The sequence below is a fragment of the Mercenaria mercenaria genome, chromosome 3 (genome assembly GCF_021730395.1).
Source record: "Mercenaria mercenaria strain notata chromosome 3, MADL_Memer_1, whole genome shotgun sequence".
In the NCBI taxonomy this organism is placed as follows: domain Eukaryota; kingdom Metazoa; phylum Mollusca; class Bivalvia; order Venerida; family Veneridae; genus Mercenaria; species Mercenaria mercenaria.
In genome coordinates, this window is record NC_069363.1 from 96,648,352 (window position 1) to 96,720,440 (window position 72,089).

Below are 72,089 nucleotides of genomic sequence, written 5' to 3' on the forward strand. Positions count from 1 at the left end.
TACCTGTTAAATTCACCTCCAAACAAAAGTCGATCTGGTCATAAACAGCCTCAACAGAAACAACAATAAGGGAAAATGAATGGAATTAACATGTAGGAACGGTACATAGACAGCATTTTAAGAAGTATGAATGATACAGATATCTTATATACTAAAGAAAAATATTATATTATTTTAATATCACCTGACAAAAGAAACATTTTCAAGAATTGACATCCATTTAGAAGTGGAAAATAACTCTTGCCAACACAGTATTTTTTATGTTGTCTAAAAGTGTCTTCTAAGAAATGATACTTGTACTTTGATTTTACATTATGTTATTTTATTGAAATCCAAACTTCTTAATATTGCGAAAATCAGTTTTGTTGAATGTAGCACCAATGTCAATGAAATTTACTACAAACTGCATTTCAATTTTAGATTGACCTAAAATTTTCTAAGATACTCCACACATTATTTCTGGAGAAAGAAAGCCATTAGCCAATTTCCTGGCAATGTTGTGGTATAAATTTTAAAAGATAATATTTTAAGTGGTGGAAATGAGAAACGATTTCAGTTTGCAGTAATCAGAATATTGTTTATTTTATTGTTTTACATTTTAAACGGATCTTCTTATAGATCAAAATGTTCAAATAAAATTTAATATTATCTAAAATATTAAATAATAAAAAAATACACGCGGGCTAATTGAAAAGTCTTGTGACTAAAATGCTAAAATAATGAAAAAAAGGTAGTGGAGCAACAACATGTTTATTTTTTGTTAATTGATGTACTTCGCCAACAACATTCTTCTAAGTACATGTAATAAAATTGAAAAATAAATTTAGAAATTTTAGTATTTTATTAACTATGCCTGAAGAGCATAGCATAGCATAGCATAGCATAGCATAGCATAGCACAGCACAGCACAGCACAGCACAGCACAGCACAGCACAACATAACATAACATAACATAACATAACATAACATAACATAACATTTATTTTTATATTATTGCATTAATCGGCGTTGCCGTACAGAATTACAAACAATGTAATGGAAAAATGAAGCAACCTTAAAGTATATTCTAAGAAGATAGATGTGATACTATGTAGATTCTCTAAGCCTGTATTTCCTAAATATGTTTATTCTGTTAAATCCGTTAAGTAGCTTGTACTTTTATATGGTAAACAGCTGAGACTTTTGATATAAAACATTGATTCAAGAGAAGCTCCTTTATGTAATATTGAATCTCGCACTCTTCGAGATACCGCTACACTCTACAGGGAATTACGGGATGATACATTTGATGATTTCTGCCAATGTGCATAAGCACTTGCTTTTAAATGCTTAACCACTGACAGCTGAAATCGAGTAAAAGCTGCATAACCAAGTTCTTTACAGAATGTGCTTAGAACTGTGTCAAGATATGAAATTCTCCCTTGAAAAAACTTCATTCTGACAATATATTCCGTACCGTGTACTTCCTGTAGCTTCATTTGAAACATTGAAACATTTGAATGCATTCTGTGCACAAGAAAAAATGTTATTATACACTTGTCATGGGCAGTCGCTTTCCGCGAGCAGCATTTAAAGTCGTTAATGTTTCTCAGTAAAACGGTAGCTAGATCCCAATGCAAACTTTTGAATATATTAGATCCGTACAATGCAATTTGTTTTTATATTTTACCTAAGAAAACACTTTACATCCTTTTAAAGAATACTGCGCGGTTGCAAATTATAACTTACAGTAATACCTATACGGTAGCATGTTTTACCTACAATGCAAACTTATGTTTCTCTTCTAACCTAAACTGGTAACAATTCAAGTTACGCTATTTTCGTCAAACAAGTCGAAATCTATATAAATGCGAGACTGGCTAGATCCATTTTCATTGATACCTGCCGTGTTAAGGCTGTGTATCAACATTCAATATATTTTGTCTGAACCATTTAATCGTTTAATACGCTGCGATTTTTTTTTTATATTTCGTTTGTTATGTGACTCATTAATAAATCGTCGGGCACTGACCAATCAATAGTCAAAGGGCTAACGTGAAATATGGTTGGAGAATATGAAAATTCATTTCAAATGTCAGGTAATAAAACACTTTTTGAATGACTTGCCTTCGGACTTTGGGCACACGTTTTGACTATTGATCAAGCAAATGTATAATGTGACACCACACCTCCGTCACGCCAGACAAAATTCTTTAGTCCCAATGTATGAAATAAAACACCTCTCCTTTTCAAAGCATACTTTATGCTTTGAATATGAAGTTCATTGTCTGTGATATCTTTCTGCTGCAGTGTCTATTTGTGAACGACGATGTGTGTGCGACTCTCGTTGCAGTTGACGTAGAAAATGCATAATATTGTACATGTATTTGATAAAGGAAAGCGTTATACACAGTTCGGTCCTAGTTTAAAAGACGTATTTGATCATCACCGTTAATAATTTTTCGCAAATTACATTTCGCTTTTTACATCATAAACAATTTCTTGTTCATTTAAGTGCGTACTTTATGGGATCAAGAAAGCTACTGGAAGAAATATGTCATGCTTCCAAGATTCCCTGTACCGACAGCTTTAGCAATATATAATTCCTAATCTGTTGTGTTCTTTTTGCAGCTTCAGAACAGTAAAATGCGGGTCAACATTCGTTGACCTACATTACTGTGACTGTACGGGAAGTACCTAATAACATAATTACAGCTATTTTGTGCGGTTTCATGGTATTAACAGTTCATTCTCCCTAATATAAATAGTATATATAAAAAAGATCTTTTTCAGACATATCATAATACCTATTAGAAGATGGAAGCATTGAACGAATCCAAACAAAATAGTACCAGAATCTGTTTAACTGTGTCTGAAACCTCTAATGGCCCCTAACATTTCATTATGTTAGACACATGCATTTAATGGCCTAAATGTGCAGACCGAAATCCAGTTATGAATTTAGTTTGTTTCCGTTTTCACTGACATTTTCTTTCTCTCTTTAAATTATACGAAAAAGGTAAAAAAATACTTATTTCCGCTTTGTATTCTAAATTTCCGGTAAACGATTTGTGTACCCTTACCCTTATTATAAAACTACAGAACAGATTTCAGTAAATTTCTAAAAGATGTTCTCTAACATGACACAAATAACACACGACACTGTCAATCACTCGGACACTCAAAATGTAAGTTATGCCCGGGTACCTGAAACTCCGGTTTATATGCTTCGAACATAAAACATTAGTCTCCATTAGCACCTGTTTTATATTTGACAAGATATACAACTGTAGCATTCATAGTTCAGTCAATATACTCCTTTCAATAAAAAGTAATTTACACTATTTAAAAGTCTTGATTTTAGAAATTAAATTTAACGGGGATTTAGCTTCTTGTAAAACCACTTTGTACTTTTACGTTTGATTCTATGAGATAATGAAATTACAAGTAGTATAAATGACTGCTATGTTTAATTCGTCCAAAATAAACTCTAAAAGCATTATTCAATAACACATCAATAGATAAATTTCCTTTTCAAGTCCTTTATATGATTTCTGTTTTATTTAAAAATTAATTGATGAGTTTCAGTAAATATATTTTATATTTTAATTTAGACTGTATTATTTTAAAACTCTCATTTACATTATCTTGGTGCGGGTGCACTCTTATTTGTAAATTACATCACATGAACGGAACGCGACAGTAAAAAGTAAACTACTAATATACATCGGTATTAATGTTTTACGATCTGTACTCGTCAGTAAAATACATCACATGAACGGAACGGGACAGTAAAAAGTAAAACTCTATACATCGGTATCAACGTTTCACGATCTGTACTCGTCAGTAAAATACATCACATGAACGGAACGGGACAGTAAAAATTAAAACAGTAATATACATCAGTATTAACGTTTCACGATCTGTACTCATCAGTAAAATACATCACACGAACGGAACGGGACAGTAAAAAGTAAAACACTAATACACATCGGTATTAATGTTTCACGATCTGTACTCATCAGTAAAATACATCACACGAACGGAACGGGTCAGTAAAAAGTAAAACACTAATACACATCGGTATTAATGTTTCACGATCTGTACTCATCAGTCATCAGTAAAATGCATCACACGAACGGAACGGAACGGAACGGGCCAGTAAAAAGGAGAACACTTAATATAAACCGGTAGAAAAGTTCCATGGTCTGTTTTTGTGTCGCAGGAGTCAATTATCAATATCTATTGAAGTTCAATACAATTCTCTACTGTTCGATCGTGGCCCAATACATATTAGAAACTTATCACAAAGATCCTCCCTTTCTAAAACGTTTTTCTGTCTAGGCCGCTTATGGACAGAAGGACTTTTGTTTGACCGTGCATTTAACAGATATTTGTTTATTGTTCGTTTAAAATCCGTAGAGAGAAAGATAAATATTTTCATAACGTAGTGCGTGGAAGTAATCAACATTCCGATAATTACTGATCTTTATGTAAATATTGATTGATATTTATTTAATGGATGCATATTTCTTCCGATATGAAATTATAAAATATGACTTTACCGTTAAAGCTGATCAATTTAGGTCAGAAATAATTTGTGTATGAAGTTCGGTAATAAAAACACAGCTTCTGCAAAGGAATATTTTCTTATTACTGTAGGTAGTATTTCTTTTCTTTTCTTTTTCATTTAAATGTCCATTCTTATGTTATTGTTCAGCTGGGAATAGTCTTGCGTTGAATGTAATGTCATTTGCACTATAGCTAGACATTTATATCAATTGTCAAGGAAATGGAAAGAAAATACATTACCTCGTATAATTGTACTCAAAAACTACTGTTAAAAACTGTAAAAAATATCAGCTCAGATTTTAGAAACTGTCATCAAAATTTGATAATATAAGTGCTTACTGTAATGTCACAAGCCTATCTGCAAAATAAGTGCAATTCTAACTAAAAAATATCGGTATAAAAGTTAACTACACATCTTTCGTAGATTATCTTTTTAATATCAAATGTGATTACATTATATATTCTTTTGAACATATAGAGTTATACACATAAATTATAACATTACGTATATTTTCGAGCAAATCTAAAACGATACTTAATCATAAAATTACGTATGTTTTTAGAGCAAATCTAGAATGATACTTAATCATAACATGACGTATGTTTTAGACCAAATCTGGAATGATACTTGATCATAAAATTACGTATGTTTTTAGAGCAAATCTAGAATGATTCTTAATCATAACATTACGTTTGTTTTTAGAGCAAATCTAAAATGATACTAAATACTTCAAATTTCTAGTGTCTTACATTCTACGTCTACTAATAAACATTAAACCGATTCATAAAATGACTATAGAGAATTAAATTATGTCAAGGAACTAACTTTGCTTTTAATTTTAAAAAATATACCATCGCATGTATATAAGTTATCACACTGACTTAACTCCCTTTTTTTTCCAAATAACGGATCGTATTAGTAGCAGACGTTCTGATTATTTGATACCATATTCGTTTTGTTGGTCAAAGGTCATTTAGCGTTACCCCTAGATTAGACTAGCTACTAGTCTAATAATAAGATTTTTTTATATACTAATGTATTTCCTTGTCAGATATCTTTCATTTATAGATAACTCCCTGTTTATAGACTGCTCCCTTTTAAATATCTGGCTGTATTATCTTACATTCGGCAGCAAGAAAAGGTAACCATGTTATAACTATGAAGGGAAGTAATTTAACATAAAATATGAGAAGAGACTATGACTGGCAAATGTAAGGACTGGGACCAGTCTACCCCTAGATCTACATTCATTTTACAGCCTTCTATGAATCATAACATGTATATGTACTGACATGTTTTGCAACAACTATCTTAGTACCATTACCATAACGTTCAATTTATTTTGAATGACATGATGGTTAGAAAGTTAATGAAACATTTATTTTTCATACCTGTCAAGTTTAGAAAATAATACTGTTAAAATGTATGATCAAATGCTGTAATTCACCTTGAGCAGCTATTCCCTAACTATACACCCTTAGTGTTTTGTTTGATCTTGGTCGTATTTTCCGTTAAATTCATTTCCGTAAAAACGTTTTGTCATAAATTAATATTTAAACAAACAAGTAGCTAAATCCATAAAGCAAAAATGATATATATATATTAAGTTTGTCATGTTCTATTTCAGATCAGATAAGTTTTGTTTATCATTGCGAGAAATAAAGAAATAAACAATTGTTATCCTATTTTTTTTTATTCTAAAGTTTATGCAGTACAATCCTGATTTACTAAACAATTTTTTAGTTAAGATATATCTTGCAGTTCCTAGACTGACGAAGCCTATAATTTTTCATTTTATAAAAAATGATCGCTTGATTTAGATGCTGGGAGACATTTTTAAAAATTATGAAAAAAGTTACTGAAACACAAGGGCGTAATATCTTGATATTATTACAGAAGGCTGACTGCCTTTGTATTATGTCTGAAAGTATACAACGAAAAGTAACCATAAACAAATGTATTTGAACGACCTAGTAATGTGTTTTATTTAGATTCAGTTTACCTTCAATATCAATAGTTTCAATAATACTCTCTAATACTTGGCATTTTACACCAAGTGGTTTATGTCGGCAATAATAATGAATTAAGGTTTTTTTTATTATTCTTTATGTTGACGGAACACCATAAAACCGTTAAATTATAATGTCATTTTAATATCGGAATGCCTTTTTGCTATCATTATCAATACATTCAATCATATTTTGTGATATCTATCTTATTAAAAGTGTCTCGACCTATTGTTCAAAAGAGGTATATAATTTATTCAAGCCTATTAGTTTGTAAATATTAAATGATTAGCTGTATTGTATACGTATTCGGTTATTTTCGTTTTCAAAACTGCAAATCAGTTATTCATATCTGTTTTGTTAAGTCTTTTGTAATGCTTACAAAAGTTTAAACATATGAAATCGAACCAAAAAAGTATTATAAATAAATTAGCAAAATATATATATTCAGCAAACTGTAAAAGAGAAAATGTTCCATAATTGTATAAAGTTTTTTCTTTTTAGGACTATCTTCATAGTAGTTTGTCATACATTAATTGTATGTAACTTATACCCTGTTAATCATTATTGTCATACTTTTCTCATATATTAACTTTTTGAAACCTTGTTTTGTACCGTCATATTACAATGTTATATTCTATGTTCGGCAATGAACATATTGTATGTTTTGCCTAAATAAACTATCTTGAATCTCTTGAATCTTTGTAAAAAACATGATAGTTTAGATATTCAGCAGACTATTTTATATTATAAACGGCGGTTTTGATACTCTGGTGGGTTTTAACAAAACTACTTTTACTTAACAAATAAAACGAGTTATTCTAAGAGGTTCTTGTGTCGATTTTATTTATAGATATTGTGTAGTACTGATAGTTCACGAAAATGCGTTGTGCCGGAATCAGAGTATGGTGAATAAGGTTATAGCCCCCTTGGTCCGAAAGCTAGATAATTCGTTTTAAACATACATTTGTCTAAATGTATTCATATTCCAAGGAATGTTATACTTTAAGTTTGAAAATTAAAGGTGTCTTATGACGCGTGAAAGACCATAAAACGGATCGAAGAAATATAAAAGATATTAAATGTATGTTTATCCTTAACACCTTATTGTTTTCTTCAGTCATCTTTATACCATGTTTTTTTATATTACAGTGAAAGTTTTGAAGAAATTCAGGAATGGATAGCAGATCATTATTTATACAAGAAAACTTAAATGGATATAATCTACCACCGGACAGCTTGTCAGACATCAGAGGGGTTCTGATGAAAAGATTTGAAGTAAAATTTTCTGAAGGTCTTTCACCAGAAGGACGTTTGGCGATGGAACAAGCTGCTAGAAAGGAGGCAGAAAGTGCGAAGTCCTTAAACAGAATGAAACAATCCCCTGAAAGCCCTAAAAGGGACAAAAATAAGATAAAAGATCGGAGTGAAAAGAAAGCTAAAAACATTAATTTTACCGAAACGTATGCTAAAACATCAACCGGGAGACTGGATGGTGACATAACCGATGAAGGTATTAATGAAACTGAGTTTACTGGTTTAGATATCGGTGGTAAAAGTAATAATGAAGCAACTGGAAATAGAGCGCAGGGCGAAGAGAAAACTAATACGACGTTGACAGATAATACCAAATTACAGTCTGTAGAAAAATGTTTAGTTTGGATGGAGGTAAACACAGAAACACCCGTTGTGAATGTCAATGATTCAGCGGAAACGAAAAACAGTTTAGTTTTAGAGAATGATACTGAACAATTGTAGAACTATGATTACTTCCTGTTAATCTATTGCTTACTTACACGTTTTGTAATTCAATTTATCTCAAACCCTGTGAGCGATGGTTGATATTCTATCCAGATTAAATGCATATTTATATTGTTTAAAAATGTATCAAATCTGATCTTTCCTCAAGAGAAGTTTTTTGAATAGTGATATATTTGTTAGCTGATCTGAGATAAAAGAGCTGCCATTTAAGCACTTGTAAATGTGTCATTGCGGGAAGATATATCATATGTGTGCATATTTGTTCTGAGTTTTTGTGTAAGAAGATATACTGCATGTCTTTGTGTGCTATACTCATAGTATACATTACGTAGACGACGTTGTAATTCTGTTTCTTGTTATCAGACATGTGTGTGCGTATGTAGTCTACATTGGTAAATTTTGACGTTTAAACAAATTTAAGAAACAATTATCAAACTATAGAGGTGATGTATATAGAAATAACAGTTCATAGAAATTGAGCATCAAACGTAATGTCTGTAATGATAACTTATGATAACATTATTACAATGGAAAATATATAGGAATATATACAGCCGAATCGAAATACGCGCTGGAACAGTTTGCAGTAACTCACCTGAAACTGTTCTTTAATTTTTTTTTTGGAATATGTTGTTTTCTGTTACACGTCTTTGACGTCTAGAGTAAAAAACAACCGAAAGTGGAATAACGGTTGTTTAATTGACTCTACTATCTGAGTCTGTTTTTATTGCAAATGTGTAAACGTCTTGCGCCCGTCTGCTGAACTCAATATGCAGAGCACATATACTGATCCTGGGATCGGGAGTTCTGTTCCTGGGCGAAGCGCTTGCTGTCCTCGGTGGCTTGATAAGAGACATTGTATCGTAAATCTTTTTGACCTCCACACCCGATTCATGTCGGGAAATTGGCAGTTATTTGCAGAGAACAAGTAAGTACTAGTTACGAATGTAGGAAAACTGGTTAGTTTAAATACTCATCGTTACCTAACTGAAATACTCTTGAAAAGTGGCGCGTATCCCAAAACAAGCAACAAACAAATACATGAAGCAAATGTGTAACCTTATTCCCGCATAATCTGGCACGACGTCATCCTCTCGAACATGATAATAAAAAAGAAATGTTATTGTCAGTTAACGGTCGTGAATGTGTGTATGTTCGGGTTTAACGTCTTTTTTCAACAATTTTTCAGTCATATAAACGACGGTGTCTACTTGTACCAGTGAGCAAAATGCCCAACTTTATAGTGCTGCCTCACTGGAATATCACGCCGTAGACACGTGACATGATATCCCACCCAGTCACTTTATACTGAAACCGGGCTGACCAGTCTTAGCACTACCCTCTTAATGCTGAGCGCCAAGCGAGCAAGCGAGCAAGCTACTAGTACCATTTTTTACGTCTTTGGTATGATGCGGCCGGGGATAGAACCCAACCACCTCCCGCACTGGGATATTTACATTCGCCCTATTCATTTCCATTGAAGATTATGACGTTCATTTCGTATTAACAGCAAAAGGAAAGGCGCGAAAGTTAGATCAACGCTGCATGGAGATAACAGGCCGCTGGTTTGACAACGTCCGCGTAAAGTCAGGGAGAACGTTCCTTAGATGACGTTGCAGTTGTTCCGTCTGGTGAACAGAATGGCCGGGAAGCCGATTTTAATGTTAAATCCAACAAAATGTGTGCAATTTATAATATTATCTTGTTTAAAAATGGAAAGGAAATATAATGTAAATATTAGAAATAAAACTTTTTATCAGTGTTCTTGCGAAATGAACGACAGAACAGAATCGGCGAATTAAACAGGAATCACTAGCGCGATTCATAGCTTTGCCGATTCTATTCTGTCGTTCATTTCGCATGAACACCGAAAAACGAACTTTCATTTCTTAATTGACACTTATAATAGCAGGCTAAATGATAATAGGATCACAAATTACATCTGATTGAGTAGAACACACTTGCAGGAAGAAAACCAAAATGGTTTGTAGTCTGTTCTACATAAAATATACAACAACAACAATAACAACAAAAAACCCACAATGAACAGTTATGGGCTCGCAAGAAAATAGCAAAGATGTTAACAATTTTATATTCTCATTTTCATGGCCCAAGCATGTTATAATTACTTTAGCCTAATGTGTCTACACATTAGCTTTAAATTTAATAAATAAATGTGAGAAAACATGACTGACTTGAAATGGAATCGATCCTAAACAAAACAAAACACATTACGAGAGTTCTTTCTAGCAATAACAGAAAGTGCATCCATCTTTATTTTGGCATTCTTATTGCATGCAGATCCGACGGAACTGTTTAAGTATAACATGCATAGATAAATTACATCGAGAAATACATACAAGCTCAGACGAAGCATATTTCTATCTTTTTGTTTATATAACTAAATAACTAGCACCTTCAATAATGACATTAAACATTACGTTGGCGTGATAACATACCAGGAAAGAGACATACATAGGTAAATATACACCAGTATTTTAAATTTTCAAATGGTTATCATGTTAAAAGTGTAGAAGTATTCCTCAATAAAATCAAAATTTTACATTTAGACAAAAATGTTAGTTTCAAAAACGAAATATTTTTATGTGCAAACATCAAACCATGTATATAGTTTGAAACAAGCCGTATCTTCAAACTGTGAAATGATGATGAAAGTTCTTGCTTTTCAACTTCAACGGCAGCCAGTTTATGTTTAAGAAAGAGGTGACTGTATGTAGAACATGTGTATCCGAAAACCTGTAATTTCATTATGATTCTAAAGATTTTCTGTATTTCAAAGGCATTTCACGGAGTAATATGTTGTTCCGTAACTAATGTAAAGAACTTTAAATGTCTATTATAATTTAAAGTCTTCATTTAATTTTATAGCCTGATCGTTGAATGATTTATTCATTCTTTCAGCTAACACCCTGACAGACGTCTTCTGAATTCTCATGAAAAGACTTCCAAACTGGAAAAAGGTAATTTGAATCATTCATTTCACCGTGCGAAAATCGTAGGACAAAAGCTTGATTATGCGGCTGGATGTATGACACATAATTAAGCATATTTGAAATGCAGCGGATACAAAAACTGTTCGTTGTGTCATACTGAAAAAATGCACATGATACGATATCATTTAAGGTTTAAAGAGAAGTTAAAACAATTTATAGTTTATCTGTGCAGGGGAGTATGCCATTGGTAACACAGTTTTGATTGAAAATAGTGTTCTGAAGAATGATTAAATACTAAGAGAATATTACTGAACAAACGCAAAATATTGTTAAGTCTTATCGTCTCTTCCCGTACTTTATCGGAAATATCAATAACAAATAGCAAGCTGTACTGTTTTCAGTCGTACTTCAAAGTCCCGATTCTTACAAATATGTCAATCCGATCTTCTCGCTTACGAAGTTATTAAGTTACTTAGCGTTGACATTTTATAAACCTCTTTACAGTTATATTGAACATCACAAAGAACACCTTTTGAATTGCGAATAGAATGACATTAAAATGTCATACAATGTATGTGTTGGTCCCTATGAAACATTTGCGCGAAATATCGACATGTGCAGATTCTTGAAACTTTCATTTACAAAGCGTAAGAATCAATTTATTTTCATCTGTATGACCTTTAATAGAAATAGTCGTACCTTTGTCTCATACTCTCCTAATCATGTAATTGAAGCCATATTTTTTTTTCAGAAAAAAAAACTAGGATCCATTGGTAACAACCAGGAACTGTGAGTCGAATTCTCTTAATAAAATCTTTTGTTACTATTAATACGTTTTCTGCTTTACGTGTTAACTAACAAAGGGGCGTCTTCTAAAAATTTACAGACTAATAATAGGTCCTGCTTCATGGATTTTGTGGTCATTTTGTTTTGGCTGTGTCCATATTTAAAATTTCAGAATTGTTAAAAATTAGTTAACATTGAACGTTTCACATCTCATAATGCTAAGTGTTTATATGTTTCTCATATCTTGCCTTCAAATGATGGCTGTGACTAAAAACAGATCTGGCGCGCCTGTGATATATTACAGACTCTGGTATTTTCCGGATTCAAGCAATTTGAACAATAATGATCAACAAATATCTTAAATGTATATATTTTGTAACCATGGTTATACTAACCCTAATCTTTAGTCAGTATATTGTGCATATTATGCTCTAAATGCATGCGGACATGCAAAAATAATTGCGCAGTTTTGCCGTGCGCTCCAATTGATAATCATTCCGGGCATGCGCAGAACGGCTGCACCAGATCTGTAAAGAAACATCGTCAAATGTTACACAATTTGCAAAATATTGCGAAATAATAGTTCTTGGTGAACTGAAACTAAGAATTAATTCCATAGATCATTTCATTCTAGGCCATTTTTAAGCACACGTGAACCTTCCTTTTTGAAATACACAATTTCTAGCTTCTAAAGTTTTTTTAATTTATAACAGTACACTCAAAGTCAACTCTTCTAAAATCTACTACAATTGAGAGCGTTAATAGAACATCATGCTCAATGTAACATATAAAGATCAGGAAAAGCATCAATTTGAGATGGTAGAATTGGACTGTTGCTGGTATAAATGCCACATATATATGCAAGAATAAACGATGCCTATGACTCTCTATGATATTTTTATTACACATTCATAAACGACCCGTTTCATTTCTTTATTAAACAAAAACTGCTGAAAAATGAATGTAATTAAACAACAATTTATATTTCTAACGTCACAATTATTACGTCATAGCGTCAAACGGCATAGCGACGCGCTGAATAAGAAACCAATAGAAAGCAGGCAAATATCTAATGGATATCCTCAATGATGTACATTAAAATCATTAGTAAATATCAGTCAATATTTACATGAAGGTCAGCAATAAACCAATACCTGTTAAATTCACCTCAAAGCAAATGATTTCTGATCATAAGCTTTCTATGTTGTAAAAAGAAGCAGTTATCACTACATTGCATTCAGAAACTGCAGCAAAATTGAAACTATTACAAATATCTAAATAATGAATGCTACAAATTTGATTCTAGTTCGGTCATTAAAATATTCTAGAATTTGAACTGACATGAAATTGCACTACAGAAATATAAAAAAAAGCTATTCACAGGAAAAAGTATCAATGACATTGGCAATAAATTGTTTACAGGGATATACATTTGTAATAACCAGTTGTTAGCGCAATATACGATGCGAGAGTAGACCATGACTGCGATCGTGCTAAAATATCAGTGTCCGATATTGAGGTAATAACTTTTCAGTTTCTTACTTGTTGCTTTTCAGTGAATATGGCTAATTTGTTATTGCACAAAGTAATAAGATTAAATTCTTATACAAGTTACCCTCCTGGGTCAGAATTGTCAAAATCTCTAGCGAGAGAAAGTAGATACTTCTGTTTAAAAGTGTAAATTCCGCATAAAATCATTTATTCAATATCTTAATAATAGTTAGTTTAATTCTTCATGGTCTGCACAGTTCGCCATTCAGTCAGTACGTTTTTGGTAAGCACCCCTTTTAAAGGTGGTCAATCACATTTAATCAACATTTAATGACATTTTTTACTTTTTGTATATTCTGTTAGAGAATTATTTAAGGAACAAAAAGACCGATTATATAGAGTTAGATTCCTATTTGAAATGTATATTTTATTATTTTTATAAAATTTTGTAATTACTCCCCTTTAATATGAAAGTATATAAAAAGCTGGGTATTTCTTTTTATTTCGATATAATGTCTAGTTTTACATTTGCATTTGATAGACATATCAACTATTGAACAATCTGAACCAAAATGCAAGTTTTAAAGCTGTGTGTAGCTTCTGAATTCATTTATTTCCAATCTATCTTGGTTGCGCAACCAAGATAGGCAAAGGGAGGTAATAATAATTTTTCAAACTTGCGTTTCTAATGAATTCCATCTAAATACATAATTTTTAATGCAAATATTTTACAAATATATTACAATATGTCTAAAATTTATACATTTCCTTAGGCAAAGTATGTTTATCAAATTTATACTTATGATAAAATAACTCTATCTTGGTTTGGCAACCAGGATAGGAAAATGAAATTTTAAAAATACCTCCAGTGAAAATCTAATTTGTATTAAGTGTTAAGTGAACATAAATGAATGTAAATGATCAGATGCTAAAGTTTCGAACAAATCCGTTACATGGCCAAAATCTGATTATCCACCTTTAACAGTTAATGGTAGTATCCTAACTGAAAGATGGACAAGTTCATTATAGAAATTTAGCAGGGTAAGTGTTAAACACAAATCCAGTGATGATGCGTAGTTCAATTATGCCTTCAAGTGAAAACAAAACAGAGATTATGAAAATACAAATCCAATATTTTTGGGAATTAGCCTTTGCTTGAAGTGATCTTATATTCTTCTTATCGGCTGGCGTTGAGCGCTAGGTAAGATAGACGATACTGAACATATATATATATATTAAGTTAACATTCAGTATGCATAGTATCTTTATAAATGGGAACGATTCAAAATTGTATCATTTATATCTAATTTCAGATTTTGCATTTCCGATCCAAGGTATTATTAACTAGGTCAAAGCTCAAGGTCGTTTTTGGAGTCATACTTAATGTTTTATTGTCACTACTTTGAAAACTGAAACGAATTCGTTGTAAACAGCTATGTTTAATGATCAGATCAGGACATCTGTTTACTAGCAAGGAATAACTGAATTTGAGAAACATAGATCTATATCATCCCAAAAGTGTCCGAATATCTCAGATATCGTTTACGTCTAATGTAGTATCAATTTCAATAGAAAGTAAAGCTTTCCTAGATTGACCTATAATTTTCTTAAATTTCTATGGGTAAAATGCCGTTAATGCCTTTTAATATGCTATTTTTTTTTGCTATGTTGTATAACAAATTTTAATTGATGATATGAATATCAAATTGGCGACTTTGTAATTTGAATGAACCAGAATGGCTGAAAATAGAAATAAAACTTTATAATTCTACAAAATGGAAATAGTTTTGATTGCTCTCAAACGTGGTTAAAATGTGCATTTTTTGTTGTTTTATATCTTAAAAAGGATCTTCATACAGATTGTATTAGAATATCAAAATACAATTTGACAATATCAAAATTATAAATTCAGTACAATCAAGCAGAATATCCTTAATGATTTCCAATGAATTCCGTGAAATGAAAAATATAACAAATTGAATAAACAGCATGGAATTTTATGTTAAATTAAGAAGGACAAAATTGCAACTGGAAATTCATCATTCAAAGAAAGCAGCCGCCTATGCAGCATATAAGCATGCATTCTTAACATCAGATAGAGTAATAGAGTAACAGCATGCTTCATTTATTAGGTGATGCACTCCGTCATCCATATTCTTGGGAATAAAATTGAAAAAATACTTTTGATAATATAGTTTAGTGCATACTTCCTTGAAGCCCGAATTTGATAATTATTTTAATTTTTATTTATTTTGTTGGGTTAAACGTCGCACCGTCACAATTTTAGGTCATATAGCGACTTTCCAGCTAGACCCCCAGGTGCCCTTCCGTGCATTATTTCATCACGAGCGGGCAACCTGATAGAACTACCGACCTTCTTTAAACAGCTACATGGCTTCCTCACATGAAGAATCCAACGCTCCGAATGAGGCTCGAACCCACATCAATGACGAGCAAGTCGGCGGCCACGGAGCACCCCCCCCCCCCCCCCCCAGCCCCACTTGTTAATTATGTTGATTCTGTTAAACCTGTAAAGTAGTTATAAGTTTACATGAAAAAAAAGACGCACTTTTGACATAAAATACGCGATTCAGAATAACTTACTATGGGCCAACTCGACTCACCAAACTCTGGGTACGCCATTCAAATGGTGAAAGACGATCGTCTGTTTTTTTTGAATAAACGAACGCTTGAGCGTACGCTAGCTGCATGAGCTGCAAATGAATTAGTAATAAAATACTCCGTATTTTAATGCATAAGTACTGGTCTTCAAAAAAGATATAATTCAGTCCATTCCCTGGATTCAAAATTTGTCTTACCATTTCTCGCAATCATAAGCATTACACTTAGAACATTTTAGAATTATAAAATACCGCGTGTTGATATGTAAGTTCATTGTACACACATCAATGTAATATCGTTAGCTTGCTAAGTACCTGTTTCTATTTTTAATGTATTTTTGTTTTTGATACACGAGTACCTTGCAATGATTGGTCACTAATATTTTAAATTCTCTGAACAGAAAGTAGTTTTTATATACTGTCTCATCGGACAAGTTGCAATTTTGTGTGATGTTGCTAACCACAAAAGTACGAAACGTTCAGATCAATTTTCTCAGGTTACTACACGTTTCAAGGCGATGTCCCTACTTTCAACTTTCTTTTTGTATGAACCGTTAAATGTATCATGCCTGTTGTTTTAAATGTTCTTATGTTACACACAATCCCTCCATCCGTCACGTCATATGATATTAATTAGAATAACACATTTCATTTTTGATGTATCTAAAGTATGCAATGTAAGCAGTTCGTTCTGCATGCGAGCGGCTCCGTTAACAATGTACTTGTTGTAGTTGATGTATTTATTGTTTCCAAATATTTCACAGTGCCGCGGGGACAAAGTTCCGTAGAGTACACCCTGTGAGGAAAGAAGATGTCATATGTTTTGACCTATAACTTCCATGCAATTTCATACCAACGTTTTGATGCATTGTCCTTCAGAAAACGAAAATATCAGAACTTTTTTTTCTAAACATTCAAACAAAAGCATTATGATAAAGCTAGACTGTAACATTTAAGTTTTGTAAGCCATCCCTTGATTCTTATGATCCAATTTCTGTATTTTCACTCATGTTAACTCTTCATAAATGTAACTAGTCAGTTACAAATAAAGTTATACGTTTAGTTAGAGAAATGATCCAAGGTTCGTTTTTGTGTCAAATTAATTAAGAGTCAATATCTATTTAAGTTCACTGCAATTCACTGCACCAATACACACCAATAGATAACAACAAACGATCCTCCCTTTCAAATATGTTTTGCTGTTTAGACAGCTTATAGGTTAAAAAAAAATGTTTGACCGTGAAGTTTAACAGGTATTTGTTTTTTTTTTCGTTAGGACCAATACTGCAGCAGACTAATATTTTCATGCAGTAGTTTGTTGAAGTAATTAACCTTTCGATAATTGCAGATCTTTATATAAATATTGATTGAAATTTATCTAACGGATGCAGTTTTGTACCGATATGAAATTATTTAAAATATGACTTAACCTTTAAAGGTTTATCGATTTCAGTTCTATATGGAAATAATGGTTCATTAAAATTTGTTGCAATGTAGAAAGGTAAGTACCCGTTTATTTTGTCTTTAACACGTTTATTCTTATTCGCTATATTCTATTATCTTTAATATTATTTTCACTTATTATGTTGTGAAATGGTCATGCTCATTGCACTTTGGTGCTAGGTCTGCTTTTTATTAGTAAGGAAATGCCAGCAACATTCATTGCGTCATATAATTCTCAAAAGCTGTTTCTAATTATATTTTTTAAACTTTTAAGAGCCATGGTCATATCTTGCCTGCTATCATAATTGACTTCCATAATATCTAAAGTGTTTTTATATACATGTTTCTGGGGCATCTGTTTGAAACTCGATGTATTATTCTAAATAATTAACCTTTTGTGTTATTTCAATTTATTTGAAATAAATTTTGTTTGAAATACACATCTTTCGTAGATTTCCTGTTTGTTATTAAAAGAGAGATTATTACTAAGAAATCAGTATTTTTAAACCAGTTTAAAAGGTAGAATATATACTGATACTACTACCGATTGAATCAAAATATATATTATATCAGCAAATAGCGAACATCTTAAATAACTGATTCAGAATTGCCTCTAAATACATTTCATTTAGATACCTTAAATTATGTTATGGATCTTTATATAGATTTTATTAAAATTGATCAGCATAATCAATAGTTTCAGTAAGGTAGTGTAATGCTTGACATTTTACAACATGTTGAAGTGCACATTTATTGTCTAGTTTTAAGGGTGAAAACGCCACTTATGGAATACAAATAAGGCTTTTTATTATGATTTTACTTTATAGGTACATCATAAAACACTTAAATTATAATGTCATTTTAATATCAGAGCGCTTTTCATCAAATATTTGTAATCATGTTTCGTGATACCTATCTTGTTAAAAGTGTCCCGACGCATTGTTAAGTCAAAGGATATAATTTATTCAATCTTCTAAGTTTGTAAATATTAAATGATTAACTGCATTGTTGACATATTCCGTTATTTTCGTTTTCAATACTCAAAATGAATTATTCATATCTGTAGCGTACTTAAGGTCTTTGTTGCAACATAATCATTTTGATATTATTCAGAAGATTCATTATAAATGTGTGAAACGGCTAGACATGCATCAGTTTTGGTACATAGTCCAATGTTATTAAAAAAGCTAGTTACCTGAAAATGTTTTAATATTAGGAGTAATCTTAAAGAACAATACATCAAAAGGTACACGTTTCGATTTCATTCTTTTTAAGGTTTTATGTAGAACCGATAGTTAATCGAAATGTTATTGCCGGAAATAGAATATGTTATAATAATAATAATAATGATAATAATAAATTCTTTATTTTCAAAAGGTAACATGTCAAAATGCAAATAAAACAATTACAGCATCTTCGTTCAAAAATGGCATTCTGTAACATAAAAAATGTACAAACGTTAAATGTTGACCGAGTTATTTTTTGTCTATTCAGGGGGAAAATTAAAAATATCATTTTATGTTGTACGTTTGTCTATATCTATTCACACTTTACAGATAATTATACTTCTAACTTGAAAATAAATGATGGCTAATGCCACAATGTACACAAAAACGGCTTTAAGAAATATTAAATTACAAGTTTACTCGAACACCTCACTATTTTCTTCAATAGTCTGTTTCTTCATTGCAGTGAAAGTTGAAAAAAAAAAGAATTCAAAAATGGACAGCAGATCTATATTTATTGAAGAAAACTTAAATGGATATGATCTACCAGCAGAAAATTTGTTAGACATCCGTGAGGTACTGATGAAAAGATTCGGAGCAAAATTTTCTGACGGCCTGTCACCGGAAGGACGTTTGGCTATGGAACAAGCATCATGTAGCGAGGTAGATACTGCGAGTGCAAAACGTTTAAACGGAATAAAGGAATCACCGGGAAGTGCCAAAGGGGACAGTAACAGAAAAATAAATAAAAAAGAAAAGAAAACTAAAAACATTACCTTCACAGAAACGTATGATAAAAGGTCAAGCGAGAGACTGGCTGAAGAAATTACTGATGAAAATTGTAAGGAAATAGGGTTGGAAACGCAAGATGATGCTGGTAAAGATTATAATGCACTTGATGCTATTGAAAATGTGACCGATGGAGAAGTGGAAACAAATACTGTGGGGATTGATAATACAAACTTACAGTCGGTAGAAAAATGTTTACTTTGGATGAAAGTGAACAATAAAACAGCAGATACAAGTGTCTATGATTCTGAACAATCAAGACATAGATTAATTGCAGAGAATGACACTGTCAAAATGTAGGAATATTGCTTCATGTAAATTTCTTTTTTCCACATCATTCCTAAACTAGTCTGTATCAGTCAGTATGACCGATAGATGATTTTTGATCCAAAATAAAATCTTCTTTGAAATCGTGTCAATGCGATCATTACTCCAAAGAAGCTTTTAAATATTGATATTTTCTTAACATGATATGAGATAAAGAGCATAACAGATATCCTTAACAGAAAATCAATTAAAACAACTTATTTACTTTCATAGAGGAAAACTCTTTCTAGTATCATGTGTATGCATGTTCATAATTTAATTGTCTTTATGCACTTTAATATTTAACATGTTTTCGTATAACAATATAACGTACCAAATACTGTTGACTTCTGGTTCGTTATTTTGTTGTGTGGCTTTTTTTGTTTTGTTTTTTTGTTTGAGTCTCACAAATGTTTGATCGTTTATATCCTGAAGTAGGTATCGTTAAATTTTGAAGAATCTTTAATTTGCTATATCAACAAAGGAAATCAATCCGCTGCAGACTTGTTAACGGAAAAGTTGATGTATACAGAAACGAAAGTACATACATAGATATGGGATATAAAACTTGTATTTTATACTTAACACAGCAGATAAATATAAGATATAACATAGGTTTTGACATTATGACAGTAACGGATACGTTCAATTACTATATTTTTGGTCTCTCAAGAACAAATATTGAGACCATGGAAAGTATATAGGTAATTAAATTGCATTTTGGACCATACATGAGCATAAAATGGGTCTTCGCTATTTCATCTACTTGTATGCATAAATGGAAATAATATATAGCATAAATTTAATATACCCACCGCGGTTATTCCACAATATATTTTTTTTTCGAAAATATATTATTTCTTCCTATAACTGTATAAACTATAACAGTTACAATTACTTTACAGCTTGATCTTTGCAAGATTCTGATTAACAACGAGTGTTTGGAGTACTCATCGAACATTGAATCCATTCGAAACTGCCTTTCTTTGATTCTCCTTGTGTTTTTTTTTCTAATTTCTTGTGCATGTCAGATTTTAATTTCTTAATGACAGGAAACATGAATGGCAAAACATAATTATTGTTTCAACAGTTGCATTTCACGGATCTTTGAAAATGTGTCGTCTTGACTTTCTTGAAAAGAACTGTTCAGAAATGAAAAGCATTATTCTGAGTCGGACCTGGTATACGGAAAGAAAACTATGCATCAAATCTAGTAAATTTAGGTATAACTGCAATGGCTTACAGGCCTAGTGGGACAGTTTTCAGGTACAATCCTAACCTTGAAATACGTATTGTTAATATTTCACTACGTACTAGTATCTTCAATAATATAATTCAACAGCAAGGTACGCATATACATTGTATTTTCTAGTTTTGTTGATTAACGCCACTTGTAGCATATCAAAAGGGCATAAGCAACCTTTAAATGCATTTCTATTTTGATATCGTAGCTCAGATCGTTGTTATTTTATACCACAGTCACACAAACGGCGCGGATAGCTACGTCTAGCTACGGAAAGAAACGTAGTAATCCGTATCGATCCGTACCTGAGCCGTACCTTAAAGTAGTAATCCGTACCAATCCGTATCAGTCCGTACCAATCCGTACGGCTCAGGTACGGATCGATACGGATTACTACGTTTCTATCCGTGGCTAGACGTAGCTATCCGCGCCTTATGTGTGACTGGGGTAGTAGAGTTTTGTAAAAATTGCTTTTGTTAAATTTATTTATTTATTTTGTTTGTTGGGTTTAATGTCGCACCGACACAATTATAGGACATATGGCGACTTTCCAGCTTTGATGGTGGAGGAAGAACCCAGGTGCCCCTCCGTGCATTATTTCATCAGGAGCGGGCACCTGGGTAGAACCACCGACCGTTCGTAAGCTAGCTGGATGGCTTCCTCAAACTTTGGTTAAAAGTGTCACGAAGCGTTTTATTCATTAATCAATCCTATAACTTTCCCATAGTTAAATAATTAGCGTACATATTTATTCGATTTTCCTTTTCATATTAAGTACGTTTATAATTTTAAATTGTAAAGTCTTTTGTTACAACATTAAAAGGGCAAGCATTCAGTTAAGCCTGTTATCGAAAATCAAGCAGAAATTCATTTGCTATGATATTAAGAACTGAACGTTTTACACAAAGTTGTAAATTTTTATGAATCAACTTATGATATCACAAAATTAAATCCATAAAGGAACTATAGATGTCATTTCAAATAATGTTTTATACCCATACGAGCGCATGTAATAGTTATTGCTCGAGGAATAGGTCTGCATTGTGTTTATAGACCTTGAGGGATGTGTCTATAATTACCATGCAGATGTATTCCAAGAATGATTACTGACTTACCTACATGCTCTTTTGTTTCACATTGTCCAGACTGGTTTCGGATTTGTGAAGCGTTTGTAACAAGTATGTATAATTAAAAGAAACCATTAAAATTGTTCTTGAACTTCCAAATCCGGGCAAAATAATCCGTCCGATGTAATTTACCCCGATCAGGCGCGCGTCAAGACGATACAAAGGGGTAGCGGTTGTCTAGTGGATAAGGTGTCGGCCGCTCAATCCAAGGGTCGTGGGTTCGAGCCCCACTGGGTTCATGACTTCTCATTAGACACGTGAACTGGTTTTTCCAGGAAGGCGGATTCGAGAGTGGTCACAATAAGCTTGAAGCTTTCATCACAATCTAGCTAAAACAAATTAGTATAAACTGAGACGACACAACGAAATGCGCTAAACCTGCGCGCAAATCGTCACATTGTCGTTAGGGTAAAGTAGTCAAACGGCCTTTGACCTATAAGTGTTTCACACATCAACTGGATTTGGTGAACACTCGTATCAAGTAACTATCGTTATAAAGTTGCAGACCGAACACAAATCCTAGAATCTTTCCTTTCATCTCCAACTGACACTGACCTTGCGCTCACGCACATGGAAATGTGTTCTCTTGTTTAGGTGAACTCTTGAACCAAGTTTCTTGAAAATTCGACCAGTGTTTTAATAGAATCAGAGACAAATTGTTTGGCTAAAATCTTTACATTGAGCTTACCAACCCTTAACATGGATGCTGGGGGGTTCGTTTTGAGGAGGCTGCGCTTTTGGTGCGTGGCACTCCCTGTTTGATATTTTTCTTTGTTTTTTTTTTCTGCACGTCGTTTTCTCGAATGGAAGATTCAAACCAACTTTATTGAAAATTCTTCATCACGAACTACGTTGACAAAACGAAATATTGGACTATGATATTTGATCTTTAGCTGTGACCATGACGTTGACACGACACATTTGAACATGGACTCTGCAAGTTTTCTCAGTAATGATAAGTCTTTATATTTGTAGTCGAAAACATGTTTTGCCTAAGGCCATTCTTATGGTCCTCATGGGACTCGTATACATTGGTTATGGCTTTAGGCGTTAGGCAACCACTATCCTTTTACTCATACCCTTTTTAAAGACATACACGTGAACAGCATATTGCTTAATCATTTTAGAAACAAGGTTTTAATAAGTATCATGGGAGGAAATTGATGTGCAGAAATAAAAAAAATCGGAATTATTATTAGGAAAAGGCAGACTCTTATCAAATTTTCCTACGCATTTAAATTGATAAAAGCCTATACATTATTTCAAACTCAGTCAAAAACTAGACCTTATAAAATGGCATTGGCGTCAATGAATCATGATTAACGAGTCTAATCAAACGCATCCAGAATATTAAATAATTTACTGCAATAATAGGTATTGTCTTGACTTGCCTGTGTGCGTAAATTCAAATACAATGTATATTTATACAACGTCATATAGAAGGCACTGTCCATATCTGTAATTTTGTTGCCAAGCCTAAGTGTAGGCTTCATAATTCTAGTATTTAGGTAATTCATCACGTTAAGTGAATTGTACCATATCTAACACTAATTTCTTCGTATTCTTTTACCTAGTTGAACCAAAACAGTCTTAAGAAAATCAGCTGTTGACAAAGTAATTTATCATCATATTTTTATTGATAACATATTTTGTCAAATGTTTAGCCTAAATCCTATCTAGTGTATAAGGATAATAAACAGATATAACATTTTAGTTGTGTGCATGATCATTAGAGGTGATTTTGATAATGTATGTCAGATAAAACTATCTCACTTTATTAAGCTGCAGCACAAGGACATTTTGGTATCTTTCGATGACAAATTTAATATCTACCTTGGCCACAATTTGCAACAGGTTCACTCAATTATGTATAATTGAATATTTTAGTCAGGGTAACAAATGACTCCTCTTTTGTTATACATAGTCATTTGCTACGATGTCCGTGAAGTCATCAAAATTCGGATATTTGCGGATATTTATGGATGAAGTTTTTACAAATATGAAACTATACAAAATGTGACTTTGAGTTTATCAATTTAAGTCTGTCACGCATTGAGAGAAAAACGGGGCGATCATAGTTTGTTCACCACAAAAATTAGTTTCTTTACAGGAATATGTGTTTTATTAATTTTAGTAGCACTTCTATATTTAAAGCTGGGAGATCTCTCAGCAAAATACATGATTCACATAATATACCTTACTGCGTCAGTCAGTAGAAAAACTAGATTTTGACATAAAACTAAAACTGAGTTCGTTTTTAATTTCAAAACGTATTCATCACATACATACTAACTAGCACATTGGCTTAAATATCAATTTTGCCTTCTTAACAAAGTCAAGATATTATAATGTCTAAGTCACAAAACCGCTGTTTATTCAATTTCATAAGCATTTTACATTTTGTTTCCTTTTCTATGTACTATGGTGACGGCGAAAAAAGAATATCCTATTTCGTTTGATTGATGTTGTAAATGCAATTAATATCTATCAGTTTCGCTTGATTTATGTAGTTATCTGAGAGATAAATTTTCCTTTAAATTCACGTGCATAAAAAGTCCATCCATTTTGTCATGAAATGTTATTTAATTAAAGAAATATTTGATAAAAAAATTAATCATCTTTCGCATAGCTTTTCTTGTTCTGTTTCAGATCAGATTATGTCTATATGTCATGCCCACTGCACGAAATGAATGCTATTATTTTATTACCTTTATTTTAATATTTTGCACACTGTTTATCTACAGTCTCTGGAATGTAATGCAATTCACTTTTTAAGATACATTATGTACTACGATCCTCCAATTTATGAAGATTGTACCATTAATTTGTTGAAAAATGTTTGTTTGAGTTGATAAACGGGAGACAACTCTAAAAAATACCTTTGTACGTGATAAAAAGAACGGCGAAGTTGCTGCTTTGAGTGTCATAACTTTGTTTTGATAATATGAGGAAATTGTTATCATTTATCTTGTTCGTTGCCTGTTGATATTTTACAACGAGTTTGACATTTCTTTAAAATGAAAATTTTGATAATTATAACAGTAATGACAATAATCATAATTTAGATGCACATTCCAGCAGTAAACGATGATTTGTTGGGCATAAAATTGACTAATATTCCAAAATTGAATATTTTTTTTTAAATCCGACTGACATTTGAAAGGAAGTATAAGCAGCATAAATAGGATGCTATCTATGTTTCGTTGGGTATATATCTACGGCTTAAAACTAAGCATTGATGTAGTTTAAAACGTATGATTATATCTACAATGTTTGCAGGTAAGTTAATCTTGCATTTTATATATTTGTACATTTTTACCTCTATGTACTAACTTAAAAGAATTTGTCAAAATCGCTGACTATGAAAACTGTATTTTTCCCGAAAATTTCGAAAGACAATTTCAAGTTTGTAGTTTTATTTCAATAAATGAAAGACATATTAGCGTGTAAAAACATTACTTCTGATTTGCGACGACCTATGTGTTTAACATTTCTATTGAAACAGCAAGGCTGAGACCCTACGTGAAGCGACTAAATTCTCTTGTACATACGTGGACGAATGCAAATCATGTTTTGTGGCACGAAATTTGAATGATTGATTGCTGTTTAAACAGCCTCCGTTAATTGGTGATTTTGTTGCAAAAACATAAAACATTGTATTAAATATTTTTGTATTCAGCTTTGGGAAACATAATTTGGAATATTTCAAATCTGAAGATTTATCAAAAGAAGGTTCGTAATTAGTAAGTGAGAAATTTTAAAAGTTCAGAAAATCAGTATTTTATAGATTTTATGCAATTTTGCTAAATGTTAAACAAAATTAGAGTCTTCTTTTTTCTTCTTTCAAAATTATGTTGATGATGTGTCGATGTTTTTACATATATTCCAGGAGATATGTTTGTGTTAGATTTAAGGAATTATTTTGAAATTATTTGTGAAATAATTGCTTTAAAAACGATGTGCAGTTACTTATTTCGTTTGCTCAGAAGTTTTTAAAATGCCCTCTATTATGTATACAACATAATTTAATTAATATGAAAACACTTATCTTGGATGTTTGTTTTTGTCAAAATCATTCACTAGATACTATACAAAGCTATCTTTTGAAATGTACAAAAATGTTGAGAGATTATTTAGCTAAATCGTAGCTAAATTGCTAAAAAGCTTTAAAGGTTATGCGAACTTCACAAAGTCTGCTTTAGACCTTCTTAAATTAAATCTTAAGATTTAGTTTTTTTTCTAAATATTCTGACACACCATCAACCATCCTAACAAAATGCCTAAGTAATTCCATTAGAGTATGAACTACACTGTGTGTTAAATATATGTGGAGGCCAAAAGCTTATAATCCAAGTCATTTAAAGTATTTGTTCAGTATTATACAATACGTATTATTCCATTAACAGTGTAAATAAGTTTCTTTCGGCAAAACATATCGACACTGAGATGAAATATTTATCACTGTATCGGAAGTAACCACTGAAAGCAGCTCGCGCTCTTAATAGACTATAGAACGGTCGCATGCACGACAGCATTGTTTCTAATATAACGTATAAACATTCCTATGTTTTGTGTATTTTAGATTCTGTTTTAAAGATACATACATTATTTCAAAACATTGCAGATCAGTTTATTTTAAAATCTTTTATTTCAAAACTGTTACATCTAAAACAAAATAGATTTATTTCAGATATGTAAATTTTAGCTGCTATTACTGAAACATTCAGATTTAAATAATGTGTTTAACTTTACCGTACATGACTTTAATGAGTTTTCGGACCATGCGTGCATTTCATTTGAATTATTGTTACGTATCTCAAGACATAATACAGATAACTCTTGATTCCCCTTCAAGTAAAATTGTATGGGACAGTGATAAGGTACCTTTGTACCGAATAAATAATCATAATATATTAAGTCAGCTGACCAATAATGCGCGGCATGAGTAGTACAATATTTTATACAATTTATTTTCACAAATTCACATGCCATTTTCGGAACATCCCAGCGTAGTAATAGAAATAATAATCGTAAACAAACCAGTACATCGTGGTTTGATGAGACCTGCTTTAATGCAAAACGATCGTTTAAAATGCAACGAAACCGGTATAATAGGGATAAAAAATGATGAAAACCGTTCAAATTTTGTAAGAGCACGCACACATTTAAATAACATAAAACAGAAATCCAGACATGCTTACCGGGTAAAAGAAGGATTAAGAATAAACAATTTAGCATCCTCACAACCCCGGCATTTTAACAAAATTTTAAAAAGACATACAAAAAAAATGCAGATTCATTGACAATTGAAGAACTATTTACCCATTTTTAGGATATGTTCGGCGGTATATCCTCGAATGATAATGACCAAGATATTGGGGATAAATGAGGCAATCAGGCAATCAACAAATTTATCCGCCCTGTATGGGGAACTGGGTAGAGTACCGCTACATTTATTCCGTAAAATAATTCTTATTATTTTATTAATAAATAATAATGTTTATTTTGGCGCATCAAGTTTGGTGTGTATCCAAGGTTACCAATCTTAGTTTGGTATTTGGATACACTCGGCGTTTTCCGTTCCAGTAATCATTAGTGTGTGACCACTGGTCATTCGATTGTCGGCACGTGTACAACCAACAGAAAATGTAATGGTTTCAAAATATATCTGCCAACATCGTAATTTTGCTTCAAGTATAATGTTCAGCTTGGTCTGGCATTTGTACAAAACGCTTTAGATTATCGTGAAACTGGATATTGGAGGCGGAAACGAGGATTTCAAAGGTAATTTCAACCTCGCAAATTTGGTTTGTTCTTACTCGTAAAATCACAATTGAGGTTCTGAAAATGGCATGGCACCAAGAAATAACATCGTTAAGATTATCGAAGCTGTATAAACATACATTGATGTAAAGTTCAGTGTGACTGTTCGTAAACTTTGAATTGATGATGAACGTCGTTTCGTATTTTTCAGGGACTTATTTCTCGGGGTCGTAATCATTATACATTGTGACAACATTCATTCAGTAGGGTTATTCTACATGCAACAATTTAGACAAAATGCATACTCTTAATGTAAATGTCCGTGCCAGAAAGTGTGCTAAGTTGTCGTATCAAGTGAGTTTGTCCGATTATGTCTATCCGAAAACGTGCATGTCAGATAAACATGCGAAGTCTCGTTGTAAATGCCTGTTGGAAAAATGTAGATTATTGTTCTTAGGAGTGATAGGCATGGGTTATATCATTAGATAAGTTTATTTTATGTTTTTCGGTGGTTTATCGAAATATAACGGTGAATTATATCTGATAACTCACTGGCACTCAGTGAAAATTATCAAATCTGTACCGGATTAACGTCAAAAGTTTACCGAGCGTACTGAAAGCCGGAACAATATGACGATGAGTCGTTAATGACGTCATCTTTGCGATGCTTCCTGATAAAATTCCGCAAATTTCGACTTTATGAATAAACACACAAAGTAGAGTTTTAGACATAAATAAACAGAAAAATTGTTGGTATCGATGTAATATCACGTAATTTCACTCGTGAACACCAAGTTGTTATTTCACTCGTGGCTACGCACTCGTGAATATCACTTTTGGTGCCCACTCGTGAATTATAACGGATATTACACCGAAACCAACAATTATCCTCTATATATTATTATCTATCTAAAGTAAATGTAGTATCGATTAAAAGTTGTTTTGGCTCAACAATTGTTGTTTACGGCAGTGTATTACAAAAACCACAGCCACAGGAAAGATAACTCGCACACGCTTGTTATATACAAGCCAAAATATACCCTAAATATTTTAACATGGTTTAAATTTAATACACTAACTTAACTGTAATTGCCACGCAAGTATGGATTCAAATTTCATTTAAGTAATTGTTAGTGGTATACTCTTTCTAGAGGCAGAAAGAATGTTAATATGGATAAACAGTATATTAAAGTAACAAACAGTTGTGATTGTTGATATAACATGTCGCCCATCACAGTTCTCTGCCTAAGGTCAGAAGGTACAACAAATGTCAACATTGAAGTTTCTAATTTACTGTATGGCATTTTAATTTATTAGACATCCTGCATATCCTAGGCCTTTAGTAAAATCCATGTGATAGAGAATATAACAGCTTATACTAATATAATTTCACATGAGCCACGTCATGCAAAAAGGGACATTATAGTATTTTGATGACACTTCTACATTATTGCATACTTGATAAGTACATGCATTTCTTTACATAAAATAGGAATTTCAGATTTCAACTTAAATCATATAGGGGAGATCGAGATTGTAATGTAGCACAAGTCATCAATAGATCGCAATATCTTAAGGAATATAGAATGCGATGATGCTTTGATCGTTATTTGTTCCGTGACATAAACATGGAGGAGCAAGCATTTTGAAGGAGTGTTCAATTAAAAGTTTTTGAAAAGATTAGAGAAGATATAAAAAAACAAGGTTGAACGAAGTACTTGTCTGAAATGAGGCATCTTAATATTGCATGAATTCGCTCAAATTTAAGAAGGCGCACCACCATGTTGAAACGTCCAAGTGACGTCATTTATATAAAACAACATCAATTATATTAGGGACCTTTTTAGCGTGACACAGCTCATATAATTTAATTTTGTATGTGCTAATTTAATGTTGTAGATAAATTTTATTTGAAGTCAGGAATTGTACACTTAAATCATTGTAATCGGTCTTTAGGAAGTAGGGATGGTAATTGCATACACGCAGTAATTATGTCTGCGGTTTAAAGCCAATTCCTTTTAATTAATAGATATTTAGCATGATACTTGTTTCTTATGTTTCTTTGGTAGATATTTAAGAGCTACAGTGCATATAATATTATGACTGCCAAGTTGGATGGCATGTTGTAATGAAGTAGCTGCCCAGGTCAATTTTCATATTTATAAATAAAAGCAGGAAGAAGCTGAAATGTTTTGCACAGTGAAGTTTGAAAAGACTTTCCAAATTGTTTGTCATGTTACAAATTAGCTTAATATACATGTAGCTGCAATTCATGTAAACGGGATAATAAAGTATTAACAAATTTGCTTACTTAGGAAACAAACTCTTCATGACCGCACATAAAAACACTGGAAATGGGTTGCACTTGATTAGACGGAAAAGTGGGATAACATTAATTATGGTTGCATATATTCCAGCTGAAATATTTAAAAAAAAGTTTTCATTCAGAAAGGTATGTTAAATTGGCAAACTATGTTTGGCTTTAAAACAGTTGCATTATAGTAATAAACCCTATATGGGAATAAGTCGGCTGCAGCTTAAATAATGATATATAATTTTTGAAAAAAGGTAAGCTTTAAGGGAGATGGAGGAAACCAGAAAATTTATTAATCTAATGTTGCAAACATATAAAATCTCAATATGTGTACCAATTTAAATATTCGAAATATGATTAAAATCATATTCTTGACAAGGGTAAATAGTCCAAAAACAGATTAGACCAGTAGTTCGGGAAACCAATTTTAGCATTTAATATACATATTTTGGTCGGCAATAATCATTCTAGTCTACAAATAATAATATTTGTTAGCAACTAAACAAGAGTAAGGCTCGAAATGCTAATGTTTTAAGTGTGGCAATCATGTGAGTTTTCATGACAAGTTCTGTAAATGTTTTCGATATTTTCAATTTGTCTTCTACGCTATGAGTCCGTAAATGTTTATAATAATAATAATAATAAAAAAAACAACATTAAAAAACAACAGACCTTCCATAGTTTCAGTTGTGTTAGAAAAATAAATAAATGAATTAGGGCAACGATTGTAATATAGCATAGTAATGACAGGTCAGATCTTGAAGCCTGCATTATGGTTTTACTATTTAAACACAAACTGTTTCACCATCAATGGTAAATATATAAAATGGATTTGACTAAAGAGCATTAATTAACAGGAATTATTGAATCATTGCCTTCCTTAAATTTTAACTGTTTGCATGAAAAAGGACCAGTAACAGAAAATTACAACAGAAATGGAGCGCAAGAAATATTCAAGGCCTAATTTGTGCGGTAGACAATTTATATTTTCAATCAGTACATCCATATATATGTATCATTGTAAAAAAAGGGTATAATGAATATATATACAGTTAGTACAGGTTCAAGTAAATGGGCAACATAACTGACTTCACCCTAACGGCAGGTTCAAGTAAATGGGCAAAATAACTGACTTTACCCTAACGGTAAAAAATCTGATAATCTGATAATGTGCGATAAAAGATGTAATAGTCATCGTCGTATGAAATACCCTGTATATTAGAATGTCTTGAAGATAAGTCGTCAAGGACTACAGGTTTCTAAGACAACTTAAATTAGGCTTGTAGTAGAGGTCATTAGAATTTTGGGGGAATAAATTTTTCAAATTTACTGTGGCGGAAATTCTATGACTGGGCGAGCAGGCAGGCGCATGTTCTTGTGGGATAAGTCAGAGTTAATGATACAATCTTTTGATGGTTGTATGTTGTTGTTATAGTGATGTATTCCACTAGGTCGGTTGACAGTATATCGAACCATTGGTTGCTTGTCTGTTGTTAAAGTGATGCTAATCGCTAGCTCTGTTAACACTTTAGTGTGTTAACCACTAGGTCGGTTAAGTATAGGTTAATATATGGGAGAGCAGTGCCTTTGAGTGATAATGGCCCTGGCAAGGTGATAATAGCCCGAGGGCTATTATCTTCTTCCAGGGCCATTATCACTCAAAGGCACCGCTCTCCCATGTATTTACCTGTTTATTACATGTTTACCTATAATATAGTAAGAAATGTTTTTTGTGTCATTTTTATGGGCACTTGCATCTTCTGGCACAATAAATTTCAGCTTTTCAGTTTCTATATTGTTTGTATAAGAGTCTATTTACTGTATAAAATCAAATACCTGGATAGTTGTACTTTCTTGCTTATTGCATAATTTAGGGATAAAAATACGTTATTTCACGAAGAATACACGATGTTACGCTCAAGATGATAAAATGAAACGGAAATATTCGCTGTTTTACCTTCATGAAACGCCATGACGTCATTTCTGTTTACGGACGTTTATTTCCCGCGCTAACGCCAGGGCCATTATCGATAATGGCCCCGGGGCTTATTATGATAATATGATAATGCATGACACAATGCGATAATGGGAGAATTTTCAGCACAAATGTGTTACTATTTATAGGTACACATGTAATAAAGTGTGTTAACCGCTAGGGCGGTTTAAAGTGTGTTAACAGCTAGGTCGGTCAAAGTGTGTTAACCGCTAAGTTGGTTAAAGTGTGTTAACCGCTATGTCGATTTAAAATCTGTTAACAGCTAGGTCAGTTCTCAGTGTGTTACCGCTATGTTGGTTAGCGGATAGGTCCGTTTACAGTGTGAACTAGGTTTTGCCCATTACTACGTAGCGTAATTCCTAGTTTCACAAGCCCGCAGTCCGCAGTTGCTATTTAAGTCAATTTATTGGTGAAAACATGCGCTTGCTTGCTAGTCAGTCAGTGGGCCTGATATCACGCGGCCTTTTCTGCCACTAATTTATACTACTGATAATTTGATATACAATATTGTTTGATATCTTTGGCATAACTTGTTTGTATAGAAGTGTTGACCTGGAATAAAGTGCTATTGCTGTATGCTGTTGTTAGTTATTGCCTTGAGAAGTCCAAAAATAAATATCCTGAAACATTGGAGAAAATTGTTGACAGAAGATAAATCTTCGCTCACGTTTGAAGTTTACACTCTTTTGAGAAATGATGCCGAAAATAATTTTACATACGGGGGAAAATTGGCCATTCCATGTTAAAATTATGCTGGAAGAGCATATGGAGGGATCATTTGATGGATACAAATACTTTGATGCTGATCAAACAAAGAATATTTGATAATAATTATCAGTCGTGGTATTCTGACATAAATAATTCCCCGCATTTACAATCATACTGTCTTTTCAAGCATACATTTGAGCGCAAGAAATATCTCGAAAGCATCAATGTAACCGGAAATATCTATTAGCTCTATCTAAATTTCGGGTATCTGCCCATCAGTTATTTATCGGAACAGGAAGATACAACAATATACCTCGGAAACAACGGCTCTGCAAATCTTATACTATGAATAAAATCGAATTGGAATTTCATTTTCTACTTGTTTGCCCCTAATATAGAGACTTAAGGAAAAGGTTCTATTAGCCATATTTTCGTCAATTGGCCGAATCTAATAAGTTTGTGCTACTCATGAATTCTTCTTCCAAGTAGTAATAAAAAACTTGTCATAATTTATCTATTTCGCATATAGAGTCAGGGTTACTGTATTAGAATAAGCTACAGAATATACTTTCTATATGCTTGTTAACTTGCCAAATGCGCTGCCCCCAACAATGTTCGTACTCGCGTCAACCCTTGTTTACTCTCCTTTTAGAACTCTGCGTCGTTTCAGTTTTTATAGATAACCGTGAATATTTAAGAATCGCGTGTATTTTGTACGATTGTTTGTTTTTAGGTATCATATTATGATTTTGGTGAGTATCAGTCGCTATGTTTTTATCTTATTTCTGGAAAATTTATATAAACAGCTTGAAAGTTCGACATTACGTAAGTACTCATCCGAAGCCCGCCTGCTTAGCTCAATAGGGAGAGCGTTGGTCTATGGATCGCGGGATCGCGAGTTCGATCCCCGGGCGGGGCGTATGTTCTCCGTGACGATTTGATAAAAGACATTGAATCCGAAATCATTCATCCTCCACTTCTGATGAATCATGTGGGGAAGTTGGCAGTTACTTGCGGAGCACAGGTTTGTACTGGTACAGAATCCAGGAACACTGGTTAGGTTAACTGCCCGCCGTTACATGACTGAAATACTGTTACAAAACGGCGTTAAACCCAATACAAACAAACAAAGTACTCATCCGTACTCCTAATGTGTCCGTACTCAAAATAACTCGAATGTAAAGTTATTATTCTTGAAACTAGGCTCTTGTTTACAAAATGTTGAAGTTATATGAATATTTTTTGGTAATTTCATGTTTGTATTAACGGGAGATAAAAAGATCATGTAAAAATCATCAGTATGTGCTTTTAGTAATGTTGTTGATTTTTAGGCCCCGATTATGGATATCTAAAATATGTTTATCGTTTCCAAGAACAACAGAATCGTCAAGTCATCACATATGAAAACAATACATTTAGTCGTCAGGTAGTGATTTTTTATGCAAGAATAGCAACAATACACGTTTGTTTTGTGTGTTAACATAAAAAATACGTGTATTATCCCTACATTGGCATTGGTACTAGTATATTGGTATTAGAATTCACTGTTTCAAACAATGAAAGCTAAATTTCTTTAAAGATGATGAGATTTATCCCCCATCTCTCTGTTTGAATACATAATTTCAAAACATCGAATACAAATTTGTGTTGTAATTTTTATTTCACGTTTCAAAATGTCGAAAATCAATTTATTTGCAAATTGTAACTTTTATTTCGCTTTTATAAATTCACAGTTCCAAAATATTTTGATGACATTTCTCAAGCTGAATACACCTCTTAATAATATAAATGCTGAAATTATTTCAGCTGCGTGCACAGGTCTTTGATGCCCTTGTAAGCACGTGTTTCTTAATAAAAGTACACTACTAGCTTATATCAAAAATGAATTATGTCGTGTTACTGGTACTGTTTAAGTTCTCAGCATGAACATTTCGGCCTGGGTGGTTCCAATACTCCCGCTTTCATAGCTTTGGGTATCCCCTTGGATATGGTGCCTGCTTTTTAATTTAGTCTTTTGGCAGTTCCTGTGATATGCAGGCTCCATAACCTCAGATCCCCTTTCTAAATTCCTGTTTGTTTAGTTCTGCTCATTGTTTTCTCTTTTAGGGCAAACCCATTATTTTAACTGGGGACCATACCATGGAATTACACGCTAGTGTACCATTGAAGGGTTCCATGTGCACCGCCGTATGAACATATCTGCGGATGTCTCTAAATTGTTTTTTTTGTACTTTTAGCATGTGTAAATGTTGAGTTCTGCTCAACCCGGGGCTAGAGGGCGTGGACGGTAGCATGCATTTTAACTACCGTCCATGAACAGGCTCAATCAAACCGAGCCTGTAACATTTTCGTTTTTGTTGTGTTGAGCGACCTGTGGAGTTTCCACTTTTTCTATTTTATTTTGGCTGAGAGTTATTTAATTTTCTGCTTCTGTTTTTTAAGGAAAACTTGTTTCATGATATAGAAGACAACATTTTTTTGTGTGTGTTTTAAATTTCGGAACACTCCTCCATTTTTCATCACTGTCTTATATTTCCAAAGAAGCATTTGTATTTGTCTTGTATATTGGCTGATTTTCACACACTTCTTTCTGTCGTTCAGACACTTGCAAAAGAAACTTAGTTTCTTGTCGTCGATTTTTTCTTTTCTGTCGACAAAACGATAAAAAATAGAAAGAACGACAATTTGTCGTGTTTAAGTTCCCAGGCACGAAAGAACGAAAAGTTTTTCTAACAACAGACTGAAAATATGCAGCATTAAAAAGCATGCTAGTCATAGCTTGTCGTTTCTAGGGGAAACACCTTTGAGCGTAGACGTAAAGTTGATAAGAGGTGGATGTTGTCCTTTTGCTTTATCACAGGTGTCAGTCCGACAGAAACGAAGCAAACTTAAATAAACCACCAGAGTCTTATGTGCTCCTCATTTTCATTACACTGTTTTTAATATCGAAGTTGAATTTGTTTCAGCCTTTTATTCCAAGCGTTTGTGTCACAGTTGACTTTACCTGGTCATTAAATTGTCACTAATCATGCTGGGCAAATTTTCAGTGCCTGTCTATGCTTTAGCAGTACTTGCTGTAATGTTTGCACGTTTTGACGAAGACTTCGGGTGCGAAACATACGGGGGTGCACGCTGGAAATTTAGGGAGTGCTTATATGAGCGGGACGTACAGGATTTTAAACGTATGTTTAAGAATTTTCTGCGCACGAGTGATGGTGTCATTGATGGCGATGAAGTTTACTCTGAACTAACGGAGATTTGCAGGTAATAATTAATAGGCAATTCCGAACACAAATGTTTTTAAGAATGCACTACTACAAGCTGAAATTCAATGTCGTTGTTCGCCTTTAAAACGTCATTTTTGTTAAATGACGTAAAATGCATACATACTGTTTAACGCTTCATGTTTTCGTACAATTTTTTCATGATGTAACAAGTAACTTAACACATAATTCTTACACACATAAATGTAAACGTCTGTGTAGTATTCCACTTTGTTTCACTGATTTTGATCAACATTTCGTTGAACTAACTTGCGATTTGACAGCACGAAATACTAATTGCAGTAATCGAGAGATAAAAGAAGGAATCACTCACTGTGTTGAAAGGATCGTCACAGATTGTCCGGCACTAGAAGAGATAATAAACAGTACAATCGAAAACAAGATATCATTCTTCTGTGAGAACAACCGTCCCTCAAGTATGCTCAGTGCAGGTTCGTTACATGCGGTCTCAAAACGCATCATTCTTATTCAATTAAAGCATTCTCGTGTGCTAAATTTCTCATACAGCACGATTGCAGACCCAAGTTGAACCGTTATATATCAGGAGACAAATCAAAAGATTTTTTTTATTATTTTCATTCTTTCATATTATATAATGATTAAAATAAATGAGATAAAAATCGATCTAGTAGTAATGAACCCTACACTACCACTTAAATAAAATGTTTTATGTATGACCATATCAGAGGAAATGGAAACATTTCCATTAACGAATGAAAGAAGTTTGATTACTATCTAATATGGTGGTATATTTCTGCCACGAGATAGCTAGGTAGCAATCGCGATCCTTCATAAAATTATCTTGATAAAGCAAACTTTTCTGAAAAAATTATCTCAATAGTGGGAGGTTTCCTGGGAATATTATTGCTATAACTTACATTATTGTCTCGATACTTTTTGTGTAAGTACCCACAACAGTCATTTATTTCGATACTATCAGAAATTATCTCGATATTTCGAACTTTTCTGAAAAGTTTGTCGTAATAGCCTTATGTTATTTGGAAATAAAAGGAATATCGAGAAAAAGTTTATTGAGATAATGTTTTCGAAAAACTCACTATTTTGTTGGAAAGTTTGAAATAGTATCGTGATAGTTACCGAGTCCAAGCTTTAACGCGAAATTTTGCGCTATTACATTTTCAGGAAAGGAATAAAAAAATCTTTAAAATATCATTTTTTGCTGAAAGTATTCAGAAAAAGTGCACACATTTCCTGGAAACTTTACAGATGATCGTGATAGCTACCTAGCTAACTCGTGGCAGAAATATGCCACCATAATCTAAGGATCTCTGCTGCTAACTGCTCAGTTGAGGTTGCAATGATCAAATCACTTATTTCTCTCCGCTGAAGTTTCAAAACCTCTTTTAATGTGTAGAATTCTTTACAAGAGGAAGCCATCCAGCTTGCATACAGGAAGTCGTAGATTTTCCATGCACGGGGACCCTCGCATATAAAATGAAAAAATGGAATAACGCACAGCACAGAAAGTGAAACTGATTAATTTGCTTTAACGTTTATTTCTTTACAATGACATATTGAATGACGTTGTACATATAATAATAATAATAATAATAATAATAATAATGATAATAATAATTTTACTATATATTAAAACAAACAGTCATGAACTCACCCTGCTCCCTGAGTCCATTATAACCTATTGTCGAAGGCCAGTGCCTAAAGGCTATATGGTACGACAGGCTGCATAATGCATATAGACGTTTTAACCCCGTGGTTAATGGTGCCTTCACTTATTATTATAAAAAGAAATACTATATACTACCCTGCCCATAGAGCCTGTACCAACAAGTATATTTAATTTAAAAAACCTTGATAATATAAAAAAGGTCACCGTGTGGCCTAAATTTGTTAAGGTGTGATTTAATATCCTAACTAAAACAAAAATTCATTGAAATATGTTTTAGATAAAGTTCACCAATCAGAATTGTCCAAAAGAAACCAGGCATAGATATGTTATGTTCAGGACCAAATTTTGAAGTCATTCTAGCCCAGTAATATCATTCTACTGTCAGATTTTGCTGCTCTGAAAATAATTCACATTCTGCATTGTAGCAAAATTACCCGAACATGCGAACCTACTTAAAATAAGAAACAAAAAGAACTTTTATAAAATTTTCAGATATATGACGATGAAAACCAGTTCCGAATCTTTCTCAAATACTCATTATACTTACATGTTTTATCTATTTACTTGATGATCGAAATTTTTCTAATATGCTTGCTGTTTTTTTTATTTGTTTTTTATTTATGGAAAAAGATATCTCTCTTACTTTGGTAATTTCATTTTGGTAATTTCAAGTTTATACACTTGCCAGTTATCAGAAAGTTTACTTATTTCTGTGAATCAAAGTTTTTTTCTTGACACGGGTGATGTATTGTCGTTTTTATGTATTATAATCCGGTCCTCTATCTATCTGCCGGTATACATGTCTGTCACTAAGTTGTGCCCTCCTCAGATTATATGAATTTTTGGATAACATGCCGCAAATGACGACCTGCAGAACATATCTTTCGGTAATTTAATTTTAATGTCACGAATATATAATGAGATCGAAGTTAAGATATACAGTAAATTGTTTCAGTTCAATACCCATCAAAACTCTGAAAATAAAGTCAAGATTTAAAGCCCTGTTCCGCGGCTATTCAAATTCTATTGTGTGTATGCAACCCATGATTACAGTATGTAACAGGTAACGGCCACGCGCCACACTTGAGCACGCAAAACCACAGGTATTTTACATAGAATTTATATAAAATAGACTCTATTTGACAGGCGTCACTGTTCATAGTCAAGATTATCATACTTTTTTCAGTGACAATTTAAGGTTAAAAGGTAGGACTGGAGCAGGTCTTTAATTGTTAAGATAAGTACGGAAGAGCATTAGTGCGTTTTATTTATTAACTTGAAATTTCGAGATACTAACTTGAAATATCGAGATACTTTACTCGATATTTCGAGATACTAACGCGAAAGTTCGACTTAGTAACTCACAATTTCGACTTAGTAACTTGAACTTTCGACTAACTATCCCGAAAATTCGAATAAGTCATTTCGAGTTAATGAATAAAACGCAACTAGCACTAATGCTCTTCCGTAGTTAAGAGACGTACACACCACAATATTTGGTCTTGTCAGTTGCAGATGCGTTAAGATTAAATGTCAAACTTGGAGTACTTTATGTCCAAAGAATGCCTTTCTAACCTCTAAAATATCTTCAAAGTAACTTTTTTTTAAATGTTCTCTTAATAAGGTCTTGCACGTTAAGATCAAGGTCACACTTTGCCAGCAAATCTCAAGAAGAACTTAGTTCCGCATACCTTTCTTACTATTTTCTAATACTAAGCACAGGTGTTAGCAGCTGTTAATCATAATGAGTTCATTGCGGTCATCAGTTCAAGGTCAAGTTATACCTTTGTGTTATGATAATATATTACATATTGAGTCAACTCTTCATTTCAGTAGATGTACAATTTATTTCAGTACAATTCTTTAGTATCATGTTATATTTGATTTGATCTTGCAGCATTACAGCATGGCTATATGTTTAACAGTAATTGCTCCAACGAAAGGCGTATTCCAGGGCTGAAAGCAATAATGATTTGTTCATTAGAGGCTAGCTCCAATATAAGTGGCGACATCAGGAATTTTACCCTGGGCGGTGGTCTGTCAGCATATGAACAGTAAGATTTTGGGTTCACTTTGTTAAATGTCAAGGTCACAAGGGCCTGAACATGGAAAACAGTTTCCGATCAAACACTTGAGAACCACTTGACCCAGAATATTGAAACTATATAGGATGATTGGATATGCAGAGTAGATGACCCCTATTGATTTTGAGGTCACTCTATCAAAGGTCAAGGTCGCAGCGGATAGAAAATAGAAATCCATTTCCGGTTTATAACTTGAGAACCATTTGACCTAGAGCCTTCAAACTTCATAGGGAGATAGGAATAACAGAGTATGTGACCCTTTTTGTTTTGGGGGGTCACTCCGTCAAAGGTCAAGGTCACAGGGGCTGAACATAGAAAAACATTTCCAATCAATAACTACAGAACCACTTGACACAGAATATTGAACCTTAATAGGATAATTGGACATGCAGAGTACATGGCCCCTAATGGTTTTGGGGTCATTTGATCAAAGGTCAAGGTCACAGGAGCCCGAACTTGGAAAACCGTATGCAGTTCATAACTTGAGAACCACTAGGCCCGGAATGTTGAAACCTAGTGGGATGATTGGACATTCCAAGTAGGTGATCCCTATTGCAGCCAACCATCAGTGTCTATTTGACTTTCGCTTTTGTCCCCTATTGACTTCTTGCATATACGGCTATGCATTGGGGAGACATGCGCTTTTTTACAAAATCATCTTATGGATAAAATAGATACATTCAAACCATCTCCATTGAATTCAAACTATGCATTTCAGAGCTTAAATATGAACAAATTTTGCATCACTGGTCATTTACATCATTTTCTGTGACAGTCATTAATTCTTTGTGCTATAGAATTTCACTTTCAGAAATCTCTGTACCTCGAATGCTTGTTACTAATAATAAGGATGAGCGCATTGAGAGTGATGTAATTGCTTTATAAAACAAGGCAAGGAGCTCCACTCATGATATAATATTTTCAGATTTGGACACCAATGGTTTCTGTGCACTCTGGCAAAAATCCGAGATGAATTTCCAAATGAATTAGAATGCGGATCCACAGTGCGGGATGTGTTCCAAACTGTTTCGATATTTTTCATATCGGGCAATGACTACCTTGCACCGACGTTAAGAGCAAGTGACCTGGCTGTGTTTGAGGTATGTAACGAAGCTTTTTCTCAACGGGCTTGCTATATTTAAAGAAAAACATACTTTCTGAATTAAATGGACGCCCCGAATCCAATTTAATCGCCGTAAAAACGGCAACGTCACAACTATTCAGGGCAAGGCTAAAACGTGATTTTTCGACGTCATTTGTGTAAAGTGTACATTTGATCTTTTTAATAATTGTGCATCGGGTTAAGATCTGTTTTTGCTATTATTTAAACATGTTATCAAGAATTCAACTTGTTTTTGAAAGTCTCGCTCATTACACCTTCTTTACCTTAATGTAGAGTTTAACGGAAATGGTAAACTGTAAAACAAACGCACAAGAGACACTCCTATGTGCAAATATGCAACAGGCTGTAAAGATTGTAATTTCATTCAGTAACTGAGAGCAGTTTTCTTTCTTGGATTGCTTACAAAATGTTTTTCAGTCTTGAAAGTATGAAGGTACGAGGAAACAAAAAGACTCTATCCGCATAAACTGTTTATAAAAGTGTTGTAGGAATAAAAAGAAATAACGTCGTTGTTATTCCCGATCTAAAAGAACAGTTTAAATTTGTTTGACACTTAACTACTTTCTCATACAAATATTAGTATGAACAACTCTGTTTTCATATGCATAATCAGGTATTCACGAGGTTTCTAAAACACTACTTTTTTTGTACTTTGAAATGTTAATATATTATTAATGAGACTTTGAATTAAAGGTATCCTAAATTTTCAAAATGTATCTGTAGTAACTATTATAACACGATCCGCAGCAATTGCTATAAACAGCAGCCTATACATGAATTTTCGCCATTTCACCGTAAGATTGTGTGTGACAGGAAAGGCCGTACCGGCGACAGTAACCATCAGAACAAATCAACACCCTTTACAATATTTACAAATTTATTTACAAAAGATGATTATTAACAATGAATAGATATGAAAAGAAAAAAAAACTGATTATAAGAAAGAAAAAAAAAAGAAAGTTCAGTATCTCTAGATACAAAAGTTCTTATAGTCCATTCTAATCTGACGTGACACAGGTCTTTAATGTAATTGTGAACTTTAAGTAGCACAAACAAAACATAGCTTCTAAATTCAGTCCCTTTAAACCGTGAATACGTTGATTCCGTGTTGGCTCCCTATGGTGGTAGGTGATTGCATCCCTGAGCTGACTTCAGAGGATAACAAAAATCATCGTCTTTGCGGTTTACGGCACAACCATGGGACGAAAGCTCTGCGCTGGGAATATCACATCCAGGCGAGTGAAGACAAGTGAACCTCGGGCATTGTACTTCCGGGTTATGACATCACCAGGTAAAATCGTCTGGCGGAAGAAGCTAAAATATATAACATATGGTAAGCACCATAGCAAAACAAAAAAGTCAGGGCATAAAACTGCTCCTTTGGGTACACCATACCTCCGTAGGCTCCCATAAATAATACGTGCTACTTATACAAAACATATGTGCTACTAAGTTCAAACGTCACATGATTAAAATACGTCACTTATTACTTCCATTATTACAAAGATTACTTACTTAAAAGACTAAAGTTAAAGTATGAAAAAGATATGAAAAGTATATGATGAAACATTATAGATACGGACATGATAAACTGCAGCTATTATTTACAACTACAAATTAACAAAATTCAATGTAAATCAAACGTTATATCATAGTTGGCATCCATATAATATCTAATGCCATACATTACAACGGACATTAATTAGATGTGCTATAGACTGGCACACAATTACAAATTACAATAATATATTACATACATGGTGCTAGACTTGCCATATAGATTTATACATAACAATACAATGCAGTAATGGCGTTCCATAATTAACAAAATGTTTGACATAAGTTTTTGAAACAGTGCTTTACAATTATCACGATACAAATTTCAGTATAAATCTAACATCTTATATAAATGAAACATTTTAGATTCCTCTTTCCAAATAATTTACAAAAGTCTGAAAAATTTAATAAATCATCCTGACATACCGAAACTAGCTAAAATCATATGCCGAAAAGTAAATGTTACAGAATTCTGTAGAATGAACAAAAATTTACCAAATAAAAATCGTAATGCAAAAATCATACAAAAATCTAACAAATAAATTTCTTACCTCGATCGAGCATAAATTTCTAGCAAGAAAATAATTCAGACATAGATTCGTCTATAAAGTCGTAAGGTGGTGTGCGCAAGGCATATCTAGTCCAGTCTATTTAAAGGATAATGTCCCGCCAAATACTAAATTTCATGGGATTCACGGCTAAGCCGTGGACTCCGACTATTTGTGTTTCCACGGGATTCACGATATAGCCGGGGAATCTAACTACTTTGGCGCGGATTTAAATTGACAATTTGAGGCCCATTATAGTGGTTTTGGGGATAAAAACATAAATTACTGAAGTTTATAAAATATCAACTTTCTTATTACTGAACAGAATTTAATGAAATTTACATGGAAATTTAAGTTATGAAATACAGAAAAACATGAGAGGTATTTCATGCTTGAAATCTGACATTTACCTCAATAACTAAAAATTTACAAAAAGATGATGCAATACCTGCATTTACAATACATATAAAATAAGGCCCGTATGTCAATTTGTGACATTGTGACATAAGAGATACTGTACTCTGCTTTCATTTTTTGCCGTTTATATAATCAATTTGCCAGTGCTAAAAGGTAGTTATATGAAATACATATTTTTTTCCGACTGACACAAACAATAACTATCTAATATATCTTTTTATTTATTAATAGTTAGAAGAAAATTTCGCGCTGGAAAAATGTTTTCTGTACCGATAAGTTGCCAGCTCAAATCAGTGCCATCTATCTGGCAGTGTATTTTTCAATTTTTCGTGGGCAGTTAATGCAGGCATCAAAATGCCAGCTACTATGACAGTAAATATCTTATAATCCATGTTTTTATCGTCCGGACTCCAGTGTTTACTAAGTCTATATCTAGCAATGGCATGGTGTGTATTTCACTCTGTCATCATAAGTGACGTGTTCTATTTTTAGAAACTGCATAGACTTCATAAACTTTGAAAATATGTACTTCTGAATTATTTTATTTGAAAAATAATATTTTCACAGTTGTAACTATTTTGTTATTTAACTTAAAATTACGGAATATAGGAAAATTTCGTTATGCAACGCTTTTCAATCGTGGAGAGGTGTTTATAACAGCATACGGCCCGCCGAATGACGTTTCGAGTAAAATGCCAATAATTTGAGTGGTTGAGTGGAAATGATAATTATGTTCCAATGATTTTGTCAGCTAATAAAATATGGACAATCGTTCGGATGCGAATAACTAAGCCACTCGTGCTACGCACTCGTGATTTAATCATTTCGAATCCGAACTCCTGCTCATATATATTAATTGATACTATATAGGGACATATTCATTATTTCTTAATTAAGATATTGACAAATAGTAAACGGCGGATGAGCAGTTTTGTTCAGTAGAATTATCCTATGACTTTTTGCTTTTATATATGACCTTACGATGGTTTTAGAGCAAGTATATGTATATCATTCATTTATAGAAATTGGTAAGGTAAGAGAGCCAAAAACAGATGCAAACTATGAATTAAATTTCATGACAAATTAGATCTACTGATAAATTTTATTATGAAATATGAAAATGGAATTAATTATTCATTCAATCTTGAAATCCAGAAACTTCATTTATGGCATTGTTACATGTTTCTCACTGTAGGGTATCATTGTCCTTGATAATCATTAACTTGTGAAAGTTTTCATCACTTAAACAAAATTGTTCAGATCTAAAGATTTTTCCTGCAATACTAAACAGTCGTTCTACTGGAGCTGACATTTTGAACAAATCATCATTTTAATAGTTAGAAAGCAATCTGCAATGATGCTTTCAACGATTGAGTCATTTTATTGTTTTATTTGGAACAGATTTTGTCCATAGCTTGTTTTAATCAAATTGTGATTGGAATAGTTAAACTGGCCGTAACATTCACATCTGCTTGTATTCGAATTGTTGCTTCTTCAAAGGGCTGTAAAACTGTGCACAGTTCGCTTAGAAGCTTACGTTCATATGAATTTAATTTCACTGTGTCAAGTTTTTTTCAGCTTTTCTTCAGGAATATTCAAGACTGACCTTATCATTGTCAGTTTGAGTTCCACCAAGTAACATTTGCTGTCTGTAGCCATTTTTTACCTTTGATATCGACAATGTACTCCCAGAAATTATGGATGGGCACATTTTACGCCTGGCCTTTATGGGCCCAGAACAACCCTTGGGTATATTAAAATAATCCAGCACCCACTTTGACATCTTTCAGTAAAGTCATGAAAGGACAGTTTGGTTGCAATTAAATGCTCACAAAAATCTGCATTTTGAAGGATAAATTATAATATTAATAACATTCTGATTTCAATTCAGGCATGTCATGTTTGTATTACTAAGGGTCATTGTTTAAATTGTTTGTATATTGACTGCTAAATGTCATATTTTCTCACCTGTGCATAATACATTGAATCCACAGTAGATAATGCAGGTGATCCTTAATAGTGGCCAAAGGCATGTTATAATGCCAATTGCCTAATAAACTTGTAAATAAGTTAAAACTATAATAAGATGGCAATTTAGTACATTTATCATACATTTTGTACCTCTCAATTGATTAGGGAAATGTTTTTGACTACATTGAACTTATTTGGAATATTCTCCAAATGAAGTGAATCAAACATATTAGATAGATAATCACTTACATTGTAAATTTATATATTTATACCCTGATGTCATACTATTCCTTCAGTAATCAGAGAGTAATCAAAAGTAATCACAATTACAGGCAGAAAATTCACTGTAATTGATTAAATTACATTACATGTAATCAGATTGAGGTGAATAATCAAATACATTTGAATACTTGCATTTGAGTAATCAATTACAGGTGATTACAATTACTGTATTCGATTACCCCAAGCCTGTCTACAAATTTTAAAGATATAGATATAATGGATAACAATAACATGCATATAAAGAATATCTTGCAAAAATAAACAGTAACGATCATATATTTAAGAAATAATTTATAGCAAAAGATTGCTTTTTATTAAAACTATTTATGCACGATGGGCGGTTATACGTCGGGCGTAATAATTTCACCAGGCGCAGCCCAAGTGAAATTATTTGTACGAAGTATTACAGCCCGAGTGTATAAATAGTATTAAAAGACGGTTTTGCTATAAATTATTTCGATTCTAATATGCCTTTAATCTAAAACAGTAGATAAATTATCGTAGCGCTCTTTCTTGGTCGCAACAAAAAAAGTTTGACGTCATCGCAGGTTAACGTGACGTCATTTTAGCGTAAGCCTGTTTTAATAGAGACAAGCATATTAGAATGTATTTTCATTACTTTTCCGTCTTCCTGCTGGAAAAAAATATATTTGTTTGTAATTGCATTTGTATTTCCATAACATACAAACCGACATTTCTAAAAACGTTTTATCTGCTGAAGTGTTCAAGCATTTTCATTCACTTACCTCAAATATCCTTTATACCTTCCGCAGATATTCAACATTAAATCAAAATGGGAATCAATAAGTAATAGACCGGCAACTGCGCTACAACTCCTAAAATGTCCTTCACACAATTTGTATTCAAGAATCATATATACCGTTTGCCTTTTTCTCCAAGCATTAATATTTTTCGCTATGCTAACTTGCATTTAGATGTCACACTAGGACAGTCTTTTCCATCTTAACTTGCAGACACGACCATTATTCGATCGTGTCAAAATCCAAAACCATGCTCTCAGAAGAAAATGTTGTAGAAAGGTAAATGCTGTACAATGATGAAAGAAAGAGTAACTTTCGTTTTATGCAAATACGAAATTATGACAAAATATGGTTTATTAGTTTATGTAAAACGTTAATGCTTTAGTTGTGGTTAAGCAGGCTTTTTTCCTTTCAGAATGTTTAACGTAGGCGAGTGCCATACAAGAAAAGACTAGACATATTTCAGAAATGGTACAGACATTCACCCAGTTAACATACTGTGCGATACTTGTACTTGAAATGTTTTGAAATTACGCGATACGTAATAAATGATAATATTCATTCTGTTTTATTCAGTCAGGTCCAGTAATGCACCTATCTCTGTTTGTACTGTACTTTCTCTGTTTGGATTTGTACTGTCTCATTTTGTACTTTTACTGTATATTGACATTTACAAATGATTCTATATCAGAAAGGAATTATTTATCTCATTGACAAGTAAATTGTACGCATGCTATTATTTTTTAATATCTATGGTCTTTTTTGTTTAATTTTGTTTCGTGTTCTTAAAGTCATGTTATACATTTATGTTCCTTATCTTACATTCTAATTCGTTAGTTACGCTTGTTCATACCGATCATTCTCTCGAATTAGTATATGATGAAGTGTTGTTTACAATGACATTCATATTCAGTTTAACCTTTAGCTTTCTAGTGGCAAGTGAGACTGCCTCTGCGACCAGTACAGGCCAAGAACAGCCTGCAGATCTATACAGGCTGATCTTGGTCTGCCCCGTTTGCTATTAAGTCAGTGAACACCACTTCAAATAATAAATGGCACTGCCTAAACTGAATGATGGACCAGTCCATTTTAGAAATTTAGCGAGGTAAAGATAAAAACAAAAATCATTAACATCTACGTCTGCATAAACTTATCTTTTATCCATATTATTTGTATTAAAATGCCGTCTTTCGATACAAAAAACACCCTATCCCATAATTCTAGTTGGCGAAAGACGGCATTTTAATACAAATAATATGGACCAAGCAAACGAAGCGAGAAAGCTACTAGTACCTCTTTCACGTTTTTGGTGTACGAAGCCAGGGAGTGAACCCACGACTTCCCGCACTCTGACCGGGCTCTCTACCACTAAAGGTGGTTAAAGCATGGTAGATTGTCGCTTGAAAATAGCACATAATCAGGGAGGGCTTCCTTCGTCAGTTTTTTTCCATAAAAAAGATGTCACTGTCATCAAAAGTTTATAGACAAAGATGCTCGATATATTTTGCAGGAGATTTCAGATAGATTTGGTATCAGTTCAGGGCAGTTCATTTCGGGGCAGTTATAAGTATTTTAAAGCAAACTGATATGCGCACTTTGACTACCTCATTTGTCAAGCCAGGTTGCAACGAATTAGCACTTAAAAATTGCCAATGATCTGCCACACAAAAACAATGATTTTGATGATAGGTAGATCTTTAAAATCGAAACAGATGATGAAACATGTATTTCATTTTACGAGTCTCGTGGACAAGAAAATGATAAATACTGGATGAACATGGCAACAGGTTACAAAGTGCTTTATAGTAAAGGCCTATGAAATATATTTTAGGCGTTTCTTTATGGAAGAGATATGATAGTTTAAGTTAATGTCCCTGAGCAAAGACATTCACGGGCTCATTTTACGCCAGTTGTCGTGCGACACTACAGGGAGCCCCGTTTTGGAAGACCGGGACGACAGTGCACTTAAAGATTGTCCATATTACAGCTTTATCTGCAATGTTTTAGTTAATTGTAACAATATGAACATTATTGGTTGGCGGTTAATCAAAACAAAACAAAAAAAAAAAGAAGAAAAAAAATTCTGGCACATTCTTTCAAAATTATTTGTAGACTCCCTTTCCTTTTTTATTTGCTTTGCATTTTTCTTGACGACTTTGAGCAATCTTAGTAAAGAGTTAACATAGGTTAAAAAGCAGGTTATTCTGCTTTTTAAAGCTTCTTTCATATCGATATATATATCACCAACGAAACAAATTGTGCAATTATTTAAAATTGGGTTAGTTCTAACAGTATACTTATATCGAAGAATAATTTGAACAGTCTTGTGGTAGAGGCTCATGCAAAGAACGTCAGTGTGAAACTACACACCGTGCCAGAAGTTTCTTAAAATTAAACATTTTTCACTATATGCATATCTTAGAAATTTGAAAATTAGCGACGCCAATTAGTCGCCGCTTTTTTTTGACACAGTGGAACCAAAAACAATTTCTGAGAAATTATTTAAATTGGATCAATGGCTTAGGAGGAGTTGTTGTTCGACGATTTTTCTAATATTAGCTATTGTGGCAATGTTTTTTTCTGAATCAGAATGATCTAAACAATATCGAAATAAAGCTTGCAAAAGTATATAAAGTTTCTTAAAGTTTCAACTATGTACCTATAGTTACTACTCTTGCAATATTTCATATGATACATGGATGACAAAATTACCACTGAATAAGACGACAAAAAGATGTCAGAAAATTCGCCTGATCATCATCGTTTTCAGATAACAGTTAATCATACATCTGTATTTTGTCAACTAGGTATGCCTTTTAAAGATAACACAATATCGATATGTAATATTTCAACAGTGATGAATAAACCTACTTTTTTCCTGTAAGTGTTGATAAAAAGGTAAGGTAACATGTATGCGATTTTTCATTATTATGATACGATGGTTATTCATAATTGCCAGTTATAATAACAAAAATGTCCAGTTTTCACTTAAATACTCATATATTGCTGTGTTTCTTTTCTTTTTTTATTATTCTTGAAAATTTTAAAGTTTATAAGGAGGCGGCAATTGCACCAATGACGATAACTGAGTCGCACTCATACCTGAAATGTACCCTGTAATAGGCGAGCACGACTTCCAAAACTTTAAGGTAAGATCGATTTGTTTAACTCAAGAAGGATAATCTACCAGCAAACTGTTTTTTAGACATCCGTGAGCATTAATGAAAAGATTAAATGGAGCAAAACATTCCATCTATCTTTCACCAGAAGCACTGCAACTAAAAGTTAGAGAGGAGGCAGTTGTGCAGAATCTTTAAGACTGAATGCAACAATCTTCAAACGTTAAAGGAGACATAAATTGGATAAAGGATCAAAGCAGAAACAGCTAATATTTTACATTTTCAGAAGCTAATGGAGATAAAAATAGCGGAAGAGAAAATGGAATCATTACTGATGTTGTTCATGAAATGGATCTAAGAGGAAACGTTATAAATTGTAAAGGTGACAATATGTTTAGAGAAATTAAAAATGTGGCCCATGGTTAAGTAAAAATCAGTACAGCACTTACGTATTATACAAAATTACAGTGGATAGGAAAATGTCAATAATCATTATAAGGCTTTTATTATTATAATTTCTAAATAAAGCAAATATTAATAGAGTATTACATTTGAAGGTTTTTTTTTCGTGTTTGTAACTATTTTTTATACATTCAAAATAAGGGAGAATATACAACGGGGAAAGTCGCGTTTCAGAACCCTAGCCCCTCCAAACCGCAACTCAAAGCACATGGACGTACACACGACTTGCTTACATACGCACGCATGCGCACGAACAAGCCATTTCAATACATATACAAGCCTTACTTATACATTATCAAGTTTTTCTTTCTTACTTTAACAACAGCCACTACATTTAATAGAATTTAGCGTTGTAATTAGAGTGATAATTATTAGCCAGGTAGAGTAAGTATTAAACTTGTACTTATTTCAAGGGGAATATTTGTCTGACAGAAGGGTCTATTTGAAGTAAAATAAAAAAGTGAAAGTATAACTTTGAATCGGAATACTCGTAGGAAAGCAAAGGATTGGCAATTATATCATAAATCATAGCACTTCCTTAAACAAACCTTCATCATTTGATTTCTATCTATCTATGATAAGGATTCTGATACCTTAAAAGCAGCTGGGTATCTAATTAGGAAGCCAACTGTAGCAAAACTACTCAATCTTGTAAAGAACGTGAATGGTCTTTGATCACAATTATTCTATAACAAAACATAATTGCGATGTTGTGAGTTATATGAATTAATCTAATATTTTCAGACTGTTACGTCATTAGCGATAACAGGACATCACAAAGGTGCCCAATTATAGACGTATTTATATGTATAAATAACAAGTTTTAAGTTGAAATCTGTAGAAGTGAAATGTCTAAGGTGATTACAGTTTTGATATTTGAAAATGCCTAGGTTTTAATTGCCAATTATAGTAAATAAGATTTCAAGTGTCTAAAGTATTTGATTCTTTTTTAATTCCTGATGGATTAGAAACTGATATACATGGTACGTGTAATTATGTATTCGCATCCGGGTATATTTTTGTTTGTTGTCAAATTCTGGCTATTCGAATGTATTTAAGTCGACCCTAGTCTGAATAAACATGGTAGGTAACCAATGACAAATGCTTGTGTACCTTTTGCCCTGAAAGTCTTATACGTTTGAACCTTCGTCAGGGGTTGGCATTTAACTTATAGTTCCATATGAATACTTCAAAACGTCCTCTACTTCAAACGTATAAAACATGGACAAAAAGTACTTACCAAGTTTATTCAGACTAAGGTCGACTTAAATACAATCAAATAGCATTGTATTTTTGTATGTTAGTTAGTTCGTTTGTTCTTCTGTGTCTTACTTATACCTTTTTAACAATTCAATGGGTTAAAATGAAACACAATAATTTATGGCGCATGCCTACCGCAAGGTAAAGGTTTCAGACAAAGGGCACTTACGTCAGAATTAACCCTTCCTGTTGCGATTGTTACTATCGTAAAGCATGATCAGGAGAGAGAGAGAGAGAGAGAGAGAGAGAGAGAGAGAGAGAGAGAGAGAGAGAGAGAGCCAGGTCGGGACACACAATTTATAAGGCATTTTAATTAGTGTTAGCTGTTCGATTACAAGCTCCATAATATGTTAGACAAGTTGCCTTTCCTGTTACATTTACCTTTGAGGTACTGACCTGACTCTTGCTTGCGACAAATCTTGTCATAGTGTTTAATCAGTTGTCTTAAGTTTTGATTGATGCGTTTGAGAAGTAAATCATGTGCTCTTGCCTGTGCAACATACTCGATTATGTATAGTTTTAACGTAATACGTTAAAATCTGTTAAAATTATACCTGTCTGACCGTAGAACTAACGAACAACAGGCAAATAATGCGATGTGGGGATGGATGCAATAAAACAGATCAAGCATGGAAAAATGTGACAAGTGCTAAAAATAACTTATATATCAGCGTTAGATGTTAGTAGAATAATACTTTTTAGCCCTGTTCCTTGTTGAGGAACCAAATATAAAACAAAGGACCAGGCTGGAACATACTCGGTATAGGACCATTAACTAATGCTTCCAGTAAAATGTAATACTTGAGATCACTAGAAAAGAGATAATTAAAGTTAATCCCATAGAAAAAGCTTAAAAAGCCAGTTGTCCAGAACGAAAAAATGCCGCAAGATCATGATTGATTGGAGCAAACTCGACAGTGACTCGGGGACTCTATAGACTATCAAAAGAACGATAAGCATTAAATATGTGAAGTATATGTACCGATTACTTATTCTGTTCTTCGTTTTAATGCAATCTTTAAACATAAAAATCGAAATAAAATATCGTGTAGACGAATAAACATTAATATGTCGTTATAAGTAAATTTCATTATAACGAATAAGCATACCACTGTAAGGAGTTAATAATTAAATCGTTAAACTATTTACGTTATTACTAATAGAGTATCGTTTTTATGCAGTACGACTTCACAATTATGAATAAATTTATAATGGAAGAATATTGTGTTACAAAAATGATATATATTTCTTCTTCGTGATCACGAAATTTCGTTAACGAAATGAAATTTCGTTCTGCCGAGAGAAGATTTCGACAATTAAAAAATAAGATTTCATTTCAACGAAGCAAAACTCTATGGTGTCACGTAAGTGGCTCCGTATTCATCAAATATTGCGCGCCATCTCTTTTTATCAGTTGATAAGATACTTGTATATTAGATAACATTACCAAAAATGAAATGTGCTTGTTTGGCCATGTTATCTTTCCAAACTTTCAGCACGTATCAATAAATAAAATTCCTAATTGATTAAGGACCTCTTTTCAAAAACGAAGATACCACACACTTAACATATTGAATATATCCCTTTAAATTATCTGTCAAAAGATAATATTGACATCGGAGTTCAGCTCAATGTAATGCACTTGTCAAACATTTTTGTTTTATTTTGACCGTCCAGAGTATAATATTCTGTCTATATACTAACGGTTGTATTCTCCGAACTTTTTCATTTAAGATTCCAACTAAGTCGTAAACACAAAATTCTACATGTTATTCTAGTATCGGTATACATGTATGAAAGATTAATATACACTAAAAATCTAACTCTGTTCTGCTAAACTTCTTTGCAAAAGCAGCTTTTAGTCCTATTAGCATACTAAGGTTACATGTACGAAAACATATTCTATTCTCCATTGATAGTGCGAGAAATCAGTTTAGGCAGAGTCTCAGCTGTAACACATAGTTATATTACGAGGTCATAGGCTCAACGAACCTACAATTCTATTTCTGATTAAATTATTTGTTGTTCAAACTCTTGTGTAAGGTCAATAAAAAAAGCTTCCTTAGGCTCGATTTTTATAAACATATTTTTATGTCTAAAAATGATGAATACAAAATATATTTGAACGGAAAACTTCGCTTACATAAAAATTGTAAAGAGGTGTACAAAACCAGTCGTAGTTAAAGGCAAAGGTTTGCGATATTTACTTTTGTGCACGTGCGGAATGAAATAAAGATAACACCTATTATATTTGTAAACATACGGCGTTGATAATGTATCAGATCGTCCTTTAAAACTTATTTTTGTACTATTTACGATGACTAAAGGAGAGTACTTGTGGGTTATACTGCAAATACTATTAGACTTGTATTTAAAATATTATTTTCTTATGTCAAAAAATAAGATTTGATATATGCATTATCAAAAGTGTCTTGTCTAGGAAACACGTGTTTTACAATCAAGACTTGGTACATAGGTATCAAGATGAATGCCCGGTAAATGACATCAATATGCAAACATCGTAGTATAATCTGTTTGTTCGTCTAAAGCGTTACAAAGCTTTGACCGCTAACCTGAGTAAAATGCTTCGAAAATGGCACAACCTTAATTTTGCAAAAGATTCCATAAACATACCGATCACATCTCGGGCAATTTCACGCATTCGTACTTGAAAGCTGTGTCATATCTTAATATACAACAAATTACAGAATACGTGGGATTATCCGAAATCCTCCTAAACATTTTTATCAATAAACTATATTCAATTAGATTTAACTTAAAGATATGTTCTGCACCTGCAAGACTGTTATATACGTTTTGTTTTTCTAATTAAAATACATTCTAAAATGTTGAACATGTCAAAACACCATCGCTACACTTCCTTTTGTCCATCTTAATCTATTTAAAAGTGGTCACTTCAACAGAATCATTTTTTTATTTAAGGAACAAAAATGCTCATTTCTGCTTTCATAAAGCAAATTCCCTTTCAAAAGTTAGTTTAATATTCTTATAATTAATCTTCCCTCAACCCCACACACACCTTGAGGAAGCCATCTAGCTGGCTTACGGAAATTTCGTGGTTCTACCCAGGTGTCCGCTCGTGATGAATAATGCATGAAGGGTCAACTGAGGTCTTCCTCCATCACTGGCACCAGATCAGAAAGAAAATGCCTCCGTACGTGTTATACCCTACCCCTAGGTACTCTATAAGAACCATGGTCGTGAACAGGAAAATATACTAACCCATTTCAATCGGGTATTTCATACCTAAAACACGCAGTTCAGTAAATGTGTACTATTAATATTAAACAAGCAGTAATTTATCTCCCGTTGTGTACAGGTCACATTTCTTCAATACTTCTTATCTTAGAAAAACAACGTGTAGTTTACAGTTTTTTCAAAGGTACACAAAAAACATGCTTGAACTTCCCTGGTGAAGTTCCGTTCTAGATTACAGTCACACTCTGATTGGCTGATGTGAAAATGTATGTCAGTCGTTATTTTGCTACACAAGTACGCTAAAATGTTTATATGCAGCATAAATGTGCAAAATGAATTAAATAAACAGAATAGATGTATACCAATGTATGATTTCAAATTCAAAATCATATACAAGATGAATTTCATTCATCATTTCGAGTCTTATCGTAAAACTGTGAATATATTGCATTCTGTTTTTGTTTGTTTACATTTCGTTTAACATGTGCACACTGCCGTGACCTCTAGACCGGATGTTCATTAGGGGAGTTCACGCAAGTTTTTCCTGTAACGTTGACTAAAGCATAAAATATATGGAGCATCTCTGCAATATGGAATATTGAGACAATGTGACTGGGGCACGATGGAAGATAAATTATCGCTTGTTTAATATCAATAGTACACATTTACTGAACTGCGTGTTTTAGGTATGAAATACGCGATTGAAATGGGTTAGTATATTTTCCCGTTCATGACCATGGTTCTTATAGAGTACCTAGGGATAGGGTATAACATGTACGGAGGCATTTTCTTTCTGATCTGGTGCCAGTGTCCTCCACCATCAAAATATGACCCATAATTGTGTCGGTGCGACGGTTAACCCAACAAAATACACCTTTAAGGTAAAATGATTAAAAACGCTTTACAGTGTATTTTAGTTTTTTTTTATCTTTTTGTCTTTAGATTTGATCACTATTTTGATATGTTTACATTCCAATATAATAGGCAAATTTTAGAAATTATTGATGCCGCATACGATATTATGACAAAGTATAGAATATAGCCGGTTTTCTAATTCATTCGCCATTTTCTTTCTGCTTAGTCCCTATCGTCTTTTTAAGTCCCTATCGTCGTTTAACACGATGCATAATATGCCACACAGAAAACACATGAGCTCGCAGAGTTTTCTACTGAAATAAAATCGTAAAAGATCAAGTGGCATGGGCAAGAGAAACGGACATAATAGTGTCATGTACGTTGTATCGAGCGGACATCAACTTGCAGTTTTAGAACTGCTTGTAGTTTTGGAATCAAACTATTTTGTTTGCACAACCAAAATTCAAATAAGCATGTTGAATCATAAGAATCTTATTTTGATTTAGTCGCTGCTAAAATTCACTGTTTACTTCTTGTTTAATAACATTGCTGTGATACACTTGTCATTTCCACTGCAATACAGGTTTACAAAAATATTCTTATATTACAAAAATTATTTGAAGTTTGTGCGTTAATGTTCGAAAAGCACACTTTTAGAACTACCTTCAGTAATATCTAACACGTATGCTTTTTGGGTTTAAATCTGCTTATTCGATTGTATTTCAATTATGTTTTGGCGAGCTGTTAACTTTGTACTAGTACTAACCGGGGCTCCACAAGTAACTGCCAACTTCCTCACACGAATACAACGTAGAGACGTGGAGGACGAATGATTTCAGACAAATTGTCTTCTATCAAAAATCGTCATGAAAATCATACGCCTCGCTCGGGGTTCGAATTCATGTCACCGCGATGTTTATGAAGTTTTCAGTGAATAAGTGTTGATAATAGTCATAAAAGATTCGAACAAGTCTTTTCGACGACTAGACGTCAGATACGAACACTCTATTTCATTTCCGAATTGTTCAAAGAGGATATGCTATTTTAACAGGAGTCTTGCGGGCATCAAATGTATATTACTATCAAGAATTTTGTTCTAATCTGGTATATATGAAGTATAGATTCTAACGTACCATTACAACGTAATATGCAATACATGGTTAAATGCAAAAACGAAAGTCGGCAACTAGTTCAAATCAGTTTTAAGAAACGGTTATAATATGTATATTCTTTTCTTGTGTACTTTAACACTTAATCTATACACATGTAAAAATCTCAATGCAATATCTAACTACTTAAATAACGTCGCAAGATAAATAGCTAAAGACAGACAACCTTTAATTAGATTGAACTAGAACAATCTACAGAAGCAATAAGTTAGTGTTTATGTAAATATATTACCGACATACCTCTTATTAAGATTATTAGTTTGTTCTCTAACTCAACTTTGATACTTTCAGATCCTTTTTGAGCATGTATAACTCATATCATTGCCTCCTATAAACATTTATTCAAATTATTGTCACATTTGTTACCATAGCGACAAGCTAAAAAGATTTGCATACACGAGTGACCTTCTTGTATAAATATTTTTTTACTAGCTTTAAGTGATATTTCTGACACCTTTCGGATACAAATTACCAATTAATTAAAAAGCGTACTAAGTCTTGTGTATATTATAATACTGTTAAAACTGCATAAAGGTGAACAAAGTCTTAAAACTACGATAAAACAAGTATACAGTATCTATTGACTTAACACTGATTACGTGGAAACAGGCACTTCAAATAACTTTTCTGTTATCATGTGAGTAGACCTGATACATTTGTATTAAATATATGAAGTACATACATTACAAAACGTCGGCTTGTTCTGTACTAAGTTCTTGATGAAACGCTATGAAAAAATAAAATCGTATTTCTATAATTTTGGATTGTTAACTTGAGCGGTTATATGAAGTAACATGTAAAGGTAAATGCATCTGGAATATTAACAAGATCATGAAGAAATTTTTCGGACTGGGAAGAAAGAAGAAATGCCCAGAAAAGACGGATACGCCAGAAGCTCCGAGTGCAGAACAACAGGTGATGCCGGATGATACTCAACCAGCGCAGGTAAGACTCAGTGAAATTGTTCATTTTACTTTCCTATTGTGTTAATCAACAATAACTTGTTTACGTTCGTCATCAACTAAGAGGTACTGTAATATTTTTTTTTAAAGTTTGTGACAGGATCCTTTGGAAGCATAGAACGCAACCAAGAAACATTTTACTCATAGCAGATTCGTTTTGATTGAGTCTGTTCATGAGAATTAATGACCTGTGCGACACCCCTTACTCCCTCTAGTATCGGCTTAAGTGGAATTCTATTACAGTAAACATGAGTGAAAGGACCAGAAAATATAACAACACCGAGTCCAGGTACGGAGCGACTTTTACACCGCCACATGGCACTTAAAGAAAGCTGCTGTGAAGTTATTAAAATACGCGAAAAGATCAAATAGAAGCATATAACTCAAGGCACTCTTAGTAATATTCTAATTTAGTTATCAATAATTATGCTGGGTCCTGTTCTAATAACAACGATTGTGCTTATTCCTCATGGATATTAACGGCCGAAATTTGAACACTTTGTTTGGGATCCTTTTTAATCTTAATATACATGAACGTTATCACATGTTATCAGGCTTTAAGTATTTCAATTATAGCTTTGTAGATAGTCATGCAACCTTGCTGATAATGTTCATTACTATTAACGTTCCTTGCATTTGTTATATTCAAACATTAAACTCAACCGCCTCGATAGCCTAGTGGTAGAGCGTGCACATCGAGTGCGGGAGGTCGCGGGTTCGATCTTCGGCCGCGTCAAACCAAAGACGTTAAAAAAATGGTACCAGCATTAAAAGGGAAACTGGACTCTTCTCCCATACCCTCGCGGAGATGGATTCCATCTGGAGTGAGGTGTCGAGAGTGATTAATATAAGTTGTAGAACTTCCTTTACAATCGACCTTAAAAAAGATATGTATAAACTAATGGCCTATAAGAAAATATAAGCATGTATGCTCAATGCTTTATGACTTTGAAGTAAAACACGTTTAGAGCAATTTTTATAATAAGTTTTAAAGCTCGAATCGTATCATCATGAAAAATTGTCGCTGTAGACTTTAACTTTTTCTTCTCTGTGTATTATTATACATCAGCATACAGCAATTGTTTTTGTTGCTTCTAATGAATAAGCACTTTTCTACAAAATACGTGTTCCTTAACTAAACGGAAATAATGCACCTATTTTGTACGATGTAAATTCAGAAAATTTGCAGCTGGGCCTATAAAATATAGAAACAAACCTGTCTTTAAGCATATTGATTACAACAGTTTCTCATAATCATAATAATATTCGACCTTAACAGAAGCGCACTTTTCCTTCCGTACTATCCAGGACCTTAAAGCCGCAGACACTGATACACTGCGCTTCGAAGGGCGCTTCTGGAATTGTAGCGGGGCTTCGTATGCATTTTGTCAGCAAAGGAAAGAGAAAAAAAGGACTTAGGTCGGGCGAATATGAATGGTGTGCTTGACCAGCTGGGCCTATTAATACTGCTAATATTGCTCTTGTGTACAGATATAATGTCATGGATAATGCAGATGCACCGTAAACCAGTTTGTGGGCGGCGTTTAACGTAATGTTTCCTGACTGATTTAGAACCTTACCCTTGTAAAAGTGTCAAGTAATAGATCTTCCGGATGTACTTTGTATTTGCATAACAAGCCTTTTGAATTGAAAGAATCTGTTTGCGTTTGCAACTTTTAGTTCTTTTTGCGCTAACTGTTCGGTCTTGCCCTTTCTTGAGCCACTGTTTGTTGTTTATCCGCATTTGAGGCTAAAAAGAATACACCCATTTCTCATGCCCTTTGTAAAGGTCATTAAAATAGAAAAAACTGGAAACTTCACAGGTCGCTCAACACGACAAAAACGAAAATGTTGCAGGCTCTTTTATCTACATTGATGTGTATTTTAGAAGTTTTTGCAACATTGTATACTTACGTTTTTGCTCTTTGATCATTAAGTGTTTTCTCAGAATTTTATTAACACTTTCATATTAAAGGTCCACTTATGTAGCTTTTTGGAAAAATATATATCTCGAGTTTTCTGCTATAACAAAGGAAGAGGATGCTGACTACGTGTTCGTGTGCAATACATGGCGTAGATCTTGGATTAAAGATTCTTCCTATAGTTATCTTATCCACCTATAAACAGAGGCATTGGATGGGGAACATCACCGTTAATAATTTTAGATTCTTGCAGAATCTGATTTGCTGGTATATTCAGAGAACAACGCATCTTTAAGTAGGAATTAATTTACTGTAACCTCCATTGTACAGGAGTTTATGAGCGTTGTGTGTTAACATTTAGCCTCACATTTTGAGCGAAACTATTCAAGCTACACCAAACTACACCAAATCATAGAAAGAAAGGGTTGTTTCGATTAAATTTGAACAGGATATAAAACATGAATATAACTCCATAAAACAATTTTCAGTATGCTGATATATACATTTTATTCCGGAAAAAGGGATCAACACCTTCAAAAACTTACCATTTCAAACAGACTAAGACAATTTAACGCCTTCAAAAACCCGACATTTTAAACAGCTGTTGCAACTGTTGCAATCATGTCCCAGTATTACAATTTCACATGACAAGGTAGTACTTAGTTTTCAGCAATTGTTTCTTTTTATTATTATTTCTTTATAGATAACATTCATTTTTAATGGGGGACACTTTATTTCAGGATATTTTAAGCATCCATCGTACAGGAGAGTACGGCCGGACATGTAATTGTCAAGTAGATTATTAGTAAAGATGTTGTTCGTTTATCAGATATTTCTATGTTTGAGCTCCAAAACCTAAAAACACTTGTAACTCAGCGATATCAAAACCAACTGAAATGAAATTTTCAATGTACGTAGCTAACGAACCCCACTAGAAGTCTATGAAAGATCGTGTTAGTCTCAACATTTTATTAATTTCTCTCGTATAAAATAAAATAATAGATAATTTATACCATACTGGTGATATCAAATATTACCTAGCAACTATCTTATTTTACCCAATACATTATGGAAAGTTAGATTAGCGATAATTTACTAGCGTGGTTAGACATTTTACGTCTTGCATATTTAACTAACATTTGATTTGCATCTAGCACTTTTGATGCGTTTTATACTAGACTGTTAAAGCGAGGTTATAACAAAGGTTCAATTCCAATTTTGTGTTGGTGGTTTAACCGGTATTTGTGGCTATGTTACATAGTGTGTACTAAACAGTTAATTTTGTAGAAGCAAGTATGAGGAAAATATGACATCATACATCTTTAGTACACATTGGGAAAAAGGCTAACAACATAGATTATTCTGCGTTAAATTACATGTATTGTTTTTCCAGGCATCACCCAAAGTTCTTGTGGGAGCTATTGATTTCGGAACAACTTACTCTGGATGGGCGTTCTCGTTTTTGCAAGAGTTTAAAAGTGACCCGACCAAAGCCTCTGTTAAAGTATGGCACTCTGGGACAGGTACATTGGCGACTGAAAAGGCACCGACTTGTATCTTAATTGAACCAGATGGAAAGACAGCGGTCGCCTTTGGATATGATGCTGAAAATAAATACAGAGAGCTGATAGATACAGACGAGAATAAGTCATACTACTTCTTTAGGCGTTTTAAAATGACGCTTCATAAAAAATTAGGAGAGGTATTTAGCTAATAAAATCTGTAAAACTAATAAATGCAAAACTCAGAAATTATATTTAGAACTTGCTTTTCACTTACGGGTTACAATTTGTATATTGTATTTTTACATAAAAGTTCCATATCTTAACCCTTATCGTGCTGAATACAATTAGTTCTGCCTTTGCGACCAGTGCAGATCATGATCAGCCTGCACATCCATGCAGTCTGATCATGATCTGCACTGTTCGCAATTCAGTCAGTATCATTTTGGTAAGCACCCCTTCTAACAGTTAATGACACTGTCAAAATTCAAAGATGGACAAGTTCATTTTAGAAATTTAGCAAGGTAAGGGATAAGAAACAACCTTCTGTGTATTGCGCGAAGTGACTTTTAAATGCTTTCAGAGTTTCAATATTTTCTTTGCTGATGTATTATAATAAAAGATTCTTTCACTGGCTATACGAGCAGATGAGAATATCCGTATCGCAGGTAACATAAAATTCCCATCTGCGCAATTACAGTCAGTGGTTGATGTCTTTTTGCATGCCATATGCAACAAATAAAACAGAATTTCTTATGTTTTAGCAGTGTTTTTCTTACACTTGCGTATTTCAAAATAGCGTGAGAAATTTTCGTCTGTAAACAGGAAATACGCCATGACGTTACAAGTGCAAACTTGACGTAAGAGCTCAGGTTTTGTTTTATCATTAGCAGCGAAACAGCATGCTTTTTGTTTTCTTTTACGTAAAGTAACTTATTTAAATTGAGAAATGTACAATGTAAAACAACGAAAACTATCAAGATATTAAATTTTAACCGGTTTTACGTAAAAGGTAAGTGCGGAAATCAGCTTGTTAGATATACGCTATTTACAGAATGAGAGAAAGTTTACACCCACGACGAAAACATCGGGAACTCCCGTGCTCTATGCACGAAATATAAATTAAAAGTTGTGTTGGCTATAGTCACCATTTTCAATCTTAGACACAATGGCATGATACACTCATAAATTTGGTGTCAAGCTAGGTTTGATCTGAATTTAAGTTTGTTAAGAGACCCTAAAATCTATTTTCATAAGAACATAAAACTTAACTGAAATCTGGTGTCTGAAATGCAGATTTACTTAACGGGGCTGACAGAAATAAGTATCTGTTTTCAGCGGATAGATCGCACCATTACTCTGGAAGACGAAATGGGAAAGTCCCTACGAGCACTTGACGTATTTGCAATAATCATTGAATATTTGATTAAGGACATGTTGCAAGACGTAAACAAACGATTAGCAGGTATCATACAGGAAAGTGAAATTCACTGGGTTCTCACTGTTCCTGCTATATGGACTGACGGAGCGAAGCAATTCATGAGAGAAGCTGCAGAGAAGGTATAGTTTGACATACTTGAAACCACCCATTTCAGGTTAACTAGGATATGCGCAATCATCAAGTGGCATTAGTATAATGTAAAATGTACAAGAGCGATACTAAAATATTGATAATTACATATTTTTATTAGATTCTTCGGTATATAATCAGCATTCTAATGTGCCGTTTGATTGCTATTTCAAACGTAAACATTGTTCTATCGGCTGCACAAAAATTGTAAAGCATATTTCTTTTTAAAAAAGGGAAGTCATAAATTCATTGACGACATCCAATTCAGCTTAAATTTAAATTTGTACATTAAATGCATATTTTCATTCGTCATTTCATAACAGATCAAGAATCTGTTTAGATTCTATTTCAAGGTAATATGTAAATATAATTTCAGGCCGGTATTGACGTCTCGAATCTGACATTCGCTTTAGAACCGGAAGCAGCGTCCATTTACTGTCGTCATCTCTCCGTTGAAACTACAGTCGATGGGTCAGATGTCTCTGTATCAAAGTTTAAAACCGGTACAAGATATATGATTTTAGATGCTGGAGGTAAATTGTGTTAGATTATGTCGTAACTTAAACAATAACACGTTTGATAAACTTGAGAAATGTCAAAATAATTACATTATACGTTGCTTTTAATATAAAACATTTAATGACATTTTCTCAACTTCACATATTTGAATTATGTAACATTGGAAAATCGATGAGCATGCAAATTTTGTCGTATTAAGGGCAAACATATAGCTATTTTTCAAAGCCAGTTACATCTACTTGTTTTGAAAATTTTGTTTTGAAATTTCAATGACTTAATTATACTGACCAAATCCCTAGTTTTTATTTTCAAACGCACTAGTTATTACTTTTTTACCGAAAAGAAATCAATTTTTTTCCTCATATAATTTTTCAAGCACTAAACATATTTAAAAGTTTTCCCCTCTAGCAATATTTAGCATAATTAAATATGTACTTGTTGGATGCCTGAAGCAACCCGTCTGAAAAATATGTTTCCATTACAGCTTCATTTTGTTGTGGGCCTGCTGTGTAAATGTGTGGCTCTAGGGCTGTGTTTTTGGTGCTCTGTGCTTCCGAGAAATCTACCCTTACCTATTATTTGTTGTTTTCTTATTAGGTGGAACCATAGACATTACAGTTCATGAAGTAGGCGATAACGGAATGAAGGAAGTTCATGCAGCAACTGGTGGCGATTGGGGTGGGACAATGGTTGACAAGGATTTTGAAGATTGGCTTCTGAAGGTATTCAGCAGGGAAGTTTACGATAGGTTCAAATCAGAATTCACTGAAGACTGGCAAGATTTTTGGAGAGATTTCGAAATTAAGAAGCGATCGATAACGCATAACAAAACCCCCGCAAGAGTCAATTTGAGGTTTCCTTTATCGTTAAAAGAAGTATATACGTCAATCAACGGAGACAGCATTTCAGATTCTCTTTCTTCATATCGCGATCAGCTGACACTTCAAGGCGACAAAATGAAATTTTCAGCAGAATGTTTCAGGTCTTTCTTCACGAATTCTGTCCAAAATATCATTAGTCATGTAAAAGATGTATTGAAAGAATGTAATGTCGAAGCCATTCTGATGGTCGGCGGTTATTCGGAGTCCCCCATACTACAGCATGCTGTGCAGACTGCATTCCCTGATAAAGATATCGTCTTGCCTCGAGAAGCATCGTCCACTATTTTGAGAGGTGCACTGATATTCGGGCATAGTCCAAGGTCGATTTCTGAGCGTGTTCTTAAATACACATACGGCATTGAAATCTGCATGCCATTTAAAGAAGGAAAGCATCCTGAATCCAAAAGAGTCGTGTATGATGGCGACAGTAAGTGCATAGGCATTTTTGATAAACTTGTTGAAAAGAACCAAGCCGTTAAAGTTGGAAAAGCTCAAGCTCGAAAAATGTATAATCCAACGGCTATTAATCAGTCCGTCATACCTATCCGTTTCTTCGCATCGAACATACTCGATCCACAATATGTCGATCAGGACTGTTTTGCTGTTGGAGAATTAACCGTAGAGATTTCTGACCCAGATGACGATCTAAGTCGTGAACTATTTATTTCACTTTCATTTAGTGGTACTGAGATAGTGGTAGAGGCGGAAGACAAAAAAGCTGAGAGAAAATTTGTGACATCTATTAACTTTTTAGGTTAACATCTGCTTCAAACCTATGCTACTTTTGTTATTTTGTGATTAGAGAATAGTATTTTGTATATAATGTGATTAAAATAAAAACTGCTTGCATAATAAACACACGAATTTGGAGACTTACGCATCCAAACTTTATATTTAAGGCGTGTGTTTAGATTGTTTAAAAAACCTTGTCATGTAAAACAAAGTCACTTATTTATGTGTTTAAAATTATATATTTAAAAAATAGTCAGTGAAAGACTGTCTTGATCAAGGCAGGAGTCACACTGTGAAAATAACTCAAGTAAAGCTATTTCAATTCATTACTGCTCGTTTTGCTAAAGATTCTATTTCTGCTGTGATAATATGCTCAATTAAATATCTTTGATTGCTTTAATAACAAAATTATTCCTCTTATATTTTCACATATGTATTTTCTAAATAGCTGTTAAATCTATGTGTACCTTGTGGCCAAGTGGTTCAGGTATCCGCCTCAGGTTGTCTGGATCCCACTAGGATTGTTCCAATACGGCCGGTTCATACACCGCTTGCTTACATTAAAATGTTTACTGAATGCCAGGTAAAAATTCACAGACCGTAAAATGACTGGCCATTTGACACAAAAAAATACCTTAACTTTTAATATTTTGTTTCCTATACACTTATTTTAATTATCACTGGACTCCGGCTTCATGATTTTACGATTATTTTCCTAACATTTTCATACAAATTAGATTTTCTACAATGCAGACAAAAATGAAAACGTAGAGGTCATTACCTGTTAGCCTTATTAACGTACATATTTATGCGATATTTTACAGAATGACAATAGAATTATTATCTTGATTATCGTTTTGCATAAAAATATTACGTCGTGTTTTGTAATTTGGTAACGATAAAGAGACAAATTAATTCTCTCCCTGGTATTTGTTTAAACCGAATGTTGTTTAGCATTTTATACATACACATTTTTCTAAAGGAATAATAGTTATGTATTAGTAATGTTACCTCGGTTGCATTAACTCACTCTGTTTGTCTTTCTTTCGTCACAGGTTTCATGGGCTTTACATTACACTTTTCAGCTATAAATTATCGTTTGAAAAGCTAATACCGGCGACATCACATTGAGTTGATTGTTTTTGTCTTAAGTCAATAATTACAGGACTTTAGTTCAACCTTACGTAATATGCCAGCGTTTTCATCGGTGTAGACTAGTTTCCTAACCAGGACCAGGCTTGCTCAATTGTCAGTTGTGTTCTATTGTATTCTTGCGAAAATATTCTTTACGCTGTATTGGTCGTAGATAGATAATTTCTAGCTATATCTATTAAATCCACAGTGATTTTTATCATTCCTCTTGAGGTATTCAGTCTTCTCAGTTATCAATCAGTTGCTCACGTTTCTCAACCAAGTAAACTTCAGGGTCATTGAAGGCATTGTAGTGTAGGCTATAAGGCTGAAAATATGACCGAATAGTGCACTTTTTAGAAGAGTTTTGATCTTTATCTAATACAATACTACTATCTATAACGGAACACTTTAGATGTAGAACCCACCTCTACCAAGCCTTTTATGGTAAATAATAAGGGTCAGCGATATGCCCCTTGAAATCATTTATAAAAGGTATTAGTATACAACAACAACCATATACTTTTTTATGAAATACAAATTCCCAACATTTTATGCGAAATGTCTGTCGGAGGAAATTATTAATCAGTCTGGGGCTAAAAATTGAAATAGATATGCATATATGAGAGTTACGGCCCTTGACTTTGTAAAATTATAGAAATATTGGACAACACTTATAATGGTACATTTAAAGTTTGATTTTTGAATAGTTTTGTTTAGCTATCTTTCAGAAAACGATGTTGTAAGTAGTAAATGACATGTTAATTAGTTGTGAAGCCCTATTTTTATGCCCCCGTTCTAAGAAGGAGGAGTATATTGTTTTTCAGAAGTCGGTCGGTCTGTCTGTCTGTCTTCTAATATGTTGAACAATCGGTTTCCGGATGATAACTCAAGAACGCTTAAACCTAGGATCATGAAATTTGATAGGGAAGTTGGTCATAACCAGCAAATTTATTTTTATTGATTTTGAGGTCAGTAGGTCAAAGGTCAAGGTCACAGTGACCGAGAATAATTAAACAGTTTCTTGACGATAATTTGGAAACGATTGGTCCTAGAATCACGAAACTTAAAAGAAAGATCGATCATGACTAGCAGATGACTTTTATTGATTTTGAGATGAGTAGGTCAAAGGGCAAGGTCACATTGACGAAGAACAGGTCTACAGTTTCCAGATGATAACTCAAGAATGCTTGTGCATAGGGTTATGAAAGTCGATAAGGAGGTTGGTCATGACCAGCCAATGATCTCTATCGATTTTTAGGTCACTTTGTCAATGGTTAAAGTCACAGTGACCCGGAACATTTAAACAGTTTCTGGACAATAACTTGGAAACGCTTGGACCTAGAATCACGAAACTTAATAGAAAGGTTGATCATGACCAGCAGATGACCACTACAGATACTGAGGCCAGTAGGTCAAAGGTCAAGGTCAAATTGACGAAGAACAGATATACCGTTTCCAGATAATATCTCAAGGATGTTTTGGCATAGGATTTTGAAGGTCGATAAGGAAATTTGGCACGACCAGCAGATGATCTCTGTCTATGTTGAGATCAGTAGGTCAAGACCACAGGGATCCAGAACAGTCAAACAGTTTCTGGACGATGACTTGAGAACCCTTAGGCCTAGAATCACGAAACTTTATCGGGTGGTTTATCATGACCAGTTGATGACTCCTATTCATTTTGAGACCAGTAGGTCAAAGGTCAAGTTCACAGCGATCCGGAACAGTTGAATTGTTTCCGAATGATAACTTGAGAATGCTTAGGATTAGAATCACGAAATTAAAGAAACTTGAAAGGGTGGTTGATCATGACCAGCAGATGACTCCTGTTGATTTTGATATCAGTAGATCAAAGGTAAAACATTGACCCAGAACAGTTAAAATATTTTGTCAAATAACAAGAGAATGCTTTGGTCTAAAATCAGATTTGATCTAGAGGTCATTTATGACTGGTAAATGACCCTTTATTTTGATTTGATGTCAGTACGTCAAACGTTCAGTGCACAATGACCGAACAGGTTCTGTTCTTTGTGCAGTTACCAAAACTTTACACGATAATAAGCAAGACCTTTACCCTTATCTTTTATAAAATAGACATGATTAAAACATCAGTGCCGTAACAAGCACTGAAAAAAACACCGAGACAGAATTCTTTCGGAAGACAAGTTGTAACATAGTTACATATTTGTATTATAATATGTGTATGAATTATGGTTTTGTAAATGATTTTCTTTACATTTGATGTCCATTCAATGTACATGTATTACATATATATTGCATTTCAATGTTGTCTTAAAGTTAAACATGTAACCAATTTGCCGTGTCACGAATTCTGTTTGCAATGTTGTAAACAACAGATGTTATATGGGTGCTACATCACGTTCCTTATTAACAGTATCCTTGTATTTTTCAAGCTTTATCACGTGCGTTTAAATTCATAATTCGTAACTTTAGTAATATGTTAATTCAGACGTGGTATATATGATGTCTATCTAATCAATATTCTAGCTAGTGCGTGATGTGTAATATCTGCCATGCCACCAAAGTAGATAAAAATTATAACTTAAATGCCAATCAAAGATGTTTTACTGTAAGTCCTTTGGACGAGATCTAGTTGTGAGACCCCAAGATATATGTGCTATAAAAATTTGTGTTCTAAGATTCGTTATCATTTTTCTGTTTTGATTTTATATGAGTAAACATGAAGTAAGAATATAAGTTGTAGTAAATCTTGTAACTGAACTTGTTGTTAGCAACTATACAATTACGGGTGACTACGCTGTAGTGTTTCTTATATGGGCTTAAGTACAGACTACGATTTTACAAGTCATCAATTAATTTGAACATTTCTTTTTCTTCAACCATAGAAAGCACGTGGAGTTGTGGCATATATTAATGCAGGGTTACAGGGGCCCATCCTGAGATTTTGTTTGAAATTCTGCAAGACAAAATGGTGTATTTTTAGTTATTTCAGATAAAAAAAAAGTCTCGACAAAACATTTTAGAAACGTCTGCAATATTGGAGCCAAGTTGAGGTCTTGAAAAATGTTGACACTATACAATACAACTGTGTTAGTTTCAAGCGATTTCAGACAACAATCTGAGCAAAATGTACACACTACTTGCTTGCATAATTGGCGTACACGTAGAGGGTTGTGTTCGGGGTCAAGGCTGTGCATTTTAAACAACCTTCAGAAAAAAATATGAGGAAATAAGGTTAAAAAGTTTGCACTAGTCGCCTGCATAATTGGTATACAAGTAAAGATGGGAGTTCAAGGGTCCTCCCCAAGAGTATTTTGATATTATAAAAGACAAAATGGTGCATTTTAAGACATCTCTGATAAAGAATTTGAGAGAATCAGATTGAAATGTACACATTCCCGGCTGCATAACTAGAGTAGAAATAGAGATGGGGTCCAGGGTCCTCCCCGCGAAATTTTAAATTGATAGAAGATAAATGGGACATTTACACCATCTCTGACAAAAAACCTTAGCAAATCAGGTTAAAATGTACGCATACGACTCGTCTGTGAAATTTGAATAAAAGTAGAAGTGGGGTTCGGGACCCTCTTAGAGAAATGTGGAAAGTTCAATGAGGCAAAACTATGCATTTAAAAGTCATTTCAGAAAACTGAATTTGGGCAACTCAGGTTGACAGGTTTACCGTACTAGACTGGTAAATCGGAGAACAGGTAGTGGACTCAGAAGTTTTTAAGTTCCACAAGAAAATGGTACGTTTTTAAAGCCAGATTATGAAATTGTTAGTTAAACTTTGTGTGATTCTCAAGCAAAAGTACAAAATTGAAAGCTTATATGAGAAATGATTGGAGGGAAATGTGTGACTATGTTTAGGAGTTACCGTTGACTTTACAATCGCACAAGAACCAAAACTCAATGTCTCTTTCGTAAGCCAGTGTCAAAAAAGTCAAGTCGAGATATCATTTCCATCAATATATAGATATGACTCGGGCATTTCTTGATTGGACACATCAAAAATGAGTTTTCAGTACACAGAAATCCTAAAATGGACAAAGAAATATTTACATCTACGAAGAGGATTTGAATAAACCATTTACAAAAAAAATGTTTTGTGTAGAGCGAAAACAGAACTTTTATAGATATATCATATGTAAAAAAAAGAAAAAAAAGCACGTTGTTAAAAAAAACCCCGATGAATCTGCCTCGGTGTGCCTCAACGTAGTTACGGCACTGAACATGCGAAAAACATTGCCGCGAAATCGTCAACTGATGTATACTTTTTTATATAAAACTTGTCTTTTTCTATTCAGCCCGTTAAACAATTTCATTTCGTCGATGATCTGAAACCCGTCTTCAATTATTCTGCGATATACGTGATAATTTCAGTATGTTGTCAGATGTAAATGATGTCATTGATCTATCTATGGTGGCTTTTAGGGTGTTTCGTGATGTTGCTTTTGCGTGCGCGTGGTTTAGGCAACACGTTTCTTTGTGTCATCCTGTCACACACCTCAAACATTATAACAAAATTTTGAAAGTGCGTGTGATGATTTGGTATGCGCACAACTTGAAAAAACAAACTGATAAAGATACACAGACCTCGACATAAAGATACATTTAATTTCGTATTTAAAACAGAGCTTGAGTCGTTACTCGACTTTCATACATTTGATGGATTCTAAAACTGTCGTGGAGAAAGTGTTTCTTTTTTGTGCAGTGAAGAGAAAACGTCCGGTAAGAGGACTGTACTGGTTTCTCCAAGGAAAGACGGCTTTGTGTGTATCGTAGCTATACACCGGACACGTTTTAAGAACCAGATTGTCTATTCGCAAAGAACTAAGCTAAGTTAACCGGACAAGCCTGTGTCTAAAAGGGATTTCTCTCTCTCCCTTTATTATTATTATTATTATCATCATCATCATCATTATATACCATATTGATATAGCACTCTTTTCATATAAAATACGTTCAAAAGTGCTTTACATAAACAACATCTATATAATGTTCAATACAAATGATAACTGAACTATTATAGAAAACAATTTAAAATTACATTAAGATAATAAGATACCTAGCATTTTAAATTTGATGTAAGCAGATCTAAACATGAAACAAAATACAATATCGTAAAAAAACATTAACTGATCTATTAAAGCCCCTTCTAGGGTCTTTAGCGGCTTTTTCTCACTCTGTCCCGCTGGTCAGATCGCTCTGTGTTTGTACTAGTAGAGAGCACAGACGATTAATTTCGCGCCCTGCTAGGATTCGTTTGTGCTATGTAAAGCGTCTTTGCATGTTTATCATGGAAAGGGCGCTATATATATATGTGGTACAATAATAATGATAATGATGTAACATCATCCGGTTGCTCAAACTTACTTATCAATTATTTATCAAAGTTTCCAGCTAGATGGAAAAATGATAATATTTTTACAGAAATATTCTAGAATGAAATTAGAAAAAAAAATGCCACGGCTCTTCAGGGACATATCTAGCTAATAACTATCTTCGTACCTGTAAGAAATGGCAACGGTTTAATTTTTTCTTTATAGGTTACAATGTACTGATTCAGAATATCTCCGCTACTATTTTCAATGTAAAAGTACAATGCAAAGTATTTTCTTGTCAGCCTGTCTAGTGTTACATTTCTTGCGAGATAACCCTCGTCTTGAAAGTCTGTCTATAGACAATCAGTAAATAAAAAAAAATTGGTTTTCCATAATGCAGTGAAGCCATGGTCACGTGACTGAGATAGTTGATAAAACGATAATATTGCGTAGGAAGACTTCAGCAGGTACGTACATTCACTTACATTCTACCCTGCAGGTTCTACACAAACATAGAACAATATAACGTTAAGTAGCTCTAAATCATCCACAGACATTCAAGTTTAAGTACATTTTATATATGGTATGTAAATGCATTAATACCGTGTTCAGACTACGTTTTTAATCCTATATTAACTTGGGAATCGTTTGCGTCCACATTATATGTGGTGTAAAACGTGAATTATGTGAAGGTCAAGTGGATTCTGTAATCTACC

The 72,089-nt window shown here is 33.3% G+C and overlaps 4 protein-coding genes across 6 annotated transcripts; all 4 read left to right on the plus strand.

Annotated features, from left to right (window-relative positions):
• The first annotated feature begins 4,339 nt into the window (after positions 1-4,339).
• LOC123523335 (uncharacterized) lies at positions 4,340-8,987 on the plus strand. The gene is made up of 2 exons (XM_045301022.2): positions 4,340-4,637; positions 7,711-8,987. The coding sequence occupies exon 2, from the start codon at positions 7,735-7,737 to the stop codon at positions 8,314-8,316; it is 582 nt and encodes a 193-aa protein (XP_045156957.2). The 5' UTR covers positions 4,340-4,637; positions 7,711-7,734; the 3' UTR covers positions 8,317-8,987.
• Positions 8,988-17,403: 8,416 nt separating this feature from the next.
• LOC123523334 (uncharacterized) lies at positions 17,404-21,997 on the plus strand. Of its 2 annotated transcripts, none has more exons than XM_045301021.2 (2): positions 17,404-17,672; positions 19,307-21,997. In XM_045301021.2, exon 2 carries the CDS (start codon positions 19,336-19,338, stop codon positions 19,927-19,929), a length of 594 nt encoding a protein of 197 aa, XP_045156956.2. In that variant the 5' UTR covers positions 17,404-17,672; positions 19,307-19,335; the 3' UTR covers positions 19,930-21,997. The 2 variants fall into 2 exon arrangements, with proteins under 2 accessions (XP_045156956.2, XP_045156955.2); XM_045301020.2 differs by lacking the exon at positions 17,404-17,672 and adding an exon at positions 18,749-18,860.
• A 3,432-nt stretch (positions 21,998-25,429) lies between these two features.
• On the plus strand, positions 25,430-47,322 carry LOC123523963 (uncharacterized). Of its 2 annotated transcripts, none has more exons than XM_053539373.1 (6): positions 25,430-25,584; positions 36,134-36,350; positions 36,653-36,801; positions 39,916-40,072; positions 41,028-41,202; positions 47,177-47,322. In XM_053539373.1, the coding sequence occupies exons 1-6, from the start codon at positions 25,560-25,562 to the stop codon at positions 47,183-47,185; spliced, it is 732 nt and encodes a 243-aa protein (XP_053395348.1). In that variant the 5' UTR covers positions 25,430-25,559; the 3' UTR covers positions 47,186-47,322. The 2 variants fall into 2 exon arrangements, with proteins under 2 accessions (XP_053395348.1, XP_053395349.1); XM_053539374.1 differs by having other exon boundaries at positions 25,516-25,584; positions 36,053-36,350.
• Positions 47,323-57,038: 9,716 nt separating this feature from the next.
• LOC123523962 (heat shock 70 kDa protein 12A-like) lies at positions 57,039-65,853 on the plus strand. Its single transcript, XM_045301759.2, has 5 exons — positions 57,039-57,790; positions 61,123-61,431; positions 62,570-62,791; positions 63,178-63,334; positions 63,918-65,853. Exons 1-5 carry the CDS (start codon positions 57,677-57,679, stop codon positions 64,958-64,960), a joined length of 1,845 nt encoding a protein of 614 aa, XP_045157694.2. The 5' UTR covers positions 57,039-57,676; the 3' UTR covers positions 64,961-65,853.
• The last annotated feature ends 6,236 nt before the right edge of the window (positions 65,854-72,089 follow it).

Coding starts and splice junctions, on each gene's coding strand:
- LOC123523963 (XM_053539373.1), top strand. CDS start 25,560: ATGATTATATCTACAATGTTTGCAG. Junction 25,585..36,133: donor TATATCTACAATGTTTGCAG/GTAAGTTAATCT, acceptor GCAAATTTTCAG/TGCCTGTCTATGCTTTAGCA. Junction 40,073..41,027: donor GGTCTGTCAGCATATGAACA/GTAAGATTTTGG, acceptor TAATATTTTCAG/ATTTGGACACCAATGGTTTC.
- LOC123523335 (XM_045301022.2), top strand. CDS start 7,735: ATGGATAGCAGATCATTATTTATACAAGAAAACTTAAATGGATATAAT.
- LOC123523334 (XM_045301021.2), top strand. CDS start 19,336: ATGGACAGCAGATCTATATTTATTGAAGAAAACTTAAATGGATATGAT.
- LOC123523962 (XM_045301759.2), top strand. CDS start 57,677: ATGAAGAAATTTTTCGGACTGGGAAGAAAGAAGAAATGCCCAGAAAAG. Junction 57,791..61,122: donor ATGATACTCAACCAGCGCAG/GTAAGACTCAGT, acceptor TTGTTTTTCCAG/GCATCACCCAAAGTTCTTGT. Junction 61,432..62,569: donor TTCATAAAAAATTAGGAGAG/GTATTTAGCTAA, acceptor ATCTGTTTTCAG/CGGATAGATCGCACCATTAC.